This window comes from Poecilia reticulata, chromosome 12, assembly GCF_904066995.2.
Source record: "Poecilia reticulata chromosome 12, P_reticulata-male-v2, whole genome shotgun sequence".
Taxonomy (NCBI): Eukaryota; Metazoa; Chordata; class Actinopteri; order Cyprinodontiformes; family Poeciliidae; genus Poecilia; species Poecilia reticulata.
The window spans coordinates 30,193,477-30,265,565 of NC_088841.1; the positions used below are offsets into that span (position 1 = coordinate 30,193,477).

Here is a 72,089-nt window from a genome sequence, read left to right on the forward strand (position 1 = left end):
CTTTAAAATGAACTAGTTCACATCAAAAGACAACAAAGATGTGTAAAATAAAACAGTTCCTTCAATCTGTCCAAGAACATTGTTGACTGGATATTAAAACATAAATTTTTTCATGAATTGTTTAATAACAGAGTTTCCTCCCTGTCTCCTCAGACTGAGTTGCTGTAACCTCTCAGAGAGTAGCTGTGAAGCTCTGTCCTCAGTTCTCAGCTCCCAGTCCTCCAGTCTCAGAGAACTGGACCTGAGTAACAACAACCTGCAGGATTCAGGAGTGAAGCGTCTCTCTGCTGGACTGAAGAGTCCAAACTGCAACCTGGAAACTCTCAGGTACAATTTGACCAATCTGGTGAAAAAAGATTTCTGTCCCTTTATCTCCTGTCAGAGATGATGTAAATGGTATTCAGTAGTAGATTAAAATGAAGTGGCTAACCATGCCAAGTCTCAACTCATAAATATGGTTGGGTTATGTGGAACGAATCAAGAAATGTTTTTAGAAAGGTTACTGACATTGTAAGTCTACGAACCTGACAGATTGCTGAATCCTAGGAACACAAAGGAGCTTTATTGCAGATCCTTCCTCCCAGCAGTTGTTAGATTTTATAATCCATTCTACATGTAGTAAATCTTGATTTTAATTACCAACTGAACGAAATAAAGTGTTATTACTAATTTTTTATTATTACCTGTAAAGCATCAGTTTCTTGAGATTTTTCCTCTCCTATAAATGTCCAGTTCAGACCTTGGGTTCTACCTCAATGTTCTCATCTTCTCATCATGTGATGAATTGTGTGTCTGCAGCTTATCAGGCTGTTTGGTCTCAAAGGAAGGCTGTGCTTCTTTGGCCTCAGCTCTGACCTTTAACCCCTCCCATCTGAAAGAGTTGGACCTGAGCTACAATCATCCAGGAGCCTCAGGAGTGAAGCTGCTTTTGACTGCACTGAAGGATCCAGACTGGAGACTGGAACTCTCAGGTATGGAGGAACCTGCTGCAGGAGTAGAGGATGTCTGATAGAGGAGGAAGTGGAGAAACGTCTTTAGTCAGTCTGATGGGAAATACTTAGGTTGAAGCTAAGTATTTAGTTTGGAACAATAGCATTAATAAATGAATAACTAACATGGCGAAAATATGACCCGACATTCTAAGTCCCCTTTTATCTCTTATGACAGTTTAACTAAATTATTGCTGTTAATTTTGACTGCATAACTTTCAAAATAGCTTCCCATTAAAACTGTAAGAATCTTTCCCATGGTGCCTAATGAACCTGGGAAACCAATCCATCTACTGGAACCACAATGACCTGGTAGTCAGAGCAGCAGGGGCTTCATTTATATTTGGGGAGTGGCATCTGGAAATATTAAATGAATAAGGTGATTCAGGAGAGAATGGAAATCCCTTGTTTTCCAGAAAGAAGGAAGAACTACAGAGAATGATGAGGAAAAAGTAGAAAATGGAGCTGCAGCTCTCAGATATTTCAGTTATCATGTTTTTTACCAATGAATCCACTGATTAAAGCAGGAATCTCATCTCCATGTTCTCCTCCAGAGGTTCCCAAGGTTTGTGCCTGGAAGCTGCTGCTGGTTCCTCCAATCAGGCTCCGCACCCTTTACAGGAAATCTGTCATATATGGAGCTAAGAGTCACCTTGATGCTGCAAAGCTTTGTTCAGGATGAGATGTCAGGATGTTGGTGTCAGTTGTCAGGCTTTAATTTTTCTCCTCATGAGGAGCTGAAGTCTCTGACAGGAACGTGGAGCTGAACAGGAGAGACTTGAAGTTCTTCTTGTTCTGTTGATTGCAGCAGCGGACAATCCATTTCCAGATTCATCTGGAATGTTTCTTTGACCTGATCAGTTTGAAGGGCAGGCCAGTCCTCATCAGAGCTGAGATCTTCTCTGTCCACTATGCTGGAAATGTACAGTCCAGCAGCTCCTGATCAGTGACTCAGAGTGGGACATTCAATAGAGTGATGATGTAATTTCCTCTCAGGCAGCTTGGAATCTGGAGGAAGATTCAACAAGACTCTTGGACTGTTGGATCTGCTGGTTCTGGTTCCAGATGCTCTTGGACACTTCACAAGCCATTACTGCGCTGCTGTTCAGGAAGCTGCTTCTTCTTGGTCTCATTGTAATGTGTGCAGCACACCTGGTGGTGCTGTGGTGAGGGAAGTGCTGAAAGGTTGGAGGTGTTTGTCAGAGGTGTGTGATGATGGAAGCCTCTCCCTGGTTTGTGGTCTGAGCTCAGAGATCAAATCTTTGGTTTTGTTAACTCTTTGTTGAATGTGATGCAGCTTTCTCCTTTTTAATGTTTGTATTTCTGGTATTACAGTGAGGCACAGCAGGTTTTCGCAGCAGGGCTGTTTAATGTTTCATTCCTTATCTGTGTGTGGGAGTGTGGATGGGCAGTATTCAGGTGTTGATCAGAGTTTGATTGATTGGATTTTATTGCTGATTATTGAATCAGGTTGAGCTTCTAGAATGTTTCCTAGTTCCTGATGTCCTTTCAGGCTTCAGTGAGTTTCTTCAGGTTGTTACTGAGGGATTTCCTTTCTCCTCTCTGTTGGAGATTTTCCTGTGTTTGGGAAATGGAGTTGTGCTGCAGCAGCACCAACTGGTCCTTCCTACATCCACTGCAGTTTTCAATCCACATGTTGGACTGTTCCTGTCTCAGTGGAGGACAATGTGTTCTGAGAGGACATGTAATGTCCATGTTGCTGCTGAAGAAACTGATGGTCTGACCCCTCTCCTTTCAGGGTGGAGCCTGCTGGAGTTCAATTCTTGACACCAGGTCTGAGAAGTGTAAGTGTGCTTTTCATGTATTCATGACAACAAAGCAGCTCCATTCAACATTTCAAACTGTCACATCACTCATTCAGGGATCATCATCAAAGATCAATAAATGATCATAACTGCAGCTGGGATTGTGTTTGTCTCTCCATCAGATTCCTGTCAATCGCCATCGACACAAACACGTGAGCAGAAAACTCAAACAGTTGAAGGCAACAGGAAAGTGACAGGTGTGAAGGAGCTTCAGTCATATCCTGATCATCCAGCAGATTGATGATCCTCAGCTGCTGTGTAGAATGGTCTGACTGGTCCGCTGTACTTGGGAGGTCGAGTGGAGAGGAGAGTTTATAGCAGTGAGTTACAGAGAATCAGGAGGAAAGGAGACAGTGGAGACTGTTGTTTGGATCTAATGATCTTCCTGGAGTCTGAGCTGCTCTGATGATGGTTACTCTGTGAGGCACAATGACAGAGAAACTCTTCTCTCCTCCTCCTCTGTCTCTAACAGAGTATCAGTGTATGTGGACTATCCTGCGGGCATTCTGTCCTTCTACAGAGTCCTCTGACTCACTGATCCACCTCACACCTTCAACCCACATTTACTGAACCTCTGATTCCTGGATTTACAGTCTGGTGGACCAGTTCTGGTTCTTCAGTGTTTCTTTGCTGATTTGAGTCTAAATATTTTCCTCCTGTCAGAGAAACTCTCACTGTTGAACAGATAGTTCATCTCTACTAGTCTCTCTTTCACTCAAACACATTTTCAGTTTCATGGATTAAATCTTCTCCTTAGTGAAACTCCACCAAGTCGTTCAAAAATTGAAGCTTAAATTATTCCATAATCCTCATATTTTTCTGTTTGTTTCATACTGAATATCAGGATGTTGTTTTCTCTTTCTTTTTTTCTACTTTCATTCATCAGTCAGATTTTATTGAAATGTTCAGTTTTTCTCAATCACTGGATATTTTATGTTTCTGTCTGCTCCTATTTATTCTTGTCAGATTAAAATGTTAAATGCTACTTTTGTGTATTTTCTGCAGTTATATCCATGTGTTAATTATTTTGTAGATATCAGGGGAAACGCAAATGAAACCAACACTGAACCTGTATATATACTTCAGAAGAAAGACATCTGAATGATTGCCTGAATTACTGTAAAAATGTTCATTACTTGGATGGAAATCCAAGTAATGAAACATGCACTTACGATTTTAAAGTGTAATACTTTAAAATTGTATTATTTAGCAGAGATTGACTATGTGTAAACCTATAATTTGTATTTCCATGGTACAAACAAAAATGCTTAGAAATTAAACTATGATTTAAGAGACGGGGAGCGATTTTAAAATGTCAGGATGAATATTAAAAATAATTGTGATTAAGATTCAGATGTGGAATGATTGTTTTGATGTGTTAAAACTGTCTTTCACTCTTTAAAAAACAGTAAAAAAATAATTTTACATCAGGGTTTATTATCTTTTTTATGAGTTTGTCTACAGAATTATCTGATATTTTTTGTAGATGTTTCAGAAGATTATACAGAAAAGATGAATTTGTTTTGATTTTGAATCTCTTTTATGCAGAACAAAGTTATACATAATTTCTGCCTAAACTTTTTTCTACTCCACACTTTGTGTTTTTGCCATTGACAGGAATTTAATTATTTCTATACATGTTTTGTTCTGTGGTTTTTCTTTTTTGTAAAAGTTCAAATTACATAAAAATAAAATAATTCAATATATACATCAGACCTTGGCTGTGGTTCTGGTTCTTCTGGACCTCCTGATGAGTCCTCGATGAGCTCTTAGTGGTTCTGGTGGGTCGGCCTCTCCTGGAAGGTTCTCCACTGTTCCATGTTCTCCATGTTTGGATCCTGGTTCTACTGAGGTTCTCTGGAGTCCAGAACCTTACAGATGGTTCTGGAACCGTTTCCAGACTGATAGATGTCAGAGACTTTGCTTCTCTGCTGAGTTTTTTAGTTGAAGTGTTGCTTTCAGAGATCTTTCATCCATCAGAGTTTATATTAAAATAATTTATTGGACATGCAGGTAATAATCAGGTAATAATCAGGTCTGGGTTTACTGGGAGATTTAGCTCAGCTTTCTAAAAATGTGGTTTAATCACAGTTAGTTCATGATTTAACAAAGGAGTGTGAATAATTTCTCACATGGAGCCACGTTGGTTTGGAGTTTTTTTATTTAATAAATGAAATCATCATTTGAAAACTGTTATTGGTGTTTAATCAGTTTTCTCATCAAATATAAAATCAGTTTGATGATCTGAAACATTTCAGGAGGACAAAAGGCAAAACAGCAGAAATCTGTAAAGGAGCAAATTGTTTTCACAGCACTTTATGTTCAGGTCCAAAGAAATCAAGCGGTCCAGTCTGACTTACAGCAGAATGTTCTGTTGAAGGTGTTCTGGGTTTCTGGATGAGTCCAGAACCTTCTGGATCAACCAAACCAGTGCTCAGATCTTCTCATCTGGACCATCTGGGAACTTCTGACTAAAACTACAGACATCAGGTTCAATGAGGATCTGAGATCTGAGAACGTTTCTATGAAGCATTTTAATCATCTCGTCTCAGTCAGGTGGAGAAAAAGAAGCAGAAAAAAACAGAACTAAAAACTGGGACATGATGGAAACCAGAACTTTCTGACCTCAGATCTGGAAAACAAACTTTAACTGAGATGTTACTGAAGCTTGATGTTCAGTTGATCCAAATCTAAAGCTGGTCTGCAGGGACGACTTTAGGGTTTGTTTGTTTCTGCTCCTGGAGCACCAGCCGGGTGAAGTCAGTCTGAGCTCCTTCATCATCTAAAGAGAGCTGGAGAACATTGAAGCTCCACCTGGAAACATGGAGCTTTGGAAAGAAATGAGCAGGAAGTGAAAGAAAAATGGATCTTCATCACTTGTGAAGTGACGACATCAGAGTTGGATTCAGTGGAGTCACATGAAGAACAGAAACACTGAGGCTAGAATAATAAACATAATGCTAAATATTAGCTGCAGCTGTCAGAATAAGCTTCAGGTTGAATCTAAAGAAGCTGAAGATCTCAGAGTGATGAGAGGAAACCTGATGAGCTCTACAGTCCACTAGATCCAGACCAGAACCTGGAGAACATCTACGCTGGAAGCAGAGCCACAAGCTAGAAAAAGGTTTCTATCCAACCTGAACACAGGAAGTCCTTTCTTCTTCTGCTGCAGCTGAGAAGGTCCTGCTGCAGAACTGAAGCCACACAGTTCCTCCTCCACAGCAGAACAGAGGAGGTTCTGGAGGAGACCAGGGTCACATCTGGACTCAGAGTTCTCCTGAGCTTCAGCAGAGCTGATGGCTTTGGTTCTGATCCGCCTCTGTTCTGGTGTCTGATCTTCAGAGATGATCTGAATTGACCCATCAGAACTCAGTGGAGGAGGAGGAAGAGGACGAGGACGAGGACGAGGACGAGGACGAGGAGGAGGAGGAGGGGAGGAGGAGGAGGAGGAGGAGGAGGAGGGGAGGAGGAGGAGGAGGAGGAGCTGTGATTCATCTCTCTGCTGTGGAGACTGTTTGTCACTGATTCACCTTCTTGTCGCCTGTTTGGGTCTTTTTTCCACCAGCATTAAAATTCTGCTGATTCATGTTGGTATTCAGTCGGCACTATTATTATTCCAACATCATGATGGTCCAAACCCATCAGCTCTTCTACTGTTCTGGCTGTGGACGACTTCCTGGTTCTGAGGACATTGAGTCTGTGAAAAGCATTAAGACAGACAGACAAACATGAGAAACTTTTCTGAGAAGATTCAGAGTCGGTGGAAGAACAAGAACCAAACAGACACTAGTAAGGATTTCATATTTATTTGTTCATTACTTTGTAGTAAAACACTCATAATTTTATGTTATTATTATTTTCCTTTGTTAGCTATACTTCAAAAAGTTTTTTTTACTGTTTTACTGCGTTTTAATAAATGTTGGAGTCAAAGTAATAGCATTCAGTTCATTATTATTATATTATACATTTATACATACAAATGTGGTAAATGTCATGACCAATGGTTAGACTACATGTACTAAGTTTCATTCATGGTAATCTGTGATTTAATTTAAAGAAATTCCCAGTATTGATGTGAAAAACACATTTGGCACAGTTTGGAGACATTTTTGGATAAATGACCTCTCCACCTGGGAATGTTAAAAATAAATAAACTTCAGTCACTTGATGATACTGTATTAGTGATTAATATTTCTGCTCCAGAAATAAGGTTTTCCATTTTGAATTCAATACATTTATTTTTTTTTTAATGGTCACCAAATGATTTATATAGTAAATGTCGGTCAGTAAACGAGTCAAAATCCTATAAAAAACTAAAAATAGAATTACATCCAGTAACAGTACATTACAAAAATACACAAATTAAACGAATTTAATTCCCATAAAATTAATGCAGTGATCAACTTCGTAGAAACATTTAAAATGTTTCCCTCATGAAATCAGAATGTTCAGTAGATTGCATTTATTTTCTGAACTTTTTAAATTTTTATTTTAAAACTTAAAAACAGAATTTTTCAATCTCCCAAATGTAAGTACAATAATGGGTCATTCATAAATTTCATTAATAGTCATTAAGTACAATAGTCATTATTGTACTTAATGACTATTAAGCAGTGGTGGAAAGTACTCAAAAAATGTACTTAAGTAAAACTACATATACACAGACAAACATTTACACAACAAAAACACAAACTACCACATTAACATATTACTAAAGTAAAAGTTAAAAAAGTACTGGTTTTTAAAAATACTTAAGTATTAAAAGTAAAAGTACTTGCTGAATGCATTGCCTAATCACTAATATCATTAAGTGTACTGATCATATGCCACATAAAGCATGTTTTTATTGCGTTTACTCTGTAACATAGAAATTAAACTGGCAGAGGAGGACATGGAACCAAGGAGCCTCGTAGCAGAGTTGTAGTCTGGACCACTGAACCCAAGACCAAATCAAAACCAGCACCCCATGCTACATGAAAATAACATTTAGTGCACCTATCAAAACTGCTTCTCAAATTGATCTGAAAGATTCACTTTCCCACCTAGATATTAAACACTTAGAGCTGAAATAAATTTAACCAGTATCAATTCAAACTCTTCTTCATTCTGTTTTGCTTTCATCTCTGTGCCACAATACACAGGTCTCCTGCCATCCCTAAAAAAATAACGCCCTGTGCGGTTGCCCATATTGCCAATGTCAGAAATAATAATTGTCTGCACCATTAAACATAGCAATTAACAACGCTCAACTATGAACACTGTCCAAGGCCCAATAAGCAAGAAGTAGGAGCAGGAGGAAGTAGAACCAAGCAGGAGGAGCACCGTGACTGTTCTCATCCTCCCTCCTGCTGCAAAGTCTGCCACCATGACAGGAGACGAAAACAAAGAGCAATGAGCATGCTCTGTGTTCCTACGTTCTTGTTTTATTTATTCACCAATTAAATATAAAAGATATTTTAATGAAATATAATAGCTACTGTAGTGTACGCAGAGCATTACAAGAACAAAGAACGGCTCTCAGTGAGGCTTCAGCACTATATGACTTAGTCAAGATCCGTCCAGAAGAATCGGATCGTCCATGAATGTCATATTACAATATTGCACTTTGGTCACAGCGTTGTCCCATATCTGCGACATGTCAGTCATCGCAGATGCAACATGTGTCTCAGTCAATACAGCTAACTTTGCTAGCATCACGTCCACGGAGCTTACCTTTCTTTAAGCTTTCCTTCCAAGTGACGTTAAAAATTGGACAAAGTCCCACGTCTGTGAAAGCGAAGCACTGCTGATTTTACATGTCCATATCTTATGATTATGCAGCGCTTCCGTACTATTATATTACTGACGCTCTGAGAAACCACTGCGCATGTCTGGAGCTCCGCGTGCGAGTAAAGGGGGAGCCGATGGGTGACAACAGACACTAAGTCACGTTGATTTGGATTTTACGGCGCCACCTTAAGACCCTGAACTTCACATTTTAACGGGAAAAAAAACCACAACGCGACTGGATGTAACGAGTAACGGGACACTTTTGTAGAATGTAGTGAAGTAGAAGTACAGATACTTACTGTAAAATGTAGTGGAGTAAAAGTAGAAAGTATCCATTATTAAATACTTAAGTAAAGTACAGATACACGAATTGTACTTAAGTACAGTAACGACGTACTGTACTTCGTACTCCCACTTTAAGTACAATAATTCAGTTTAATTATTTTAAGCAGAACCAGTATGATAAATAATTCATAAGTTCCCCAAATGTTGCTTCTTTCCAAACAGAAAAGATTTCAATGAACTTCTAAACCTTCTTGTTCCTCCTGGTCGAGACGATCCAATCAGGTTTTCTGCCGGGTTCTGATCACCATGAGGGCCGATCACAGATACCGATCACATGGATTGGCTGTTAATGTTTCTCTTTAGGTAGAAATGCTACATGTGATCTGACAAATGGATCCATAAAATCACCTAATTTAGACAGAAACATGTTCAATACTTGCAGCTCATGGCTCGTTGTTTTGTTCTGGTTCTGATGGGTTGATTCTGACCAGAGGAGTAATTCAGCAGAACACAGGGAGGAGGCAGAGGAACTACATGTTGGTTAACAGATGATCTCATAGTGAAGTTACATTAAACTTTATTTTTAAGTTAAATGCTGCAGCTTTTAAAAGAGGCTTAATGTTCTAAGAACTCTGGCTGGTGGGAGGTGAACAGCGCTACGTCTGTGAAATATTAAAATTATTTAGTTATTGTGATGATTAATCAGGATAAAAAACATTTTGAAAATTTTCATTTAACCATTTATACCTTTTTCATAGTTTCATACATTAAAAGATACACTTAAGCAGATATTGAAATCATTATTAGAATGTGGGGGAGAGGCAGCGCACCCTACTGTCCAGGGTCTTGGTGGCGGTGTCAGCCTGGGGAGGAAGCATATTGCAAGAAGGTGGGAGGAGGACCCGTTAACCCCCCAGTCCCTCTGTAGCGGCAAACTGCTAAATTTCCTGTATTCTCAAATCCAAAACTGGACAGATATGCTGTTTTATTTATAAAATAAGTAATTATATAAATAAACATTCCTAAATTACTGTAATTCATTAATGTCTACCAGAGGATTCCTCTGGTCATTATGTTTTATTAGAGCCTCATTGATGACTGTATGTTGAAGCACTGAGGAGTTGCACTCATTTGAAGTTGTATATTCGGTGTTGTCCATTTGTCCTTTCACTGAGTTCTGGGATTTCCAGTTAAATCCTTTATTTTCCGGTTTGGGTTGAATCAGGTGTGGCCCACGTTGGGCTGTGGCGGGTCATATCCATGTTGGTTTATTCTCAGCTAAAATAGGTTTACTGTTGTTATCAAATGTAAAATATGTCAGAGATGCAGCGATCAGAGCTTTTCTGTCCAACACTGATCTCCAGTTTTCATTCTGCTCTGATCTTCCAGTTCCTGGATTTTTTTCTCCAAAGAGAAAAATGTTCTGCAGGTTCTGAGTTTCAGGTAGAAGTTCTGAATGAAACAGAATATTAAGATTTTATCACTTTATGCTTCAAAGCATTGACCTCTGACCTTCATGGGATGGGAATGTTTTACTTTAATTAGGACTTTCTGAAAGGCAGAGTTGATGAAAAATATTTTTAATGCAAATATTTAAATTTGAACAGGAAAAGAACAGAATGAGCAGCAAATGAACCAAATGCAGAAGAAAAATGTTTTTATTTCTCTAAAACACATGAAGAAAAACTGCAGCAAATAAACAAAAGGAAGATTTAATATTCAAATCTGACGAGTTTAGAAAAATAGGAGCCGACAGAAACAGAAAATGTTCAGTGATTGAGAAAAACTGATCAACATTTCAATGAAATCTGATGAATGAAAGGAAAAAATAAGAAACATCTTGATATTCAGTGTGAAGCTTTGACTGGAAACAAAGGAAAACATGAGATCCTGAATAATCCTGGAATATCCTGGAATAATCCAGCTTCCATCTTTAAAGGACTGGAAGAAGAAAAGTTTCCAAGGACTCAATCAGAAAGTTTGTAGAGATGAACTATCTGTTCAACAGTGAGAGATTTCTCTGACAGGAGGAAAATTTAGACTCTTTAGACTCAAATCAGCAAAGAAAACTGAGGAACCATAACTGGCAGAATCCAAATCCAGGAATCAGAGGTTCAGTGAATGTGGTGTTGAAGGTGTGGAGGTGATCAGTGAGTCAGAGGAGACTCTGTAGAAGGACAGAATGCCAGCAGGACAGTCCACATACACTGATACTCTGTTAGAGAGGAGGAGGAGGAGAGACGAGTTTCTATGTTATTGTGCCAGACAGAGTAACCATGAACATCGAGCAGATCAGACTCCAGGAATGATCATTATGTCCAAACACAGAGTCCTGCCTCCTTTCCTCTGATTCTTCTGTAACTCACTGATATATAAACTTTCCTCTCCACTCGATCTCCCAGTAACAGCGACCAGTCAGACCAGTTCTACACAGCAGCTGATGCCAGATCAAATCTGTCTGGATGATCAGGATATGACTGAAGCTCCTCCTCATGTCACCTTCCTGTTGTCTTCAGACAGTTTGAGTTTTCTGCTCACTGTGTTTGTGTCGATGGTGAGTTGACAGGAATCTGATGGAGAGAACAAACACAATCCAGCTGCAGTTATTGATCATTTATTGATCTTTGATGATGATCCTGAATGAGTGATGTGACAGTTTGAAGATGGTTGAATGTGAGCTGCTTTGTTGTCATGAATCAGATGAAAAACACACTTACACTTCCTCAGACCTGGTGTCAAGAATCGGCCTCCAGCAGGCTCCACCCTGAAAGGAGGAGGGGGGTCAGACCATCAGTCTCTTTCAGCAGCAAACATGGACATTACATGTCTCTCAGACACACATTGTCCTCCACTGAGACAGGAACAGTCCAACATCTGGCCTGCAAACTGCAGTGGATGTAGGAAGGACAGTTGGTGCTGCTGCAGCACAACTCATTTCTCCAAACACAGGAAAAGCTCCAACAGAGAGGAGAAAGGAAATCCCTCAGTAACAACCTGAAGAAACTCACTGAAGCCTAAAAGGACATCAGGAAACTAAGGAAACATTTCTGGAAGCTCAACCTGATTTAATAATCAGCATTAAATCCAATCAATCTAAACTCTGATCAACACCTGGATACCTGCTCCATCCACTCACACACATGAAGGAATGAAACACTAAACAACCTGCTGCTGAAAACCTGCTGTGTCCTCACTGTAATATCCAGAAATACAAACATTAAAAAGGAGAAGCTGCATCACATTCAACAAAGAGTTCAACAAGAACCAAAGATTTGATCTCTGAGCTCAGACTCACAAACCAGGGAGAGGCTTCCATCATCACACACCTCTGACAAACACCTCCAACCTTTCAGCACTTCCTCTACCAACCACACATTTACAATCAGACCAAGAAGAAGAAGCAGCTTCCTGAATCCAGTAGCTGCAGTAATGGCTTGTGAAAGAGTCCAAGGAGCATCTGGAACCAGAACCAGCAGATCCAACAGTCCAGAGAGTCTTCGTTTGCATCTTTCCTTTCAGATTTCTAAGCTGCTCTGAGGGAAATTACATCCATAAAGACCTTACATCCCTGCCACAGTGCAATGGTTGAAGCTCATGCCAGTAACAATTTTTCGAGACCAACGACTAAACTTCGTACATGTGGTTCTGACTCATGGTGCGAAAAAAATAGATAGTGGAGAATTGTTTTTTTCAAGCAAATTTTAACTCAAATTCAGAAATTTTGAGAAATAATTAATTTATTTAAGCAAATAGAAATAGTCCTAGGAAATATTTATTTCCCACAATGCATTGCGAGACCTGAGTTCAAACATTTTAAAGTAATTTGTCATTTAAATGTATTGTTCTCTTAAATGAACAACCAAATCCTTAACTGATTTAATATTTGAAATGAAAGAGCAGATGATGAGGAATGTGTCTAAAACATGAAGAGAAAATATTTCCCTCTCCAATAAAACCCATCATTACCAGTGAGAGACACAGGCAGACCATAGTAGCCTGCAGTTCAGAACTGCAGACATGATGTTTCCTGTTGCTATGGTAATTAATGACCTGCACCTAGGCTGTGTCTCTGTGAGACAGAATCGTGGAGAAGATTTAATTTCCAGGAGGTCAGGCCCTAATTCTCGGAACTTCAAACACATGTCCAGTGTAAAATGGAGCCAGAATTAATATGCAAATGAGGTCCAGTAACGCCATTGGTCAAAGTTTCCCAATACACACCAGTAGAGCAGGAACTGTATAAAAAGCTGATGTCAGAAGTAAGAGACAAGACATTTGGATTTCTGAGATGATGAAAATGTGATGTGTGAATCCGCAGATGTGCATTAAATGTCTTTTTGTTTATCTAAGAGCAGAGAGAATAGAGTTTGTGTATCATTTCTTATTTATGTATTCCATGAGGTAAGCACTTTAAATTCCTCCATAGTTAGTAAACACTGTAGGAGCAGCAAGAGCAGGACATATATATATATATATATATATATATATATATATATATATATATATATATATATATATATATATATATATATATATATATATATCCATCCATCCATCCATCCATCCATTTTCTTCCGCTTATCCGGGGTCGGGTCGTGGGGGCAGCAGCTTCAGAAGGGAGGCCCAGACTTCCCTCTCCCCAGCCAATTCTTCCAGCTCCTCTGGGGAATCCCAAGGCGTTCCCAGGCCAGCCGAGAGACGTAATCCCTCCAGCGTGTCCTGGGTCTTCCCCGAGGCCTCCTCCCGGTGGGAGGCCTCGGGCCATCTGGTCAGGAGGTCAGGAGGCATCCTGACCAGATGCCCGAGCCACCTCAACTGGCTCCTCTCGACGTGGACGAGCAGCGGCTCTACTCTGAGTCCCTCCCGGATGACTGAGCTTCTCACCCTTGTACCCGTGATCTCGTTCTTTCGGTCTTGACCCAAAGCTCATGACCATAGATGAGGGTGGGAACGTAGATCGACCGGTAAATCGAGAGCTTCGCTTTTTGGCTCAGCTCTCTCTTCACCACGACGGACCGGTACAGCGCCCGCTTCACAGTAGACGCTGCCCCAATCCGCCTGTCGAGGTCAGCAGCGCACCATCCCCACTATAAACAGTGTTGGTGCTGCACTGCTTCCCCCTCTTGAGACGCCGGATGGTGAACCAGAATCACCTCGAAGCCGTACGGAAGTCTGTCTCCATGGCCTCTCCAAACTTTTCCCATACCTGAGTTCTTGCCTCAGCAACCACCCGAGCTGCATGCCGCTTCAACTGCCAGTACTCATCTGCTGCTCTGGGGGCCCACATGCCAAAAAGGCCTGGTAGGACTCCTTCTTCAGCCTGACAGCATCCCTCACCGAAGGTGTCCACCAACGGGTTCGAGGGTTGCCGCCACAACAGGCACCAACAACATTGCGGCCACAACTCCGATAGGCCGCCTCGGCAATGGAGGTACGGAACATGGTCCACTCAGACTTGATGTCCCCCACCTCCCCCGGAACGTGTTCGAAGTTTTGTCGGAGATGAGAGTTGAAGCTCCGCCTCACAGGGGACTCCGCCAGACGTTCCCAGCAGACCCTCACTACACGTTTGGGCCTGCCAGGTCTGACCGGCTTCCTCCCCCACCACCGGAGCCAACTCGTCACCAGGTAGTGGTCAGTGGACAGCTCCGCACCTCTCTTCACCCGAGTGTCCAAGACATATGGCCGCAAATCCGATGAGACGATGACAAAAGTCAATCATCGAACTGCGGCCTAGGGCGTCCTGGTGCCAAGTGCACATATGGACGCCCTTATGCCTGAACATGGTGTTCGTGATGGACAATCCATGACGAGCACAGAAGTCCAACAACAGAACACCGCTTGGGTTCAGATCGGGGGGGCCGTTCCTCCCAACCACGCCTCTCCAGGTCTCACTGTCATTGCCCACGTGAGCGTTGAAGTCTCCCAGTAGAACAAGGGAGTCCCCAGGAGGGGCACTCTCCAGTACCCCCTCTATGGACTCCAAGGAGAGTATATATATATATATATATATATATATTAGCTGACTGTATAGCTCAATAGGTAAGTCACGGGACACCCGGATTCGAGGCCAGGCTGGGGAAAAAGTTACAACGGTTACATTGAGCTGTCAGTGTGGGTCCTTAGGCAAGACCCTTGGAGCTATATAGCCTACCTCATACCATGAGAGACACAAATAAGCACGACATGCCGGCTCAGACGTCGCCCGGCCAAACAAGGTCTGCGTCAGGTGCTGGGGAACCAGAGCACCCTGATGAAAAGTGGGAACAAGACGGAAATGGGCGAGAGGTGAAAACATGGATCTGTTGGAATGCTACTACTCAAGTAATCCTAGTCAGAGGGGCTACATGCAAAGACTGTGGGAGGAATGGTTAGCTCGACATCCCCAGTCAACACTAACTGCCAAACAACTAGTAGCTCAGTGTTCCAACATCCGCAAACGGCAACTGCTGTCACAACTGGAGATTGACGAGGTACGACACAAGTGCTACGGGAAGGAGCCAGGATGCCAGGTCAGAAGGGAGTCAACTACAACTCCCCGCCCAGAGACTGGGTATGTAGCCCCAGTAATGAACGAACCATCTGAGCTGAACGAGGCAGCAACTGACCTGAGAGAGAGAATCATCGCCCGAATGAACACCAGACGCATCAGCATCAGTGATCCTTGAGATGCTTGGTTATAAGAGCAACCATGAGACCCAATACCCACCATGGAAAAGACGGTTAGAGGCTAAGATCAAGATAACAAGGAGGGAAGTGAGTCAACTGACAGAGCTCCAAAGGGGTGCAATGAAAAGATCAGTACCCAAGAAGTACAGCCAGATGCCCATACCTGAAGCACTCAAAACTGCCAAACAAAGGCTCCAAGCCTTGGTCAGCCGCCTAAAGAGATACACAAGAGACAATGAAGCCAGGAGGATTAACCGGCTCTTCGCCACCCAACCAGCTAAAGTGTACTCTCAATGGCAGGGTAATAACAACAGAGCAGACCCACCCAGGCTGGAGACTGAACAATACTGGAAAGGCATATGGGAAAGGGAGGCGTCCCACAACAGCAATGCCCAGAGCAATGGCTAACCTCTCTACGAGAGGACCACAGCAACCTCCCTGAACAAGCCCCGGTAACCATCACTGTGGCAGATGTCCAAGACAGAGTCTCGGGTATGAAAAACTGGACAGCACCAGGACCTGACATGATCCATGCCTACTGGCTTAAGAAACTCACTGCCCTCCATGAGCGACTGGCAGCTCAACTGAACCAGCTGCTACAAAATGGGACTCACCCTGAATGGTTAACTGAAGGGCGCACAATCCTGATACAGAAGGAACCCTCGAAGGGTTCAGTCCCATCCAACTATCGGCCAATAACCTGTCTCTCTACAACATAGAAGCTCATGTCAGGCATCATAGCGGCTAAGATGGATAAATACATGAGCAAGGCACAGAAGGGCATAGGCATAAATAGCAGAGGAGCCGCTTGGATTGATTACAAGAAAGCCTATGACTCAATGCCACACACTTGGATCATTGAATGCTTAGAGATGTACAACATCAATAGGACTCTAAGAGCCTTCATTGCAAACTCGATGGGGCTGTGGAAAACCACCCTTGAAGCCAACTGCAAACCACTTGCACAAGTGTCCATCAAATGTGGCATATACCAAGGAGATGCTCTGTCCCCACTGCTGTTCTGCATAGGCCTGAACCCTCTCAGCCAAATCATCAACAAGACTGGCTACGGATACCGACTCAAGAATGGGGCCACGATCAGTCACCTCCTCTACATGGATGACATCAAGCTGTACGCTAAGAGTGAGCGAGACATCGACTCACTGATCCACACCACCAGGATCTACAGCACTGACATTGGGATGTCATTCGGACTAGAGAAGTGTGGTCGGATGGTTACAAAGAGAGGGAAGGTCGTCCACACAGAAGGGGTCTCAGTCCCAGGAGGAACAATAGCAGACATTGAGGACAGTTACAAGTACCTGGGAATACCACAAGCAAATGGCAACCTCGATGAGGTCACAAGGAAAGGAGCCACAGCCAAATACCTCCAACGAATAAGGCAAGTCCTGAGAAGCCAGCTCAATGGCAAGAACAAGATCCGTGCAATAAACAGCTATGCCTTACCAGTAATCAGATACCCTGCCGGAATAATTAGCTGGCCAATGGAAGAGATAAAGGCCACGGATGTTAAGACTCGGAAGCTACTAACCATGCATGGAGGTTCCACCCCAAATCCAGCACCCTGAGACTGTACACGAGCCATAAGGAAGGAGGCAGAGGACTAGTGAGTGTGAGAGCCACTGTCCACGATGAAACATCCAAGATACATAAATACATCAAGGACAAAGCCTCAAAGGATAATGTGCTCAGTGAATGTCTCAGGCAATGGGAAGAGAGGATGAGGTGCTGGAGGTACCGTCATGGGAGGACAAGCCCCTACATGGGATGTACCACCGACAAATAACTGAAGTGGCTGATATCAGGAAATCCTACCAATGGCTGGAGAAAGCTGGACTCAAGGACAGCACAGAGGCACTCATCCTGGCTGCACAGGAACAGGCCCTAAACACCAGAGCAATAGAGGCTCAGATCTACCACACCAGACAAGACCCAAGGTGTAGGTTGTGCAAGGAGGCCCCTGAGACAGTCCAGCACATAACAGCAGGGGGCAAGATGCTGGCAGGGAAAGCATACATAGAACGACATAAAGTGGCGGGCATAGTGTACAGGAACATCTGTGCAGAATATGGACTGGAAGCCCCGAGATCAAAGTGGGGAACACCCCCAAAGGTGGTGGAAAACGACCGAGCTAAGATCCTGTGGGACTTCCAGATCCAGACAGACAGGATGGTAATAGCAAACCAACCGGACATTGTGGTGGTGGATAAAGAACAGAGGAAAGCTGTTGTGGATGTAGCAATACCAAGTGACTACAACATCAGGAAAAAGGAGCACGAGAAAATGGAGAAATACCAGGGCCTCAGGGAGGAACTGGAAAAGACCTGGAAGGTGAAGACCACAGTGGTGCCTGTGGTCATCGGGGCTCTCGGGCAGTCACCCCCAAACTGGAGCAGTGGCTAAAGCAGATCCCAGGAACAACATCAGACATCTCAGTCCAGAAATGTGCAGTTCTAGGCACATCCAAGATACTGCGCAGAACCCTAAAGCTCCCAGGCCTCTGGTAGAGGACCCTAGCTCAGAGGATGTAAGAAACCACTCGCAGAGGGTGAGAAGGGAATTTATATATATATATATATATATATATATATATATATATATATATATATATATATATATATATATATATATATATATATGTATATATAAGTTACAAAGAGACACCGGACATTGTGGTGGTGGATAAAGAACAGAGGAAAGCCGTTGTGGTGGATGTAGCAATACCAAGTGACTACAACATCAGGAAAAAGGAGCATGAGAAATTGGAGAAATACCAGGGCCTCAGGGAGGAACTGGAAAAGACCTGGAAGGTGAAGACCACAGTGGTGCCTGTGGTCATCGGGGCCCTCGGGGCAGTCACCCCCAAACTGGAGCAGTGGCTCAAACAGATCCCAGGAACAACATCAGACATCTCAGTCCAGAAATGTGCAGTTCTACGCACAGCCAAGATACTGCGCAGAACCCTCAAGCTCCCAGGCCTCTGGTAGAGGACCCGAGCTCAGAGGATGAAACAGACCACCCGCGGAGGGTGAGAAGGGAATTTTTATTTTTTTATATATATATATATATATATATATATATATATATATATATAATATATATATATATATATATATATATATAGAGAGAGAGAGAGAGAGAGAGAGAGAGAGACAATAAATTACTGAACTATAAATTGGGATGTATTGATCGTAAAATGAGCTGGTTTGTTCAATAAATAAGATGCTGGGAGACATTGGAGTAACACAGACTGCGTCTCCCGTGTGCTCATTTACATGCTGTTATTCAGTTTTAACATCTGCTGCTAACGGGTCTGGAACCCTGGTACCCGTTACACTCGCAGTGGTTCAGGCCGCATTTAGGGTGATGTAAGAAGAATAAATAATAAAGAAACGCCTAATTGGGTGTGGAACAATAGGTTCCTGCCATGCATTGCATGGGCAGGCCCCAACTATAGAAATAACTGTAAGTTGGTAGCACTGTTGCTTTGCAGCAAGAAGGTTCTGGGTTCGATCCATGGCCTGGGGTCTTTCTGCATGGAGTTCTCTCCGGCTTCGTCCCACAGTCCAAAAACATTACTATCATGTTAATTTGTCTCTCTAAATTCTCCCTAGGGGTGTGTGTGCGTGTGTGTGTGTGTGTGTGTGTGTGTGTGTGTGTGTGTGTGTGTGTGTGTGTGTGTGTGTGTGTGTGTGTGTGGTTGTTTGTCCTGTTGCCCTGTGACAGACTGGCGACCTGTCCAAGGTGACCCGCCTCTCTCCTGAAATGTTCCTTTCTAGTATTGCTCAGGTATCCCCATATTTGGGGTCTGCTGATAAATCTTTATTAATTGATTATTTGGTCCAGGTTAGTTAATTTATATTATTCCTTTATTTTCTCTGTTAGTTCATATTCAATACCAGTTGAGATGATCTTTACTAGATATTGTCTTCCTTGCTGTCATGGATCTATATTTGGCCCCCTGCTGCTCTGACTACCATGTCATTGTGGTTCCAGTAGATGGGTTCGTTTCCAAGGCTCATTCAGCACCATGTGCAAGATTCCTACAGTTTCAATGAGCTGCTGTTTGAAATGTTACAAAGCAAAAATTACCAGAAATAATTTGAATTATTTAGAGGGTTCCAAATTTTTGCCATTAATTCATAAATGTAATGGCTGCACACTAAATAGTTAATTATAAAACTAAATCCTTATCTTCAAACTAAATGTTTCTCATCAGACTGACTTAAGACGTTTCTCCTCTTCCTCCTCTATCAGACCTTCTCTGCTCCTGCAGCAGGTTCCTCCATACCTGAGAGCTTCCAGTCTCCAGTCTGGATCCTTCAGTCCAGCCGACAGCAGCTTCACTCCTGAGTCTCCTGGATGATTGTAGCTCAGGTCCAACTCTTTCAAATGGGAGGGGTTAAAGGTCAGAGTTGAGGCCAGAGAAGCACAGCCTTCCTCTGAGACCAAACAGCCTGATAAGCTGCAGACACACAATTCATCACATGCAGGGGTAAAAGTAGTTTAAAATTCTTGGAGGTACTATGACAAATGAGTGTGTGTGTGTGTGTGTGTGTGTGTGTGTGTGTGTGTGTGTGTGTGTGTGTGTGTGTGTGTGTGTGTGTGTGTATACACACACACACACACAACGCACACACACACACACACATACACATAGGCGCTTAAATTCCATAACAAAAGTATGCTTTTTTTTACTGTTTCTTACTGTTTATTCAATGTCACATGCTGTTTTATTTTTCTTTATGTAAAGCACCTTGAAATGCCTTGCTGCTGAAATGTGCTATACAAATAAAATTAGATAGATAGATAGATAGATAGATAGATAGATAGATAGATAGATAGATAGATAGATAGATAGATAGATAGATAGATAGATAGATAGATAGATAGATAGATAGATAGATAGATAGATAGATAGATAGATAGATAGTGTGGAGACGCTTATCAAGGTCAAGTACACTCACATGCATTTACACACATTACATTCATACTTTCACACAAAGGCCTTGTACTTGTAACAGATTCAGAGACTGAACTATTTTCTCACTCCCATTTCCAAGGCGTGTCCTTAGATCAGAAGCAACGAACCTTTCCGTTTTTTGATCACATGCTATATAGATTTGGTTAGATTCACATCTTTTCTGTAATGGTAAGTATCTCTTCTTTTCTAGCGCTAAAAAAGAATGAAAAGAGTAAAGTCTGATTGCTTTGTGTTGGCTGATTTTCTGCTCCGTGTGTCAATGCAGTTTTGGTTCATCGATTAGTATATTGATGGAATCACTGACTAACTGACAGACAATACAATACAATTGCTGCTTTTGAGTTTCTGTGCTGATGAAAATCTGGATAGCTCTTTCAAAATGGAGCTGCATTTCCCTCAGCCCATTGGCTGCAATGTTGACACCTTGAGATGCCATGAGACCTAAATTCTGAACATCATGGCATGGAGTGCATCTCAGTTTTCCATGTCTGGCATATAACCATTCATTTTAGCTTTGATCCTGTGTCCAGACAGAGGGATAATCAGTAGCCCAGCATCATGACCTGTTTGTTCTGAAGATCCAGCAGCTTCCACTTCTCTTCCCACCATGGCGCCTCCTCATCCTGAGTCTCAAACTGATAGGAGGAACCACAGAGCTCTGTTAGGTTAAAGCTCATCTTCTGAAGTTGGGATATTTTTTCTCCAACAGGCTCCAGAGGTATCACCTCAAACCAGGTGTTGGACTGGATTTTATTTCACTGTCATTTGTGAATATTAGAGCCTCATTTTCAACAGTGGAGCTACAAGGGTTGAAAAAATATTATTTGGATAAAATCTCAACATCAAAATTAATACTAAATGAGAGGCAAAAAATTAGATTGGTAGAGGAAAAGCCTCTCAGACTCTGAGCTCAAAGCGAGATGTCAGAGAGCACCAAAATTAAAAAAAATTATTTAAATTAGCATAACTATCACGGTAGAAGCCATTTGTTTGTTAAATACTTAATGAAACATATTTACCGTGTCTGATGTTTATTGTGAATGATGTGTACTCACTGACAAATGAGGTAATTAGTTCAAGTTTGTTGTTTATTGAACGTTCAGAAACTACAGTGGCGCAACACCTTTGAGAAACAATAATTACTGAGATTATTATTTTGTTGGGTCATTAATTTGAAAACTTTTTGTTGAATTTTTTTATAAAGTTACAAGTTTTGATAAGGAGTCAGAGGACGTGCCTGTCTCAGCATCCTGACGGTGTTCAGTTTGTCACTTGCTGCCGAGATCAATTCAAAACCTTCTGCGATCGACATATCGCATCCCTGCTCTAACAAAGCATGAACAGTTCAAAAATAATATAAAATGGGAAAAAACTATTAGCTGATTAAGTTGTGTTTTAGATTGTTCTTTAAAAACTAAGCAGTCACAGCTGCACATTGAAACCAATAGATTTTTACAGCAGACAGCCACTTCTCTCTCTTCCAGGTACTGCGTACCCCACTAAATTGTTCAGTGGTACGCAGGACCCGACCGTACCCTCCTACTTTCACCCCTTATCACATGATGGAAAGATGAGAATGTTAACGTAGAGCCCAAGGTCTGAACTGGTCATTTACAGGAGGGGGAAAAAGTAAATAAACTGTGCTTAATCCTTTAATATGAAATAGAACAAAAATGTTATTTTTTCTGTACTAAAAATTAACATTAGTAGAAAGGATTAGAAAGTCTAACAACTGCTGGGAGGAAGGATTTGCAACAATGATCTTTTCTGCACCAGGATGCAGCAATTTGTAGAGTCTCCAGAGTTACACTATCATTGGAACCCTGACCACACCACTTTTCTAAATTACTTTCTTCTTGTTCTTTTAGCCTGGAGTAAATGAAAACCAGCCAATACGTGTAGAAATTTAAAATGGTTAGATATGTCGTAGTCAGACACCTGGTATTACATAGCAATCTACTACTAAAATAATAATTGCATCATCTCTCTTAGGAGATGATGCAAGCATTTCACCAGCAATGAGAACATTGTACCTGAGAGTTTCCAGGTTGCAGTTTGGACTCTTCAGTCCAGCAGAGAGAAGCTTCACTCCTGAATCCTGCAGGTTGTTGTTACTCAGGTCCAGTTCTCTGAGACTGGAGGACTGGGAGCTGAGAACTGAGGACAGAGCTTCACAGCTTCTCTCTGAGAGGTTACAGTCACTCAGTCTGAGGAGACAGAGAAAGGGAGGAAAATGTGTTATTAAGCGGTCAATCAAAATTTATGTTTTACTTTCAAATCAACAATGTTTTTGGAAAGATCTGCATTTCATCTTTTTCTGTAAAATAAGACAAACTGTCTTATTTTACAACAAAACTGAACCAGTTGTGTTGTGAAATGGTTCAGACTATTCAGCTTTGTTAGGAAAATAAATTTAAAATATGCTAGTTCTTAAACTTAACCATATGTACAATACTATATAAAATTGTCAGTGTTTTAAAATAAGAACATTGAGTTCCAAACTATATGTCACTGTAGGTTTAAAGCCGGAATCTGTTTTTTATGAATTGCTCAGGCAGGTAAAACAACAAGGTCTGGGTGAAAAATAAATCTCTTTCTGATAACAAGGTCTTTGTTCAAATGTTTAGAATTGAGGAACTGAGAGAGATGTCAACTGGTATGAAAAAAAATCCTGTTTGGGAATGACCTTTGCTCTCTCTGGACCTTTGCTCTCTTTCTCTTTATCTTTGGTTTTGAATAGGTCCCAATGAAGGTAACAAAATCAACTAGACCATCCCATATAAGTAATTTGAAACTGCTTAGAGGTTTAGAAGGAGAGGACACACCTTCAAAGCATATATTAAAATTAGGAATACACCTCTTAATAAAAGTTCCCACTTCATAGCCGCAAGTCGAATTGCTTTGTTTGTGGCTGCACGAGCGATTCCGAAAAATGCATCTTTGCTTTTCTCCTATTTTTGCATTTTGTTCATTTTTCTACTTTTCTCAAGTAATTAATGTCTATTTTATGGTTTAGACTACTTGATGATTTGGGTGTGATGCAAATGTGTTTTTCTATGCATTTAAATGTCTAAATAAAACTCTAGATATGTCTGAAGTTGAATGGGACTTGTTTTCTGTGTGTTTTCCACTGTGTACATGCAGAACCCTGGATTTAGGAGACTGGAGGAAAACGATGAGCAAAAAAGTTTAACATTTTATTCCTCTAAGTCAATAGCTGCCATCCTTGAGGGCCTAATGTAGAAGTAAAGTGTCTTTCAAAAAACAAATTCCACAATCACCTAAATTTTGCAGAAGTTTTGCTACTTGAAAATGGAACTTAATGGCCAATCGCCGAAGGAGGTCTGCCACCTTTCTGCTTGTTGTCTGCCAGTAGGCGGACAACATCAATAAATAAATTTAAATCAATCAATCAATCAATACTTAACACATCATTAGCAGTTTTTACTCAATCAAAAATAACAGCATTAACAATGTGTGTCCTTACAGAGCTTTGTTGGAGGCTTTAACCACTGGCAGCAGCCTCAGAAGAACCTCCTCTGAAGCAGAATATTTCTTCAGGTCAAACGCATCCAGATCTTTTCCTGATGACACCAAGATGAAACTCAGAGCTGACCACTGAGCAGGAGACAGTTTATCTGGGGAGAGACTTCCTGAACTCAGAGACTGTTGGATCTCCTCCACTAGAGAAAGATCATTCAGTTCATTCAGACAGTGGAACAGATTGATGCTTTTCTCTGCAGACACATTCTCACTGATCTTCTCCTTGATGTACTGAACTGTTTCCTGATTGGTCTGTGAGCTACTTCCTGTATCTGTGAGCAGACCTTGTAGGAGTCCCTGATTGGTCTGTAGTGAAAGTCCCAGGAGGAAACGGAGGAACAAGTCCAGCTGTCCATTTGGACTCTGTAAGGCCTTGTCAACAGCTCTCTGATGGAGAGACTTCGGTTTAGGTTTATTAAATAATGAAAATTTCTTAGATGTTTGTGCTTTTTTCATCAGGTTGACACCAGAGTTGATGAAGGTCAGATGAACATGAAGAGCAGCCAGAAACTCCTGAACACTCAGATGGACGAAGCAGAACACCTTGTCCTGGTACAGCCCTCTCTCCTCTCTAAAGATCTGTGTGAACACTCCTGAGTACACTGAGGCTGCTCTGATATCGATGCCACACTCTGTCAGGTCTGATTCATAGAAGATCAGGTTTCCTTTCTGCAGCTGATCAAAAGCCAGTTTTCCCAGCGATTTGATCATTTTCCTGCTCTCTGGACTCCAGGGTGGATCTGTTTCAGCTCCTCCATCATACTTGACCTTCTTCACTTTGGCCTGAACCACCAGGAAGTGGATGTACATCTCAGTCAGGGTTCTGGGTAGCTCTCCTTCCTCTCTGGTCTCCAACACATCCTTCAGAACTGTAGCAGTGATCCAGCAGAAGACTGGGATGTGGCACATGATGTGGAGGCTTCGTGATGTCTTCATGTGGGAGATGATCCTGCTGGCCTGCTCCTCATCTCTGAATCTCTTCCTGAAGTACTCCTCCTTCTGGGGGTTATTGAACCCTCTGACCTCTGTCAGCATGCCAACACACTGAGGAGGGATCTGATTGACTGCTGCAGGTCGTGAGGTTATCCAGAGGAAAGCAGAGGGAAGCAGTTTCCCCCTGATGAGGTTTGTTAGCAGAACATCCATTGAGCTGGACTCTGTAGCATCAGTCAGGATCTCCTTGTTGTGGAAGTCCAGAGGAAGTCGACTCTCATCCAAGCCATCAAAGATGAACAGAACCTGGAAGTGTTCAAACCTGCAGATTTCTTTGGTTTCAGTAAAGAAGTGATGAACAAGTTCCACCAAGCTGAACTTTTCTCTCTCAGCACATTCAGCTCTCTGAAGGTGAATGGAAATATGAAGTGGATGTTCTGGTGGGCTTTGTCTTCAGCCCAGTCCAGAGTGAACTTCTGTGTTAAAACTGTTCTCCCAATGCCAGCCACTCCCTTTGTCATCACTGTTCTGATTGGTTGATCTCTTCCAGGTGGGACTTTAAAGATGTCTTCTTGTCTGATTGTTGTTTCTGGTCTGTGTGGTTTCCTGGATGCTGTTTCAATCTGTCTAACCTCATGTTCATCATTGACCTCTCCAGTCTCTCCCTCTGTGATGTAGAGCTCTGTGTAGATCTGGTTCAGAAGGGTTGGACTTCCTGCTTTAGCAATCCCCTCAAACACAGACTGGAACTTCTTCTTCAGACCAGACTTAAGTTTATGTTGACAAACTGAAGCAAGATGTTCTAAAATAACACAAAAAGTAAAATCAGCAACTGAACAAAATAATTTTCTGAAGATGATGTGAATAAATGTGATTCTATCTCTTCAGTAAATGTCTGATTTCTCCATCAGGTTAAATATTTGTAGAACTCCTCTTACTGCTCTGCAGACGGTCAGCCAGCTCCTCCTGCTTCATCCTCCTCAGGAAGTTCAGTGTGATCTTCATCACTGCCTCTCTGCTGCTCCTCCTCTGCTCTTCATCCTCACCTTCCAACACCTCATCATCCTCTCTCTGACTCTCTGAGCATTCTGGGTAATCTGGACTCAGAACCTTCTGGATCTTCTTCAGCTCGTTCTTCACAAAAGTGACAATGTTGTCCTCCAGCAACTGGAACAGAATAATAGATGAATGAAACATCAGACTGAAATCATGGACCCAAACATCAGATGGATGTTGGACAGACTGACAGTCCTCTGGTCTACAAAGTGGAGCATGGAGATGAGTGTGAACAGAACCATGGAAAACTAGTTGTTGTTAATTTACAGACCATAAATATGGAGTCCAACTGTGTTTGATGCTGCTGGACAGATGGACCACTGGGAATCTCTGAGCTCTGCTGGTCCACTCTGTGGGGAACCAGGAACAATCAGGAAGTCAGGAAATATTCATCCAGCAGGATTCACACAGGAAATCACCAGCAGTTTCACATTAAAATTCCTTAAAGCTGAAAAACTGAAAATTACATGAACACAATACACAGTGAAATCAAAAGTGTTAGATTTGTAGTATATTTGTTGAGTGTTAAAAATATAGTGTTAATTCAACATTTGTTTAGTCTAATTCAACAACATGAGTGTTAGTTTTCCAAAATAATTGGTGTTATTCCAGAGTTAAATAGAAGCAATTCTGTCTGGTGTGGATTTCTAATTAAACACCAGACAGCTGCTCCACAATATAACGTATTTGTGACACCACGTGTTTGCCTGAGGAGGCAGCAGCATGGCGTCTTGTCTGAATCTTATAACAAGGTAAGTTCCATGTTAAAATTATCCTGTTTTTGATCATTTTTTATGGATGCATTAATTTTCAGTTTGCGCAAAAGTATAGATTCATATACATAGTTAGCTTAATGTACATTTATTGTTTGGATATCATGACTGTTAATGACTGTTTATTATTTTGTTAGCAGCTAAAGCTAGCCAGGCAGGTAGCATGAAGTGTCGGGTGGTTAACTCAACATTAAAACTGTCAGAACATCAGTAGTTTGTACTGAGGCATATCTAAAATCAGCCAAAATGTGTTTTCTTTATTGTACATCATGTTGGTGATTGAAACCTTTATGATGACTTCAACACATTTCTTCAGACAGGTTGGCACAACTTTAATGCTGTCCAAATAGTGATGGGCAATGAAGCCTCTTGAAGCAATGAAGCTTTCCAGCCCTTGCTTTGCAAAAAGGTTTACTACTCGATGCTTCATTCATTGCTCACTAGTGACATCTGCTGGTGAAACTGTAACAGCCTTGTCACTCAGTTGGATCATACTTCTAAAATTACTAAATGCAATATTGTCACAAAGTTTATCATCAAACTCATATTTAGTAACAGGAGAATCAAGGACCTCTCCTTGGGCTGCCACCTTATCGTGGTGGAGGTTTGAGTGTCCCAATGATCCTAGGAGCTATGCTGTCTGGGGCTTTATGCCCCTGGTAGGGTCACCCAAGGCAGACAGGTCCTAGGTGAGGAACCAGACAAAGTGCAGCCCGAAGACCCCTATGATGAATACGAACTTTGGACTGCGTTTTCCCTCGCCCGGACGCGGGTCACCGGGGCCCCACTCTGGAGCCAGGCCTGGAGGTGGGGCACGATGGCGAGCGCCTGGTGGCCGGGCTTTTACCCACGGAGCCCGGCCGGGCTCAGCCCGAAGAGGAGACGTGGGTCCCCCTTCCGATGGGCTCACCACCTGTCCGAGGGGCCAAAGGGGTCGGGTGCATTGTGCTATGGGCGGCAGCCAAGGGAGGGGACCCTGGCGGTCTGATCCTCGGCTGCAGAAGCTGGCTCTTGGGACGTGGAACGTCACCTCTCTGGTGGGGAAGGAGCCGGAGCTAGTGTGCGAGGCTGAGAGGTTCCGGCTAGAAATAGTCGGCCTCACCTCGACGCATGGCTCTGGTTCTGGAACCAGTCTCCTTGAGAGGGGCTGGACGTACTTCCACTCTGGAGTTGCCCACGGTGAGAGGCGCCGGGCTGGAGTGGGCATACTTGTTGCCCCCCATTTGGGCGCCTGTACGTTGGGGTTCACCCCGGTGAACGAGAGGGTAGCCTCCCTCCGCCTACGGGTGGGGGGACGGGTTCTGACTGTTGTTTGTGCTTACGGGCCGAACGGCAGTTCAGATTACCCACCCTTCTTGGAGTCCTTAGAGGGGGTACTGGAGAGTGCCCCTCCTGGGGACTCCCTTGTTCTACTGGGAGACTTCAACGCTCACGTGGGCAATGACAGTGAGACCTGGAGAGGCGTGGTTGGGAGGAACGGCCCCCCCGATCTGAACCCAAGCGGTGTTCTGTTGTTGGACTTCTGTGCTCGTCACGGATTGTCCATCACGAACACCATGTTCAGGCATAAGGGCGTCCATATGTGCACTTGGCACCAGGACGCCCTAGGCCGCAGTTCGATGATTGACTTTGTCATCGTCTCATCGGATTTGCGGCCGTATGTCTTGGACACTCGGGTGAAGAGAGGTGCGGAGCTGTCCACTGACCACTACCTGGTGACGAGTTGGCTCCGGTGGTGGGGAGGAAGCCGGTCAGACCTGGCAGGCCCAAACGTGTAGTGAGGGTCTGCTGGGAACGTCTGGCGGAGTCCCCTGTGAGACGGAGCTTCAACTCTCATCTCCGGCAGAACTTCGAACACGTTCCGGGGGAGGTGGGGGACATTGAGTCTGAGTGGACCATGTTCCGTACCTCCATTGCCGAGGCGGCCTATCGGAGCTGCGGCCGCAAGGTGTTGGTGCCTGTCGCGGCGGCAACCCTCGAACCCGTTGGTGGACACCTTCGGTGAGGGATGCTGTCAAGCTGAAGAAGGAGTCCTACCGGGCCTTTTTGGCCTGTGGGACTCCAGAAGCAGCTGATAGGTACCGGCGGGCGAAACGGCATGCGGCTCGGGTTGTCGCTGAGGCAAAAACTCGGGCGTGGGAGGAGTTTGGAGAGGCCATGGAGACAGACTTCCGTACGGCTTCGAGGCGATTCTGGTCCACCATCCGGCGTCTCAGGAGGGGAAGCAGTGCAGCACCAACACTGTTTATAGTGGGGATGGTGCGCTGCTGACCTCAACTCGGGACGTTGTGGGCCGGTGGGCGGAATACTTCGAAGACCTCCTCAATCCCACCAACATGCCTTCTGTTGAGGAAGCTGAGCATGGGGACTCTGGGCTGGGCTCTCCAATCTCTGGGGACGAGGTCGCCGAGGTGGTCAAAAAGCTCCTCGGTGGCAGGGCCCCGGGGGTGGATGAGATCCGCCCGGAGTTCCTTAAGGCTCTGGATGTTGCGGGGTTGTGTTGGCTAACGCGACTCTGCAATATCGCATGGACATCGGGGGCAGTTCCCCTGGACTGGCAGACTGGGGTGGTGGTCCCCCTGTTTAAAAAGGGGGACCGGAGGGTGTGCTCCAATTACAGGGGGATCACACTCTTAAGCCTCCCTGGTAAGGTCTATTCAGGGGTCCTGGAGAGGAGGGTCCGTCGGATAGTCGAACCTCGGATTCAGGAAGAGCAGTGTGGTTTTCGTCCTGGTCGTGGAACACTGGACCAGCTCTACACCCTCAGCGGGGTCCTGGAGGGTGCATGGGAGTTCGCCCAACCAGTCTACATGTGTTTTGTGGACTTGGAGAAGGCGTTCGACCGTGTCCCTCGGGGGCCCTGTGGGGGTACTCCGGGAGTATGGGGTACCGGGCCCTTTGATACGGGCTGTCAGGTCCCTGTATGACCGGTGTCAGAGTCTGGTCCGCATTGCCGGCAGTAAGTCGGGCTCGTTTCCGGTGAGAGTTGGACTCCGCCAAGGCTGCCCTTTGTCACCGATTCTGTTCATTACTTTTATGGACAGAATTTCTAGGCGCAGCCGAGGTGTTGAGGGGATCCGTTTTGGTGGCCTTAGGATCGCATCTCTGCTTTTTGCGGATGATGTGGTCCTGTTGGCTTCATCGGAACGTGATCTGCAGCTCTCACTGGAGCGGTTCGCAGCCGAGTGTGAAGCGGCCGGGATGAGGCTCAGTGCCTCCAAATCCGAGGCCATGGTCTTGAGCCGGAAAAGGGTAGAGTGCCTTCTCCGGGTCAGGAGGTCGTCCTGCCTCAAGTGGAGGAGTTTAAGTATCTGGGGATCTTGTTCACGAATGAGGGAAGAAGGGACGGGAGATCGACAGGCGGATTGGGGCAGCGTCTACTGTGAAGCGGGCGCTGTACCGGTCCGTCGTGGTGAAGAGAGAGCTGAGCCAAAAAGCGAAGCTCTCGATTTACCGGTCGATCTACGTTCCCACCCTCATCTATGGTCATGAGCTTTGGGTCATGACCGAAAGAACGAGATCACGGGTACAAGCGGCCGAAATGGGTTTCCTCCGCAGGGTGGCTGGGCTCTCCCTTAGAGATAGGGTGAGAAGCTCGGTCATCCGGGAGGGACTCAGAGTAGAGCCGCTGCTCCTCCACGTCGAGAGGAGCCAGTTGAGGTGGCCTCCTGGACGCCTCCCTGGTGAGGTGTTCCGGGCACGTCCCACCGGGAGGAGGCCTCGGGGAAGACCCAGGACACGCTGGAGGGATTACGTCTCTCGGCTGGCCTGGGAACGCCTTGGGATTCCCCCGGAGGAGCTGGAAGAAGTGGCTGGGGAGAGGGAAGTCTGGGCCTCCCTTCTGAAGCTGCTGCCCCCGCGACCCGACCCGGATAAGCGGAAAAAATGGATGGATGGATGGAGATCCAGGTGCGTTAAACCAGGAGAGAACTAAACATCAGAATGCCGGCCCTCAAGGACCAACTTTGGACATTTACTGCTGTCAGCTGATTAATTTCTATAATGCCTAATACCTGAGTTATGTTCATGTAATTATTTCTGATATTTTTATGCTTATTTTGTAGGTGGTGATATATGCTCTCCAGGCTAAAGGGTGGTAGAGTATTTTGAATGAATATGGTGACACATACAGGTGGGTCTCATCAGGTTTTGCTCTCACTTCTCTTAAAATATTTATTTATTATCCTAATGCGTTGCTATTTTTCCTGTTTTTCCTCCAGACTGGGAAAACCAGGCATTCTTTTGTTTGTTCACCTGCTTCTTCCTACATCCAAAGGCCACAAGAAAAATGTCAAACAGCTCATGTCAAGCTGTGGACCATGTTGTCAAATATGTGTAGTTATGGGGCAACTGTGGCTCTGTGGGAAGAGTAGTTGTCCTGTGATCAGAAGGTTGTAGGTTCAATTCCAGCTTCCTCTTGCTTCATGTCGATGTGCCTTTGGCAAGGCACTTAACCCCGATTTGCATGTTATGTATGAATGTTTGAGTGTGAATGGGTGAATGTGACTCTAGTGTAAAGCGCTTTGAGTGATCAAAATGATCGGAAAAGCTCTATACAAGTTCAGTCCATTTACCATTTATTCTAATGATGCTACTTCTTTGTAGAAGCACTCTCAGTGGCTTAGGTTAGTTTGCTATTTGAATGTAGCTGTGCTATATATCAATTTTTATTTGTCTTATCATTTTGTCAAAATGGGAGCAAATGATAAGTCTTCCTCATTGATGTGGAACCTCAATGAGGTTCTCCTTCCTCCTTCATGTTGGTGAAAACAAGAGCAGCACCAAAGACACTTCACCATCAGTGATCACAAGACCATCCCTGGCAACTTTCGATGAACTTTTAAAGCACACCTCACTTTCAGTGCAAAATACCATGTTTCCTCTACAACTTCTGTACATTAATCTAAACTAAAGTTTTCAACATTGCTGGGACTTTTGCACGACGCTTGTGGTGATGAATATCCTTGTTTTTATTTTGCCTGGCAGTGAACACGCCTCATTATGATGATCATTTAAATGCATACTGCATCAATAAGAGGATTCATTTTATGTTCAAATTAAGGACTTGGTTTATTACAGCTATGGCAAGCAGTTTTATGAGATGTGAAAAAGAAAACGTAGCAGACTGCCAAACTGTATGACCTTTGTATATTGCTGTAAGTGCTGTTAACGTTCTTGTTTTGAAATAAAAGTAGATTATATATGGCAACTTTGTGTTGGTGTTTTTATAGACTCAAATTACATCAGAATCACCAGTCGACATTTTAAAAAGTCGGTGCTGAACTTGGACTTCAAACTGTCACACTGTCAGCAGATCTCATGCTGGTGGAGACGGTGTCCCAGAGCTGGGGACAGTACATGGAGGAGCTCCATGTACTGTCCATGGGTGTGTGTCCATGTGGGATCCTCTCCTCGATGTTATGGAGGACTTAAAATGGATCCAGTAGATCCTGGAAGCCAGTGAGCTCACATATCTGTCCACAATCAATCAATCAATCAAATTTTATTTGTATAGCACATTTCAGCAGCAAGGCATTGGAAAGTGCTTCACATAATTAAAATAAAAACAGCATGTGACATTGAATGAAGAGTGAGAAAGAGATTTTTAAAAAAAGGATAAAAACATTAAAACCTGCATCCCCTTTATGACTTCAGTTAAACACTGTTTAACTGGGACTCTAACCCTCTGGGAATTTAGTCAAAAACACCGTTTGACAAGGCGTGAGGATTTGCCCTTATGGGGTCTCCTCAAAGAGAGTTTTAGCAGAGCGACATCTAACAAGGATTCTCAAACCTCTAAAACAGCGTTAGTTGAAACGCCGTCAACTGGGAAACCCCGTAGGACTTTAGTTAAACGTTTAACTGGGACGTTTTCCAGGGGGGCTATACATAATTAAAAACGCAGACAGTGAGAAAAGAAATAAAAGAAATTCAAAACATTAAAAACATCGAAGACATCAAAACCCTAATTTATCCATAAGCAACTCTAAACAGGTGGGTTTTAAGTTGAGATTTAAAGCAGTGGTCCCCAAACTTTTTCCTGTGAGGGCCACATAACTTTTCCCTTCTCTGGTGGGGGGCCGGAGTCAGTTTGTAACAGAAAAAGTGTGACGTTTATCACCTGTGCTGTTGACGGGAGGGGGGGATGTTTCTCGGTTGATTTTACCCAGAAAGTACATGGGCAAAAACCGTGAGTGAAACTGTCCATGGGACTGACTAGTATATATTCCATTGAGGGAAAGTAACTTTAACATATGAATTACTACTACTACAGGCATTGCTTCGAAGAATTCGAACTGGAATGCGGCGCACAGACACGTATGTTCATCTGCTCTACCGCTAGCAAACAACCGTACTGATTAAAAAACATAAAAGTCAAGCAGTTCCTAAAAGTCCAACAGATGGCAGCAATGCACCATGCAAAACAAAACACCCACAGTTGGCAGGACACACTTCCTGCTAAAGAGCCCCTGGTAATTGAAGAAAAACCCACATGTAAACCGGAAAATACAATATATGAAAAAAAATCTGAATGCTCTTTGGTTGTTCAGGGGGCCGGACCAAATGTGGAGGCGGGCCAGATCCGGCCGGGCCGTAGTTTGGGGACCACTGATTTAAAGGCACCCAGTGTTTCAGCTGTTTTACAGTTTTCTGGAAGTTTGTTCCAAATTTGTGGTGGGTAGAAGTTGAATGCTGCTTCTCCTTGTTTGGTTCTGGTTCTGGTGATGCAGAGCAGACCAGAACAGAAGATCTGCGGGGTCTAGACGGTTGGTACAACAATAACAGATCTTTAATGTATTGTGGTGCTAAACCGTTCAGTGATTTATAAAACAACAGTATTGTAAAGTCTATTCTTTGAGCTACAGGGAGCCAGTGTAGGGACTTTAAAACTGGTGTTATGTGCTCTATCCTCCTGATTTTAGTGAGAACACGAGCGGCAGCTTCTGGATCAGCTGCAGTTTTGATTAATTTGAAAGTCAGACCTGTGAAGACCCTGTTACAGTAATCAATGCGACTAAAGATAACACGTGGATGAGTTTCTCTAGATTGTGCTGAGACATAAGTCCTCTAATCCTGGAGATGTTCTTCAGGTGATAGAAGGCCGACTTTGTGACTGTCTTAATGTGGCTCTAAAGTTCAGGTCAGAGTCCATCACTACTCCCAGGTTTCGGGCCTGATCGCTGGTTTTTAGTTGTAATAACTGAAGCTGTGCATTGATTCTAGTTCGCTCCTCTTTAGGTCCAAAGATAATGACTTCAGTTTTGTTTCTGTTCAGCTAGAGAAAGTTTTGCCACATCCACACATTAATCTGTTCTAAGCATTGGATGGGTTCAGAGTCTGGTGACATCGTGATGTAGAGCTGTGTATCGTCTGCATAACTGTGGTAGCTAATCCTATTTCCTGTTATAACCTGAGCCAGTGGGAGCATATAAATATTGAAAAGAAGGGATCCTAGGATTGAACCTTGGGGTACCCCACGTGTGACCTTTGACCTCTATGATGAGAAGTTTCCAATTGAAACAAAGACATCCCTGTTCTTTATGTAAGATTCAAACCAGTGGAGCACTGGACCAGAGAGTGTGACCCAACTCTCCAGTCGATTCAGTAAAATGTCGTGGTCAACAGTGTGAAAAGCTGCACTGAGATCCAACAGAACCAGCACTGGTTCTCCCACAGTCTGTATTTATATGTATGTCATTGAACACTTTACAAGGGCTGTCTCCATGCTGTGGGGAGCATGAAAACCAGATTGGAAGGAGTCAAAGCGATTCATTATTGTTAGGAAGTTATTTAATTGTTTAAAAACAGCTTTTTCAATAATTTTGCTGATGAATGGAGGTTGGAGATCAGCCTGTAATTCTGCAGTATTGATTTGTCCACACAGAGACAATCAGAAGGTAAAGGTCCATGAAGTGATATCTGGATGTGAGCAGTGTACCAGATGATCCAAGTAGCTGTAAATATTTAATGTTCCTGCTGATCACCAACCACATCATGAAGCTTTCCTTCCTGCTGAACTGATCTCACAATGCACACAAGAACCAAGTCCTGATGGACCAGACTGGGTTACCAGGTATTTCCCACTGGGTGGTGGAATGTATTTCCCAATGGGTAGTGGAAACTATTAGTCTGACATGGAGCCAGGAAGCTGCAAGAACATCATCATCATCATCATCACCCAGAGATGAAGATATAAAGATGTTTTCATGAGAACAGAGCAGCTGATTTCTGTAGATAATGGATCAAACCTCTGTAAATATAACTGGAAACATCTGAGTTCTTACTGGTTCAGTTTCCACAGTTACAACAATTAGAAACAGCTCACCTCTCTGATGATGGAGATCCGGGAGATTTATAGTCAATGAGCTCATCTTTTGACCAGTCACTTTTAAAGGACATACAGCTAGGATGAGCTTCTGCTTCTTCTGTCACTCAGGTGGGTAGCGGTAGGCAAAGCATATATGATACTTAGACAACAGCCCGTCCAAGGTTTAACAATTTTGAAATTAGAGAAATCCTCAGACTAACTCCACTTCAAGGTGAACCAGACCTAGCTGAATTCTATGCAAAAGTTTTGCAATTATTCAGAACAGAATTATTCCCCTAGTACAAAGAAACAACCTTGTCCAGTTAGAACTTGTCACTAAAACACAGAACCATCATGTTTCATTTTCAGTATGAAAATGGTGAGAATATATTACAGGAATTTGAAAACTTCCTAGAATCCATAGCTCAGTCTAATTCAGAAGTAGCTGCCAGTACAGATCTAGAGTTTGTTGTGCAAATTATTCAAAATCCCTGTGGTGGAGGAAGACATACGATTGAAAACACCTTAATGTGTGAGTTAATTAAAAAGAAACAGAAGCATTTATACATTATAAACAATCCGACAGATCAACTATGTTTTGCTCTCTCACTTGTGTATTTGTGTTATCCAAACTGTACAGAGCTACATCAAGGAGTTTAACAGCTAATTTGCAGTTACAAACAGGGGTCACAGTTCAAACTCCTGTCAATTTTCTGACATTTCCAAGTTTGAACAACTTTTAAACAGAAAAATTGTGTTTTTCTTATCGTTCAGAGGGTGAGACAAGGTTGTCAAAATTTCACACCAGTTTTACAGACAGAACAAGCTCTTTTTCTCTTAAAGGAAAATAAGCATTATTACGGCATAAAATCGATTAAAGGATTTCTGGGAGCAAAATGTTTTGTACATTTTGCTTTACTTTTTGCGGCGATAAAAATTTGCATTCTCGCCCAGGTTTTTGTACTATCTGCAACGACCCATTGTTCCCTCCATCCAGGTTTGATTCCGTTTCTGTTCGGACAGTAATCAAACGTGCCGTAATAAGAGGTGTTTTATAGGTCATAAAACTCCTAAATATAGACCTGGGGCAAAATTGTTTGTCAGCGGATGTGACTACATCAAGAAATGTTTAAATTGTAAACAAACTTTCCAGATTCCGTTCAAAAGAACAGAAAAACCACACATTTGTCCCCTTCCAAAAACTTTCCATTGGTAAGCAAATTCTACCCAGATTCAGAGGTTTGGTCAAGGTCACAAGTGTTACATACAACCTTGCCAAGTAGATGAAAAGCTGACTGCAAAAATAGTTTATTTTGATGTAGAAACTTTCACTGAAGGGGACGTTCACATTCCCTTTCTCATCTACGCCATCTTGTGGAATGGTCAAGAATGGCACTCATTTGGCCTAAATTGTATCACTGAGTTCATTATGCATTTTCGTTCATCAAAGTTTTGGGGCTTCACTTATTGGCACATTTGATTTCTATCTGGTGATAAATGCTATGATGAAACTTGGAATTTCACCCAAAATTATTATGCAAGCATGCAAGATTCTCTGCTTCACAGTTGCGTTTTATTGACAGTTTGCCTTTTCTCCTAATGAAGCTTTCTAACTTGTCGGTGGCTCTCAGTTTTAAGGATAAAGTAAAAGGTATTTTCCTCACAAATTTTCATCAGCTGCACATTTCTCTTATCTTGGATCTTTCCCTGTTCCAGAATGTTCCTAATGAAGCTTTCTAACTTGTCGGTGGCTCTCAGTTTTAAGGATAAAAGTAAAAGGTATTTTCCTCACAAATTTTCATCAGCTGCACATTTCTCTTATCTTGGATCTTTCCCTGTTCCAGAATTCCTTTGTTGTGAATAAAATGAGCCGATCTGACAGGGAAAGATTTTATTCCTGGTATAAAAAGTGAGTCAGGGTACGTTCTGTTTCAAAAAAGAGGCAATTCACTACTGTAGGAACGATGTTGTCATTCTTGAGGAACAGTGCAGAAGATTCCGACAGGAATTATTTCAGGAAAGCAAAGTAGACCCTTTTTCAAAAATAACAATCGCTTCCGCTTGTTTTAAAACTTTCCTGGGTAATTTTCTGCAGTCAAATTCACTGGCAATCCCCTCTCTGAACGACTACAGTCATCAGACAAAATTATATTCAAACAGTTCCATTGAGTGGCTTGAATATATCTCACAGAGCACAAACACATTTATTCAACATGCACGAAATCTAGGGGAGAAACAGGTTGGCCAGTACTTTGTGGATGGTTACGCGGAAGCGAACGGTGAAAAACTGGCAAGGGAGTTTCTCGGATGCACCTGGCACAGATGTTCGCATTGTTTTTCTCAGCCAGCTGTCTGCCCGATAAGGGCAGACTGCATAGATTTCCTAATTTCTGCATAGAAATTAGGAAATCTATACTGAGACTAGGCAAAAATTGCATGTCTTAAAAGCCCTTCATGGTGTCACTGTTCATGTGATGTGGGAGCATGAGTGGGTTGAGCTTAAACGCTGTGATCCGCACGTCAGAGACTTCATGCGTGCTTACGTAGCACCAGAAAGCCTCCGCCCATGTGATGCATTGTTTGGTTATTTCAGCTTCATCAAAGCAGTGGTCTCCCCACCAAGAGGGCTGTTTTTTTCCAATACTGCCCTTCAAAACAAAACATGGTAAACTTTATTTTCCCTTTGCTGTACCTGTGCTGAGAAAAATATCCAGACAGAAACATGCAGACACACCAGAGAGGAGAGGGCTCTGTCAGGTGTCTGGGTAACTGAGTAATTTAATAAGGCTTTGGAAAATGGGTATGAGGTGGACAAGATCATTGCGGTATGGCACTTTAAAGAGAAAAGCAATAACTTTTTGTTGAATACATTAATACATTTCTGAAACAGAAACAGGAAGCTAGCGGTTATCCTTCTGGTTTAGACCCGGAAGAAGGGAGAGAGAACTACATCTCCCAATTCCTTGCACATGAAGGGGTTCAATTTGACTCGTGTAAAATCGTAAAAAAATCCTGCAAAAAGACACCTAGCTTTGATTTCTTTGAACTCATTCTGGGGCAAGTTCTCCCAACGCAATGACCAGACACAAACATCAATAGTACGTGACCCAAGTGAGTTTTTTAACTTGGTATTTTCAGGTAACTATATGGTGAAATACTTTCACTTTCTCTACAGAGATTCACTTCTTGTACAGTGGATTTACAGTAAAAAAGTCATATGTCCTCCAAATAAGACAACACGCGTTCATAGCAGCTTTTACAACTGCATATGCACGTTTTGAAACTTTATAATTATCTCGATCAACTCGGTGAAAAAGTCTTGTACTTTGACACGGACAGTGTGATCTACGTAGCGCCAGGTGGCTCTGTGTTTACATCAGGCAATTACCTTGGAGATTTGACTGAGGTTGGAGTAGAGGACCTACATGCTACTTGAATAGCTTCCTGCAGTTTTCTCTTTTCAGGCTTTCCTCCTCTAATGCGAACTATTTTTTTTCAGAGCAAGTGGTTCTTCCTCTCCAAAGGCAACAAGTAGAATTAGAGGACCTCCAAAAATAATAAAAGCAGAAAAACAGAAATCCTACCCCTTTATCTCTATTGGCTCATTCTAACATAAACTAAACAAAGTGGGCTGGGCATCTGCAGGGGGAGCAGGAAGATAAGGACTAATGGGTGGGGTCAAACCATCTGCAACTAAGGGCCCTCGGTTTCAAAAAATGTGATGTTACACTTAAATGTCTTGCATCAGAAAATAGTGGAAAGGATGAGGTCACTGGGGTCAAAAGGTTTGCTGTATCATTCTGATATCAGTTTATGTGACCCACACACACACACACACACACACACACACACACACCCACGCACACACACACACACACATTCACGTACGCACGCACAATGATACAGATATAAAACCCACCCCTACTTTCCAATTGGCTGAGATGAAATACAAAACAGGCGGGTTTTTTAAAATCAAATCCAAGAAGCAGGGGTGGGGTCAAACCATCTCTAACTAAGGTCACTGGGGTTTCAAAAAAGTGATGTTACACTTAAATGTCTTGAATCAGAAAATAGTGGAAAGGATGAGTTCACTGGGGTCAAAAGGTTTGCTGTATCATTCTGATATCAGTTTAATTTAAATCTGAAAACTCACAATAAGGGAAAAAATTAAAGAATCAAAACATATTCCTCATGATATGATTTGTACTGTATGACGTATTTACAACATATGTTTGCAAGATAATGCATATAAACTTTATTAAAACATATTTTTGATACGATAAGGCTTTGTATGATGTAAAACAACAGGTGGCCAGGTATGATAGCATCAATTTTTGATTTGGGCGTGGCATTTTAATCCATCAAACTCAATTAATAAAATTTTGTCACAAAGTGTTCTCCTTATTTTTTCATGTTCACTGTTATATTGGTAGAAAATTGACCAAGGAATAGTTGTGTACCCTAAACATGTACCTATGGACATATAGCAGTTTAAGGATTTCAGATTATGATAGTACGGTTGTGTTGCTATTGTGATTGCTGGCTGCCAAAAGCTGGACAAATCAAAAATATATAATTTATAATGAGTCAACTGCAAGCTTTTATTTGAATTACTTTCTGTATTTCTTGTCGACCACACTGAGTTCTATTAAAGAAAGTTTGGATGTTACATTTTCAACCTTCATCCTGTGCCGGATGCCCATGGTGGCATTACCTATTAAAGAACTCACATTACCTATGAAGGGAACATAACATGTCTGACTGTAAAATAAAGATCTGTGACACACTGCAGAACCAGGCAGATCATGAACTTGATGTCCTAAATGATTCCCATCAGAACCGGTCCAATCCTCCAACATGTTCCTGATCATTTATCCTACTGAATAATGTCCAGCCTTGTTGAAAGAGCAGAAAGATCTGATTCTGAGACAAACATGTTGGTTTAAATGACTGAGATAAGTTTGGTGATCTTAATGTTGACCATCCAAGGAGGATCTGATGGTCAGTTCAGAACCAGAATGAGATTCTGGTTCTGAATCTCATTCAGAACCAGAGACCATCTGGTTCTGAATGAGATTCACATGAGAAACTATTTAGTTTAACTGTAGAAATGGTTGATAATCCACCATAATGGATGACATTTGAATCTCAGTTTCATCCAGAGATGAAAGTGGAATAATCAAATTAATTCATCGAGACTTTTTTCAGCATTGTTCTGTCTGAAAACGAAACTCATTTCTAGATTGATCCAAATATCAACCTAGAAATGAAAATTGCTGTTTGTGTGTTAATATTAATAGTGGATAAAATAAATTAGTCTTTTTCATTTAGAAAAATTAGGTTGATGCATAAAAGAATAAAACAGACCATGGAACCATAGAAATGTTTGTGGTTCAAAGGTCATGTCAACATAATAGTTAATATAAATTAATGTCCTTATTGATGATTATCTTTGTTCTTCATATCTTATCTTTTAGTGGTTATAGCAGAAATGTGAACTGATTCTGGTTAAAAATTAAAAAATAAAAATAGTTTAGTGCTATTCATTAGCAATAACTGTTTTTATGGTGTCAATAACTAGCCTAACTAGCCAGTCCGGGACAGTATCACTGCATGAATGATAAAAGGATTCAGTTAAAGTTCAGATTTAGAGACTTTTGTTAATTTCACTGATCTGGAGAAGCTTTGGATAGAGACTGTGGATCTAATCTGACCTGCTTTATTCACTGAAGATCTTTCATAAAATCTTTGCGGTACCAAATATCCAATTGAACTTTATTGTCCATCATCAATACATTGATACATAAATGTAATTGATGTGATACATATGAACTGAAAATAGCCTGAAATTCAATGTAGTGTTTCCATGACAACAGAACCCAACAGAACTTGGTATCACATGGCCACAATGACAAAAACAGATCAGTTACAGCAGTTAGAAACAGCTCACCTCTCTGATGGTGGAAATTCAGGTGACTTATAGAGAATTATTGCATCCTTTGACTTGTCACTCTTAAAGGACACACAGCTGGGATCTGGTTCTGGTTCTGGCTTGAGTCTCTGATGGATCCTGACAGAAACATGATAATTAAAACTGAATCTTTTCGGTCTGGATGAAGCAGCACAGCAGCAGCTTCATCGCCACGTCTGTTTGACCTGATATAGTGAACGCTGTGTGAAAAGGGCTGTGGACAGTTAGAGATGGTGACCTCACCTCTGACCTTTGCTCTGGCTCTCATCTTCCCCACACAGAGTGGTTTTAGAGGGAGGGACTCCCTCCTCTCTGTCCTCACACTGATCCATGCTGCTGAATTCACATCAGCTCACACACACTTTCTAGCTTCACCTGCAGAGGAAACACACATCATTCATCTGCACATCAACTCTGATCATCCTTTACATCATTAGTGCTGGAAAAAGATCAGCTGCTCCTCCTCTGATTGGCTCTTCTTCTCTGCTTCATATCAGTGTCAGGTGAATGCAGTCAGACAGCAGAGAGGCAGAGGAAGCTGCCATCAGCTGCTGCACTTCTACTATCAGTCCACTAGATGGAGACATGGAGCAACATTTACATTCACTGGTTCAACCTGAACAGGAAGTGTTTTAGTTCATTATTAATCTCTACAAGTGGATTAAATGCTCCATCAAATGTTAACTTTTTAATAATCTGACTGAATCAAAGACATTTTAAGAATAATATTTCATTTTGAAATGCAACAACAAGAAACTGTTCTGTTGGATGTTAATGGTTGAGACTGGAGTTTGATTCCTAAAATCATGAAGCACTTTGATCAGAGAAGAAAATAAAGGAACATATTCTGTTCATCATGTTTTTTTCTTCCACTCTATCAATAACTTAATAATCAGATTAGCTTTCCAACAGCAGGGAGATGAAACTTTGAGTTGAATTGGAAGTGAACATTTTCTCCTAACATCAGAGAACAGAAACAAGCAGGAAAGTTCCTGTAGACAAACTTCAAGTAGAAAACAAAGCAAACTTACAGATTGTTCGAATGATCCAAAGAGATGAAGAATATCTGAACAACAGAATAAGACCCAACAGAACCACAGCAGAACCAGACTAATGCCACACCTGTACTGAGACACAACAGAACTGGACTTTACCTTATTGAACAACAAGAGTTCAAAGTCAAGATGTTGTAAATGCTTTATAACTGATTATCTGACAGCTCACCTGGTTTGTAGTTTCTTCTTTCGGAGCAGCAGAACCAGGAGGTCTGCGGTGAAATCAGAGGCAGGTTGATGAAATCTCATGAGGAAGGAGAGAAGTTGATAGGTATTTTTCTCGAACCTTCATAAAAGAACCACAGACAACGTATATGAATTTTATGTCCAAGCTTTTGCAAAAGGAGAAGACTCGGCAAACTGCTTCACCGAGCTGTTCACAGAGTGTTCTAAAGACCTTTTGTTACAGCTTCTTTTATTATCAAGCGACAAAGAGGGAGGATAGACAAGAAAAGACAGCAGAGACAAATTATTACTGCACACAGGCATTTTCTAGTATTCCGGTTGATAAGAAGGCACCGTAGGCACCATAATTTAAGGTCTGGGAAACACACAGTTAACTTTCACATGAAGACACAGGCAGATGGGGCCTCCAGGTCAGTTTATACACACAGAATGAAGAGAACACTTTAAACTGAAAATCATAATAATCTATAGACTGAATGTTGATTAACTATTGATTAACATTAGACTGAATATAAACTAAAGTAATAACAAAATGATAATACCAAAGAATCTCTAACATTCCCCCCTTTTTATCATTTTATCATGTGTGTAAACTTTATTCAAAAACCAAGTATAGAAAATAAAAGAAAAGATCCAATAAATGCAAGAATTTTTTTTCAAATACACAATGAATATATGAATATAATGAAATAGATGAAAAATAAAAGAAACAGCAAAAAATGAAATGCAGTTTTCTCATCACTAACACCACCACTTGTTTTCACATTTTCGGTGTAGGAATCATTCAGCAAATGAATTAATCTTTTTATTGATTTCAGAACTTCATCATCAGAAAACAAGTAGTCTTCATTTGTGTGTCAGGTTATTTTCGCCAGCTGATAGCTGACCACAGCAGTGTTAATTGTCTTTAGCATCATGCTTCGACGGCATGGAATAATGCAACTTGTGAACAGGCAAAAAACCAAACCAAACCAACTTTATTTATAAAGCACTTTAAAACAACCACAGCTGATATAAAGTGCTGTACTTTAAAATACAACATAATAAAAAAATAAAAAATAAAAAAAAACTTACAGTTTAAAACAAAAACACACAATTTAAAACTAGATCCCGCTGGTGTTAAAAGCCAAGTAAAATAGATGAGTTTTAAGACGAACTTTAAAAGTGGACAGTGAAGGGCCTCTCTGACCTGCAAAGGTAAGTCGTTACATAACTTGGGCCAATGACAGAGAAAGCCCTGTCCCCTCTGAGCTTCCTCCTGGTTCTTGGTACCTCCAAGAGCAACTGATCTGCTGACCTGAGAGACCGATAGGGTACGTAGGGTGAAGAAGCTCAGAGAGGTAAGCCAGGGCAAGATTATGTAGTGATTTAAAATCAAACATAATCATTTTAAAATGAATACTAAAATATACAGGCAGCCAGTGAAGTGAGGCCAGGACAGGGGTCACATGTTCCCTCTTTCGAGTTCCTGTCAGAAGTCGTGCAGCAGCATTCTGAACCAGCTGCAGACGTGAGAGCAGCGACTGACTGACTACCAGATAGAGTGCATTACAGTAATCCAATCGCAGTAATCCAATCGAGTTGAAATAAAAGCGTGGATCACCGTTTCAAAATGCTGCCTGGAAAGAAAAGATTTCACTGACGCCAATCGCCTTAAATGATAAAAGCTGGACTTAACCACGGCTCTGATTTGGCTGTCCAATTTAAAATCACTCTCCACCTTAAAACCAAGATAAAATTTTAAAAGTTCAAGGCCAACCAAGCTTTAATATCACCTAGACATGCCAGGAGATGTTTGATGAAATGGACATCCTTCTGCTTCATGGGCAAATAAATCTGACAATAATCAGCATAACAATGAAATGAAATCCCATGTTTCCTAAGAATAGAACCCAGAGGCAGTAAATAAAGAGAGAAAAGCAGAGGGCCCAGAATTGAGCCCTGCGGGACACCATAAGGCAGCAGACGATTCAGAGTCACCAATTTTACTGAAATAGTTATCTCCTCCAGGTAGGACCGGAACCATTTAAGAACAGTGCCATCAATACCTACACCAAGGTGTAATCGCAATATTAAAATGTTGTGATCTACTGTGTCAAAGGCAGCAGTTAAGTCAAGTAAAATCAGAACAACATGGTTATCAGAATCACATGCAAGAAGGATGTCATTAAAAACTCTTATTAAAGCATATTCTGTGCTATGAAGAGTTTTAAAACCTGACTGAAAAACCTCCAGAATGCCTTTGTCATCTAAAAACTGTGTCAGCTGACAGTACACAATTTTTTCTAAAACCTTAGAAAGAAAAGGCCGATAATTAGCCAGAACAGTAGGATCAAGGCCAGTTTTTTTAAGCAGTGGTTGCACTACTGCATGTTGTTGAGGAAAAATGAGTATTTTTAGTGTTTAACACAGTTTAAACCTTTAGAACGAATTTCTTAAGTTTGAACAGGTTTGTGTTAGTGATTTAAAACCTGAAGAACTATTGCTGGGTTAAGTATTTAAAGTACAAAGGAGAATAGAGGATCTGCAAGAGAATTTCTGCTCAGACCCCTGGAGTCTTATCATTAAAGACAGCAGGTCATAAATTAACACATGCAGGAAGGTGGAGGACAGCATCACTTGAATTACTGTGAGAAAGGAAACTTTGGTCGGTTCACGTAACCAGGATGAGAAGTCTTCCAAAACTAACATCTGACATGGTGAAAAAAACTGAATATAACATAAAATGTTTTAAATCACTAACATTTAATTTGTAAGACATTTTCTTAGTTATTAATAACATGTTTTGACTGAAAATTCTATTATCTTGTTTTAGAATTAATTTAGTCAATGATGAATGTATTTGAAATTGTATTATTTCTGACTATATTAGAATCACATGAAAATGTTTTGTTTAGTATTAGAAAATACTTAGGTTTATGGTGAATGAATGTCTTAATTCTTATTTGTTTCTAATTCCTAATTAGAAACAGGAATTGTACTTCATTATTTTCTGTTGATATTATCTATTGCTTTTGGTTTGATATTTCCTTGATATTTCTTTGTTTCTTGTCTCAGGTAACAATGTTTGTATCTGTGTTTCTTCAGTTTCCTGTACTATCTTATATTTCTCTACTGATTGGATTAAATTCTGTAATTCTGTGACGTCAACACGCAATGTTGTGTTTTTGTCCCCACACGTGGCCACGCGAGAGAACCCGGGATCAAAAGGAAGAATCAGAGCCAGAGTTTTGCTAAATTTAATTGTAATATAAAAATTCTTCCTTAACATTGTTTAAAACTAGAGGCCACCACACCTGAGGACAGACTGCTATTTATAATTACAAGAACAGGCTGCCCTATGCTAGATAAAATATCTTTAAAAAATGGTGGAGGGACGTGGGGAACCTGATGGCTTAATGTGGCCAACCACGTCCTCTAAAAGTGAGACAGTCACAAGCTCAAACTGATTGAAAGCAGCAGAGCAAGAGACCGAAACAGAGGGGTCAGAGTCAGGAGCTGTGATAAGAGCCCTGGTACTACCAACCTTTTCAATAAAGAAACACAGAAAATTATCACACATGTCAGGAGAAGCTTCCAAACAGGCATTCTGTGAAATATTAAGCACAGAGTCAATGGTGTGAAATAAAACACGTGGGTTATGGCTGTTTGAAGAAATGATATTTGCCAAATATTCCCTTTTAGCCTCTTTAACCGTGCTCTGGTAGAGACGCCAACAATCTTTTAAAATCTGAAAAGTAACCTGCAGTTTATCCTTTTCCACCTTCGTTCAACACGGCGACATTCCTTCCTTGCAGCACGAGTTCTGTCATTAAATCAAGGCTCAGGTTTAATCCTTGGCTGCCTGGTTTTAATGGAGCAACCGAGTACAGGATGGTTTGACAGGAAGAACAGAACCAGAGCTCTTCTGTATCAGAGTGGAGGAAGTCAGATGATCCACAGAGCTGAAGAAAAGCAGTAGAGAACTGAGTGGCAGTGGAAGGGTTAATAATCCGACAGCGCCGAACAGCAGCGAGTTGTAACTGCAGTAGGTGTCAAAGTAACACTGAATACAACAAGCAGGTGATCCGAGAACACAGAGCCACAGGTTCCAGGTTAGTCACAGGCAGACCGCAGGAAATAACCAGGTCCAGTGTGTGTCCGTGCTCATGTGTAGGACCGGATATGGCCTGTACCTGGTTAAAAGAGTCCAGAAGGCTTAAAACGTCCTTTACCAGAGGCTTACCAGGACAACACACATGTATATTGAAGTCTCCAACGATAAGAACATGTTCATAGTTAGTTATAATCCCAGATAAGTCAGAGAAGTCGCTTATAAAATCCTTATTATATTTGGGGGGCCGGTAAACGACAGCACAGAAAACTGGGTTTAGGTGTCTTATCTCAAATGACGTGAACTCAAAGCTGTCAGTAGAAACACTGCTTACATTTGTGGCCTTGTTTGTAAACAGTCGCTGTGCCTCCCCCTCTCCCGAAGCCCGTGGTGAATTAAAATAAGAACAGTCCGCCGGCAAATGCTCAGATAGAGCACTGGACTCACCAACACTCAGCCACGTCTCAGTCACACACATAAAATCCAGGTTTTGGTGACTAAAAAAGTCCCGAAGAATAAAAGTTTTATTCGCAAGCAACCTGGCGTTTACCAGACCAATCCTGGCAGGAACTGGATCATGGGCTTCGACAGTTCGGAAAACCCGGCACAGCGGTCTCAGGTTTTGGAGACACCGTCGGTGAATGTTGATCCGGGAAGGGCGGTGGTGTAGAGTGGCTTGAACGCCGACCACTGACACCAAGCAGACATCGACGGTGTCGAGAAAAGTCGAGCTCATCCCACTTCCCCATGCTGGAGATTTTAGTTTAATAGTAACAATAAACAAAGTTACCTTTAAAATTAATTACACAGGTGACATCAAGACCCAACAGTATAGTCAGACGGTAATAAAATTAATCTGGTTGCGTTTGCTGTTACCCCGCCTCTTGCCCGGTACGCTAGCTGGAGATAGGCACCAGCAACCCTCCCCACTGAGGGACAAGGGTGCAAAAAGATGGATGGATGGATGGATGGATGTTTGTTGTTATTGTGTCCTGCAAACTTAGCTTTAATTCTACTTTTTTCTATTTAATCATAAAAAATCATAGTCAGGCAGAAAGAGAGTCATGAAACAGGAAGAGCTGGTTTCCTTAATAAAGAGGAAGTTTCCAGTTTGCCATCCATCCATCCATCCATTTTCTTCCGCTTATCCGGGGTCGGGTCGCGGGGGCAGCAGCTTCAGAAGGGAGGCCCAGACTTCCCTCTCCCCAGCCACTTCTTCCAGCTCCTCCGGGGGAATCCCAAGGCGTTCCCAGGCCAGCCGAGAGACGTAATCCCTCCAGCGTGTCCTGGGTCTTCCCCGAGGCCTCCTCCCGGTGGGACGTGCCCGGAACACCTCACCAGGGAGGCGTCCAGGAGGCATCCTTACCAGATGCCCGAGCCACCTCAACTGGCTCCTCTCGACGTGGAGGAGCAGCGGCTCTACTCTGAGTCCCTCCCGGATGACCGAGCTTCTCACCCTATCTCTAAGGGAGAGCCCAGCCACCCTGCGGAGGAAACCCATTTCGGCCGCTTGTACCCGTGATCTCGTTATTTCGGTCATGACCCAAAGCTCATGACCATAGATGAGGGTGGGAACGTAGATCGACCGGTAAATCGAGAGCTTCGCTTTTTGGCTCAGCTCTCTCTTCACCACGACGGACCGGTACAGCGCCCGCTTCACAGTAGACGCTGCCCCAATCCGCCTGTCGATCTCCCGTTCCCTTCTTCCCTCATTCGTGAACAAGATACTCAGATACTTAAACTCCTCCACTTGAGGCAGGACGACCCCCTGACCCGGAGAAGGCACTCTACCCTTTTCCGGCTCAAGACCATGGCCTCGGATTTGGAGGCACTGAGCCTCATCCCGGCCGCTTCACACTCGGCTGCGAACCGCTCCAGTGAGAGCTGCAGATCACGTTCCGATGAAGCCAACAGGACCACATCATCCGCAAAAAGCAGAGATGCGATCCTAAGGCCACCAAAACGGATCCCCTCAACACCTCGGCTGCGCCTAGAAATTCTGTCCATAAAAGTAATGAACAGAATCGGTGACAAAGGGCAGCCTTGGCGGAGTCCAACTCTCACCGGAAACGAGCCCGACTTACTGCCGGCAATGCGGACCAGACTCTGACACCGGTCATACAGGGACCTGACAGCCCATATCAAAGGGCCCGGTACCCCATACTCCCAGAGTACCCCCACAGGGCCCCCGAGGGACACGGTCGAACGCCTTCTCCAAGTCCACAAAACACATGTAGACTGGTTGGGCGAACTCCCATGCACCCTCCAGGACCCCGCTGAGGGTGTAGAGCTGGTCCAGTGTTCCACGACCAGGACGAAAACCACACTGCTGTGTTTCCAGTTTGCATCAGTATAAAAATAGTTCAGACCGTTCCTTATTTTAAAGCATTAAAGGTTTTTAAAGAATAAAATCTAAACATTTGAGTAATTGGATAAAACCCGGAGTAAAATACTTAAATTAATAATAATAACTTATAATTAGGCCAATAATTAATATTGTTTAACCAGCGGTTGATGTTGGTTTGATTAATAAGAATATTTAAACTTACTCTTACACTTGTGGAAGTACTTAAAGGTGAAACAAGTAACTGTAACATGATATCAGATAATTAGAATAATTCTTGGTTTCTTGTCAGAAGTGTCTGTAATAACTCACATTATGATTATAATAAGAGTAACTAATAAGTTATGGTTATTATAACATTATAAATGAATGTTAAATCAAACTAAAAGGTTATAAATGTGATTTTGACAATGAGCTTGAAAAGGTGTAAAATGTTGTAACTGTAATTAAAGGTCACTGATGTTGTGTTGGAGGTAGATGGGAGGTGAAAGGTCAGGGGAAAAGAGGAACTGATAGGAGAGCAGAGATGACAAAGGCCTTATTGCTAAACTTCAACTTTCCTAAGAAAAGGTTGGACAGGCAACAGACATAGGAGGGCTATTGAGCAACTCGGGGATCATTATAACAGACATTAGGTCATAATGTCTCCAAGGTGATGGATATGAGATCATCTGTCCAAGCAGTCAGCCAATGAGAGGCACAGCAACAAAGCTAGCCAATGCAAACGCACCAAAAGGTGGATAAACCCTTTATAAGGTGGGTGCAAAAGAGGAATCATTGGTTGGATCCTTCAGGCAGCTTCGAGCCAAGATCAAGATGGACAAAGAACTCTGCAGCTGAAGAAGAGCCGGGGCCACAGAGCCGGAGACTGTTCTGCACATGGGGACCAACCCGTTAGCCCCGCAACATGTGGCTTCAAATTGCACTTCTCACATCAACTGGGTTTAGACCCCCAAAGGCAAAGACCAAGGCAAAGATAAAGACAAAGATAAAGACAAAGGCAAAGAACAAAGGCAAAAAGGAAGAACAGGTGTGATCCTTCCGTGGGACCAGGAAGATCGTGGGACGAGGATAAGGGAGCTACCCGCAAGACAAGAAGCTGAGGACCGCTACACGCATGAGGAAGTCACCCTGAGGCCTGAGATCTGCCGCTCTAAGTCAGTACTCTTCCTGTACTGGGAACCTCCTGCTGCTTCAACACCTTCTTCATCATCAGGCCAGTTCTGGGGTTCAAAATGCCAAACTCTGTCCATCTCTCTCAAAGTTTCCCTTTTTTAGTTCTCAGTGTCAGCATTAGGGAAATATAGGCTAGATTATTGATTTTACTTATTTGATTATTTCTGCTACTGAATTAAGCTGTACTGACCCTTGCAAAATTGCCTTAATAAATAATTAGCATTAAGAAAATCTAAAAGATGTTGTGGACATTCAATTAATGAGTCAACTTAAAGTTCTTTGATGGTTATAAAACAGCTATGAAGTTTGATTCTGGGAGGAAAAAGTGGAAAATGTTTTATAGGTTGCTTTTAGCCAACCTATAAAACCCTTGGGACTCGCCCAAGTCACTAAAACCAACCTGGTTCAGTAACAAGTGCAAGTTGTAATAAAGAGAAAGAGCGACCGTTAACAGATGTGCTCTGTGAAGCTAGTTGATTGCAGGCTGCTCAATCTGGCCAATTCACAGGGTGAAGAATGTGGGACATCTGGATGGAGGTCGTTAGAAACCAGGCTAGTCTTTCTCGACGCCAGCTTAAACAGAGTTTACTCAGTTCTGAACAGGGTAAAATCCCATCAGATTTAGAAAACTCAATTCACCCATTAGATGGAGAGCTGGCTGCACATCTCCCTCCTCTCAGAAGGGGAAGCAGAGAGAGAGAGAAGGGGGGTGAGGTGTTGCGCAACAACAAAGTGGCGCCCAACGTGGGGCGTTGCGTAACAACAAAGTGGCACCCAACGTCACAGAAGTCTAAGCGGGTGAAACAGGAGGATAGTTCTGGATAACTCACTTAGAGTGGCAGCTCTACAGAGGTAGAGCTGCCACTCTACCCCTGGCCAGGGGTAGCGTGGCGGTGACTGAAAGGCCGTCAGTCACCACCCTCGCAGTAACTGCACGGCGTGTGGGTGAGGGGAGTTTCACTGAGGACAGTTGACCACTTCCATCAGTGAAGCTAGTAGCCAAAACCGCTTGAACTCATCCCTGCTCTGAAGTACTAAGAGAGGCTTTGGGAACAAGCAACTCGAGGACAAAGACAAACAGGAAGTTGAGGACGACGCGCGGTCGTACGTCCAGCAGATGGAACTAATCCCACATGGAAGTGGACAGCTACTATTGTGCCCAGGCCCTTGGAGAGGATCCGTCCATTTGGGAAGAAAGTGGAGTTGAAACCGCTAAGGGCAAGCCGGTGGCATACACAGATTTGTGGAAGAAGTTTGCATCTGAAGCTCAAGGTCGAGCATCAGAGAGCGCACACGCATGAGGGAGCTCACTGGTGTGGGAACGATGAGGTGGACAGCTATGTCCAGCAAAGGAAGGTTGTCTTTGTCGGAATCGAGAAGTGGGACAGTACTCCCAGGGGAAGGGAGGTCCCAGAAGAGCACGTGTATGGGGTTGTGCGAGGCGTGTATGAGGCCCTAGAACATGCAGGCGTACGACCGACACGTGAGGAACTGGTGGAACAAAACCTTTGGACGTCCCTCCAGACTGTCCGATGCAGCTGCGGGACTGTGAGTATGTGGTCAATACGCAGGGCAGTGGATGGAACGGTTGTTCATCAAGAGCACATTACCCGGGGTTCAGTCTGCATGGTTGTAGGAGACGATGCAGCTGTTTTCCAGCTGTTCTCCACAGCTGGAGGGAGGGAGGGGGATGTTTGGAGGAGAGAACCTGAACATTCAGCCTCCAGGTTTTACAGCTGGATTCTGACCTCAGCAGCTGGAACAACGACACAGATGAAACCAGAGACTCCTGGAAAATGGATGTTTGGATCTGATCAGGTCTGCAGATTCACTGACTGGGATTTATTCAGAAAATGTCTCAGAGCTGAGAAGAGCTGAGCTTCTTCAGACTGAATGCTGGGAAATCTTCACTCCTCCAAGTCAGTGATGTTCATTCACTCTAAACATGAATGAAATGTATTCATTGTGCTCATTTCACTTAAGTACACTTATGAACTGTGTGGGACAAATTATATTTGTCTCAGTAGCAAGTTTTCTCAATGTGAAAATAAAATAGAATTAACTTTAGATCGCAAAGAATCCTTTCAGGATCTTTAGTAAACAAAAATAAAATTAAAAGAAGCTGGCCAGCAAATAAAATAATTAGAGCTCTATATGTGTGTTCGTGTGTCTGATCCATACGAGAAAAAAAAAATTATATATATATATATATATATATATATATATATATATATATATATAGGTGAAAGAGATTGTCCTGACTGAGATGGCGACCCAGAATGACGATGGCAGCGGCGTCCAAAACGGAAAACTTCAGCAGCCTCTCTCTCTTCCTCTGCAGGCACAGGAGCACCTTCCCAATGTCTCTCTCACCAATATCGGCCACAATATACACTAGCAGAAAAACATTGCATATCAGGCAAAAAGAAGTCAGGCAATATGCAGAAGTCAGGCAGAGACCAGCACGTCTCTGCTCTGCAGGAGCTCTGAAACTCCAAAGCCTGGGAGTCTCCCTAGTAACTGCAGTCAGAACGCTGCCGTAAAGTAATACCGTACATGGCTCTTAAAGGGGCACTACCCATAAAGTAAAAACAATACAGAAAAGCAAATGGCACACAATAGACAAAGCAAATAACACAGAATAAACAGACAAAATACTGCTGGGTTACACCAGCAGGTGAAGGATTCAATGGACTCATGTTCCATTATGAAGATGGTGGGAAACACAACTGGTGAAATCCAGGACAGAGGAAAAACTCCAGGTTTTCCATCAGTTTCTTTTTAAAGAGCTCTAGTCAGTTGTCCAGTCAATGGAAACACATGAAATGGTAGAACCTGGGACTCAAAGGTCAGGATTTGCTGCCTTCGAAAAACTAAAGCAGGAACTGAAGAAATTTCAGTGGGTTCAGGCAGAAGAGCGACGCCACCTGGGGGAGAAGATTGGAGCTTTGGGTCTAAAGGTGAGCAGCATGATAGTCATCAGTGACAGAAAAGCAAATCCACCTGAAGCCCTCAGAATACCTGAAGTCACAATAAGAAAGACTTTAAATTATAAGACCAGATTGGAGAAACAGGACAGACAGACAAGCTTTCTGTCACCATTGTCAGTAACCAGATGTACTTAGACATAAAGAAGAGATATTCTGTGGATGAATAACTGAAACCATTATCTAAGCTGTCAGCCTCGACCTTCGTCTCGGAGATCTGCTGGAAGTGAAGCAAGATCTCACACTTCCAACTCTTAAAATTATATTAAGACAAAACTACAAAGTTGCCTCAGTATCAGACCTGCTGCACAGGATCATGAACATCTCTGAAGACCCAAGAAAGTCTGCTCAAGCCCTCCTGTTCAAAGTAAAAGAGCTGAGAGAAAAACTGCTCTGCATGTCTGGAGAAGAAGACGATGCAGAGCAGTTAAGCCCAATCTATCCAATTTAAGTTCTTGTGGTCACTGGAAACAAGTTTGTTAAAAGAGCTGAAAAATGTATCAAGAGGAAACAAGAACAAAGTAGAGGGCTAAATTCAGAGACTGAAAAGTTAATAAAGGCCTCAGAGCAGGAATGATGAAGACAAAGACAGAATCTGAAACATCAACATCAAAGCTCAGATCAGTGAGGACTAAAGGAGGCCAAGCAAGCAGAGAAACTGGGATGGATGATATCTGTCAGCACGGCTTCACATCTGGACAAGAAGCCATCTTTCTCATTTACAGGGAAACAGGAAGGTGTTGCTGAGGAGGAACCAGCAGTAACCCAGTTAACTCCCAGGTCCCACTTTGACTTTTTATCTCTACAGGCCAACCCATGTGAGCCACCAGGTGAGCCCAAAAACACAATGAATTTCCTACAGTCTGACAGTTATTTTCCCTCACTGTACCAAATCAAGCTCATCAATCTCATTGGAAGAAGATATGTTGTCCAGTGTCATCTTGATAATGTAGCAGTGGAAGCTTTATGGGACACAAGACCTTAGGTAATTTTAATAAATGACTCGAGAAAGAAATGCCTCCCTCTCAAAACACTGAGACCAATCTCAGAAATCCTGTCTGAACCACTGGTAGCCATGACAGCAAATGTAGAGAAATGTCATATATGGGACACTCAGCCCACAAAGATCTTTATTGTTCCCAGTTTAGTCTCAAATGATCAAAATGTTGCTGATTAACCTATTAGTGGGTTTAATGTGATAAAAGAAATAATGGGCTGATGGAGAAACTTTCAGAAAATCAGTCAGACATTTTTAGTGTCAAAACAGTTGAGTTCATGGTCAAGATTTTACAAACCCACAGAGACAAAATGTTGGAATAGTTTGCACAGGGAAGAAGATTTCCCTGGTTGTTGCTGACATAAACATAAACTCTGGATTGTCCTGCTGCTGCAATCAGACAGAACAAGAAGAAGCTTCAAGTTCTTCTCCTGTTCAGCTCCACGTTCCTGTCAGAGACTTCAGCTCCTCATGAGGAGAACAACTAAAGCCTGGAACAGACTGACACCAACATCCTGACATCTCATCCTGAACAAAGCTTTGCAGCATCAAGGTGACTCTTAGCTCCATATATGGACAGATTTCCTCTAAAGGGGGCGGAGCCTGGATTGGAGGAACCAGCAGCAGCTTCCAGGAACAAACCTTGGGAACCTCTGGAGGAGAACATGGAGATGAGATTCCTGCTTTAATCAGTGGATTCATTGGTAGAAAACATGACGACTGAAATATCTGAGAGCTGCAGCTCCATTTTCTACAGATCTGCTGGAACATCAGATAGAAATGAAGAATTTCATCATTTCACATCAAATCTGTTCATCTTCCACAGAAACAACTGAATTATTGACCTGAACTGGTTCTAAAGGTCTGGATGGTAAAAACATCCATAGTTTTTCTGTCTCATTAGTTTCCAGAAAGAGTTGAAATGTTTCATTGATCAGCAGCAGCTCAGTAAAGATCTCTCCTCTTTCCAACCTGATTCAGTCCATGAAGCAGAACATCTCTGCTGCTGCAGCAACAGGAGGAAACTTCTCCAGCTCTCAACTTCTACACTCTGACTGCTGGGAAACTGATCAGGGAGGAACAGCCTTTTCTCCAGGCTGCTGACTCTAGCGCCACCTACTGGCTGAGGAGGAAAGAAGAAACCAAGGAAATAAATGCTAAAACAGGAACCAGTTCATCCAGTTTAATGTCAAAGTTCTGACTCAGGGACATTGTGTTTCAGTCTGTGGGGGGAAATTTTCTGCCATAATTTTCAGTTTGAAAGCAGGAAGTCATGTCTTTCCTCTCAAAACTTGTAATGCTAGTACTCCTTTTCTCTGAAATATTCAGTGTTCTTTCTCAAATCATTACGCTCAGAACTTGTCTCTGGTCGGATCAAATCTCCGTTTGCAAACCTCTCTGTCTGTCTGCAAATCATTTTCTGCTCCTGCTTGGAACAGAAAATTTGCAATGTGTGAGGTTTAGCTTTCAGTCTAGTTACACTTTAAAGAATCACGTCATTCTTTCAAAAGAATGGATGTTGATTTTTATCAGTTTTATGGGTTTTCTAATATCTGTCTAAATAAATTGTTCCTATATTGTTATAATAGACAGAAATCTCTCTATCTAGATACATAACTACACAGTCACACCCATTAGGAGGAACTAAACACACCCAGTATAACACTTTGATTCTATTGGCTGACAGGTTGCTAGGAGACGGTACTTTTCAGCAGCAGTAATGTGGCGATATTAAGGGATACACTTTAGTTTGTTCCTTTGATCCATTTTTAATAGATTCTTGTTTTTATTTTTGTTTTGATGTTTTTTTATGCCATAATTGCATGAAATCATAAACTTATTTAGTGTCAGAGGCATAAAAATAATTAAAGTACTGATCTGCATCTGACCAGCAGCTCCTAGATGATGAACTTAGTTTTTCACTCACTGCTTCAGCATTTTGGTTCTGATTCATTTCATAAAATTATGATTCAATGTAATATTTACTGCTGTTGTATTGAGATCATTTCAAAAGCAGCTGAGGAACAAATTATCTTTTATTCATGTCCTGATAATTGAAATCTTAGAACTGATTCCAGATCTGAAATATTTTTACCATCACTGATATACTTTGATTATTTAAAAATGCTGCTTTTTGGATTTAATAATCAGACGTCACGTAGTTTCATCAACCAGGGAAGATAAAATCCCCAACATTGAAGAGTCCAGTTGGTTCCAAATTAAAACAGGTTCTGGTTCCATTAGAGCTGAACAGAACCTGGATCAGTAAAATAACGTCATTGTGTTCAAACTGAAAGTCATGATGAGGATTCAAGTCTTCAGAAGTCAGCAGGTAAAACTTTCCTCTGACTGTCAGTCAGTCTGACAAGTTAAACCAGTTTGGGTTCATTTCTCCTCATTATACTTTCAGTTTAAACTCACCTATTCAGGTGTGGTACCAGTCTGGTTCTACTGCAGTTTTGTTGGGTCTTTATTTGTTGTTCAGATATACTTCATCAAGTCTTTGGATAATTTAAACAAACTGTAAGTTTTCTGTTTTCTACTTGAACATTGTCTTCAGGAATATTACTGTTTGTTTCTTATTTTTCTCTCAGATGTTTGTAAAACAGAGAACTACTGACTTGAACTCAAAGTTTCATATTTCTGCTGTTTGAAGATTAATCTAAGGAATTATTAGATTACTGATAAACTGGAATCTAACATATTGATGAAGAGTTGATGTTTCTTTGTTTTCTTCTCTGAACAAACTGCTTCATGTTTTTATGTCCTAGAACCAAATTCCAGTCTTCACCATTAAAGTTTAACACAACAATTAAAATTAAAACATTATTCTTAAAATGTGTTTAATTCAGTCAGATTATTAATAATCTTAGATGGAACTGGTAGTTCAATAATTGAGTTGAAATCCTTCCTGTTGTTCAGGTTGAATCAGTGAATGTAAGTGTTGCTCCATGTCTCCATCTAGTGGACTGATAGTAGAAGTGCAGCAGCTGATGGCATTCTGACTGCATTCACCTGACAGAGAAGAAGAGCCAATCAGAGGAGGAGCAGCTGATCTTTTTCCAGCTCTAATGATGTAAAGGATGATCAGAGTTGACATAATCAGTGTAAACTTTCTACCTTCATGAAGGTAGAAAGTGTTTGTGTTTATTTAGATCCAGTCCTGCTGTGTTTGTCACACTAAGCCGATCTGAACATCACTGAATGTGAGGAGTGAAGGTTTCCCAGCATTCAGTCTGAAGAAGCTCAGCTCTTCTCAGCTCTGAGACATTTTCTGAATAAATCCCAGTCAGTGAATCTGCAGACCTGATCAGATCCAAACATCCATTTTCCATTAGTCTCTGGTTTCATCGTTGTTCCAGCTGCTGAGGTCAAAATCCAGCTGTAAAACCTGGAGGTTGAATGTTCAGGTTCTCTCCTCCAAAATTCCAACAAGCTGCCATGTCTTGTTCTTGTGTGTTTGATTTTATTTTTGTTTGCCATAATTACATAAACCTGTACAATAATTGCTGTTTAGTGCTAGAGAGGAAAAATTGTTAAAGTAGAGATTTCTATCAGATCAGTAGATGCTGACCTTTGATCTACTGTATAAGCAGAAAGGATGGACTTAGTTTTTCACTCACTGTTTTTTGGTTCAGGTCACTTAATAATGACTCAATTTAATCTGTGCTGCTGTTGTATTGACCTCATTTTAAGAACTGCTGGGGAACAAATGATCCTTTATTCATCTCCTGATAAATGAACAGCAGAACTGGTTCTGGTTCTGATCACTTTTTACCATTAGTGGAGTATTTGGATCATGTAAAAGCTTCATCGGTGTTTAATATTCAGGGCTCATGCAGGATATAGTTTCACCACCAGGGGGAGACAAATACCCACCAATTAAGAGTCCAGTTGGTTCCAAGTTTTAAAAAAAGGTTCTGATTTCATTAGAGCTGAACAGAACCAGGATCAGTAGAATAACAGCAGCAGAGAGTTTGCGTTTAAACTGGGAGTCATGAGATGAATTTATGTCTTTAGACGTCAACAGATAAACCAGTAAAACCAGTTTGAGCTCATTACTCAGAATACTATCTGATTAAGCTCACCTGTTAAGGTTGTGGCACCAGTCTGGTTCTGTTGGGTCTCGGTTTGTTGATCAGATATTTTTCTACCACTCTTTCAACAGTTTTAACAAACTGTATTTTTTATCTACTTGAACTTTGTCTTCAGGAACTTTCCTGTTTGTTTCTAATCTCTGATGTTTGGAGAAAATGTTCACTTCTGATTTCAACACAAAGTTTAATCTCTCTGCTGTTTCAAGGCCAATCTACAGGATGATGATCTAGAATAAAACATTAACATCCAATGTTTTATTTCTTCTTTGAACAAACTGATTCATGATTGTATTTCTTTCTACCAAACTCTGGTGTCCACCATTAAACTCACAACAATTTTGTCCACAACAATTTTGTCCATTTAATTTCAAAATTAACTGTTATACTAAAATGTGTTCAATTCAGTCAAATTACTAAATAACTTATTTTAATGGCACATTTAATCGACTTGCAGAGATTAATAATGAACTAAACTCCTTCCTGTTGTTCAGGTTGAATCAGTGAATGTAAATGTTGCTCCATGTCTCCATCTAGTGGACTGATAGCAGAAGTGCAGCAGCTGATGGCAGCTGACTGCATTCACCTGACACTGATATGAAGCAGAGAAGAAGAGCCAATCAGAGGAGGAGCAGCTGATCTTTTTCCAGCACTAATGATGTAAAGGATGATCAGAGTTGATGTGCAGATGAATGATGTGTGTTTCCTCTGCAGGTGAAGCTAGAAAGTGTGTGTGAGCTGATGTGAATTCAGCAGCATGGATCAGTGTGAGGACAGAGAGGAGGGAGTCCCTCCCTCTAAAACCACTCTGTGTGGGGAAGAGGAGAGCCAGAGCAAAGGTCAGAGGTGAGGTCACCATCTCTAACTGTCCACAGCCCTTTTCACACAGCGTTCACTATATCAGGCCAAAACAGACGTGGTGATGAAGCTGCTGTTGCTCCTCTTTGCTGCTTCATCCAGACTGAACAGATTCAGTTTTAATCATCATGTTTCTGTCAGGATCCATCAGAGACTCAGACCAGAACCAGAACCAGAACCCAGCTGTGTGTCCTTTAAGAGCGACTGGTCAATGTTAACTTTAAATCTCCTGGATCTCCACCATCAGAGAGGTGAGCTGTTTCTAACTGCTGTAACTGTTTATATCCGTTATTGTGGTCATGTGACGATACCAAGTTCTGTTGGGTTCTGTTGTCATGGGAACGTTAGACTAAATATCAGGTTATTTTATTTTCATTACATCTATACTATGGTAACATGTCTTGTTAAAGACGTCGACACATCTTCCCCCAGGTTTGTGATGTGAGAGATCAGCAAGTTAAAATCAGCTAAACTTCAATAAAATGCAAAGATTTCTTCAAACAAATGCACACAGATTCAGTCAGATCTGGTTTCCATTCTTAAAACCTGCAGTTATATAGAATAAAGCCAGACCTTAAGCTGCACTAAAACCTCTTCTGGAATATCACCGCAGCAGCTGCTGGCATAACTAATGATTTGAGTTACTTTCAATAGTTTCAGTTTATCAGTCCTGCTTCATAATAAGGAATTATTGTTTCAGAAATTTTACTGCTGCAGGTCAAGCCTTATATGGTCAACCTGAGCAGGACGTCAATGTTCATGCACACAAAATATTCTACAAGTAACCATGATATTATTATAGAAGATCATACTCAATTAATATAAGCTTCAATACCTGCTGATTAAAGACTAAAATATAATCCCAGTCTTCATGTTGACATCAATCTCAATAAATAAAGTCCAATGGGATCATTAGTAAAGTAGAAATTAATGATAGAACTTCAATGAATGAAACAGAAGAAATCCACAGTCTCTACCCAGAGCTTCTCCATGTCGATCTAGTTAATAGTCTCAAAATCTGATTTTTCTTTCAAATCAATTAAACCATCATTCAGGCAATGACGCTGCCCCTTACTGGTCAGTTATTGATACCATAACTAACAGCTGTCAATCTCCAGTCCTTGAGACCTGCTGCCCTGCAATTTTTAGGTGTGCCTCTGCTGCAGCACCTGAATAGAATAATTAGGTCATTAGCTAGGCTCTGGACAACATGTAGGAGGTAATTAAACCATTTCATTCCAGTGTTTTGTACTTGTGGCCCATCTAAAAACTGTAGGACAGCTGTCCTCGAGGACTGGAGTTTGACACCTTTGCAAACAATTATTGCTGATAAATAACAGGAAACAATATTTACCTAGAATCGCCTTACTGTTCTGCTACAACCTCTAAAATATAAAATGTAAAGAATAAAGAAAACCCTCAATCAGGACACAAATTATGATGTTGACATGACCTTTGAACCACAAACATTTCATTGCATTTTATTCTGTTTTGCATCAACTAAACTTTTAAAAATATAACAGACTAATTTATTTTGTCCAATTTTAACACAAAAACACAATGGCAGGAGTGAATTTCATTTCTATGTTAATATTTGGATCATTCTCTAAATCTGACTAAAGACAAATGAATTCTGAATAAAACTTCATGAACTGTCAAGATTCCAGTTTCACCTCTGAGGTTTAAACATTATCCAACATGGCGGATCATCAACCATTTCTACATTTAAACTAATCAAATTATCATGTGGATCTCATTCAGAACCAGATGGTAACGGACCATCTGGTTCTGTTCAAAACCAGATGGTCCGTTAGATCCTCCTTGGATGGTCAGAGTGGAAACGACTCCTGGTTCTTCTCCATGTCAGAGCTCAACACTAAGATCACCAAACTTCTCTCAGTCATTTCAAACCAACATGTTTGTCTCAGAAACAGATATTTCTGCTCTTTAAACAAGGTTGGACATTATTCAGGAGGATCAATGATCAGGAACATGTTGGAGGATTGGACCGGTTCTGATGGGAATCATTTAGAACATCAAGTTCACTCAGTAATAATCCTGTAAATTCACAATAAAAATAATGGCAGCTACAGATTCCAGCATTTTACTAAGTTTTCTGTGTTTTATTTTGACAGTATATTACTTTTACTTTAAGGTAACTACAGAATAGATCAGTGGTTCTTAACTTTTTTTGAGGTACCGAACCCCCCAGTTTCATATGCGCATTCACCGAACCCTTCTTATCCGTGTTCCGTGCCCGAAACACCTCACCAGGGAGGCGTCCAGGAGGCGTCCTAACCAGATGCCCGAGCCTCAACTGGCTCCTCTCGTGTTCAACTCTGTAATAAAATTTTTAAGTATTTTACTGTTATAGTGGTGAAACTAAATAAAGAGTAAAGTACTGGTGTCTGTAGCTGCAAGTATTTTACTGTAGGTTTAGTTTCACCACTTCATGAATTTGATCAGTAAGCTCTGGGAAATATTAATATTGCACAGTCTTAGTTTTACAGTAGCAAATTGGTGCAGTTTTAAAATGCATAATGATTAAGTCCCATCACATAATAGGGATGAGATAACATTCTGTAGGAACGATTTTATATTTAAAGGCACTTATGTACAAACCGTATACATTTATACAAAATAATAATACGAGCTTTTTTCCAGGCGTCATGGAATTGATTACAAAAACATTGGCCTTCAATGTCAAGAAATATTCCTAATTGCAAAAACATTGTTACAAAAATTTAAGAATTACAGTTTTTAGTGTCTTAAACTGAGTTTAATTGATACAGTTTTTACAATCTTAAGTTTTCAAAAATAATTATATGGAAAATGATCACATATCCAGGCCTCTTGGTTTTGTTAAAGTAAAAAAAATGAATAAATAAAAATAAACATGGCTGCTGTAACACCTGAAAACCAGTAATAGTTCCATTATAAAACCCAGTTTAGGACAACATGACATGGGATTCTGCATTTATTATTTAACAGTCAAAGTGGTTCTTACTTTTTAAGATGCAGCAGAGGAACCATGGAGCCTGGAAAAGCTTAAGAAAATGTCAATTAGACCTTAAATGATTTGGAAACAGAATGATTTCAAAGAAACAAAGGACAACTATTAACCTGAAATGACACTAAAGGTGCATCAGGTTTTTGATCAGGTAGAAACATGAGCATCACTGTCTGCAGTTTCTTCTGGATTATCTTGCCCACTTTTCTGGACGCCACCTTTCCATGGATGGTCTTTGTGCCTTTCTGGGTTAACCTCAATGAAGAGCCTAAACAACACAATACAAAATAAGAAACACTTTTGGAAAACTGGCAATTTGAAGGAAGAAGGTCATTGTAATATAAAAAGTTCTTTATAATGTGGATTATTCTGTTATTAAATATATTAAGATAACATGTCACCATATTGGTCAACTGTTACCTATAACTTACTTTATAGCTCCTAAAAATTTTGTCATTGCATTTTACTCATTGTAAAGTGTTTTCAAAAATAAAATCATGGAGAAGTTTTACTGTTGAATCCATTCCAAAGTCTTTCCTGCTTCATCTTGACTTTTTAGGTTGAATGTGTAGAAAGTAGCAAACAGCTGCAGGTCTGGTCTCACATGTTGGCTGGACGCCTCAAAGATGACTTGGGTTTCTATATGGAAATGGTGTATATAATTCTTATAAGGTTTTATCTTTTTTGTTTGAAACTTATATTTATTGCATAACACACTGATGCTAAGTATAAGATCCTTAGTATTTTTTTACAAAATGAAACATAATTTGGGTACTTACTGAAATTGTATGAAATTAATGCAAAAGTGACCACTTTCAAGAGTAAATTATATATGCCTATACAGTAGTGATGTGTCCGGCAACATCGATGCGTCGGCTCCTGTGTCAAGCCCATCGACCAAAACCCATGTCGGACCGCGTATTGATTATACCCTGGCATTAAGAAACCCTCGCTATAACGCAGTTCATCTTTCACGGTCTCGCTGCTTCGCAGATTTTTTGTGGAGTTTTTTTCACAGTGCATTGTGTTCTGCGTCCTGATTGGTTAAACAGTCTCCGTGCTTCTTCTCTACCTGAGTGCCAATAAAGTTACGGTATTTAAGTAATACAGATTGGCCATTCAGGTGATGGAAATTTTAAATGCCTGCTGGAAAAAACTGTGTCTAGAATCAGAGCAAAGCTCGACCAGAGGCTCGTTTGATGAGATCCATCGATCTGCTATATATACAGCTATGAATCTTACAATCAGCTTGGAGGAGACACTTTAGTCAATTAGTTCCACAGAGCACACCTGTTAACGGTCTCTCTTTCTCTTTACTACAACGTGCACTTGTTACTGAACCAGGTTGGTTTTAGTGACTCTGGTGAGTCACAAGGGTGTTGTTTTGGCTAAAAGCAACCTATAAAACATTTTCCACTTTTTCCTCCACAGAATCAAACTTCATAGCTTTTTATGACCATCAAATAACTTTAAGGTGACTCATTAATTGAATGTTCACAAAATCTTTTAGATTTTCTTAATGCTAATTATTTTATTAGTAAGGCAATTTTGCAAGGGTCAGTACAGCTTAATTCAGTAGCAGAAATAATCAAATAAGTAAAATCAATAATTTAGCCTGTCTTTCCTTATTGCTGACACTGAGAACTAAAAAAGGGAAACTTTGAGAGAGACGGACAGAGTTTGGCATTTTGAACCCCAGAACTGGCCTGATGATGAAGAAGGTGTTGCAGCAGCAGGAGGTTCACAGAGCTGGTCGATGAGGACAGATGTCCCTGCAGGTCTGATGAGCTTTCATCTCTGCTCTGATGGTCAGGTCACACAGGACTTGGGTGCTGGCAGGAAGAGTACTGACATAGAGCAGCAGGCCTCTGATCTCAGGATGACTTCCTCTTGTGTGTAGCGGTCCTCTGCTTCTTGTCTTGCGGCTCTGAAGGTCCCTTCACCTCGTCTCATGATCTTTCTGGTCCGTTGAGATGTAAACGAGCTGGTCTCATGGAAGGAATGCACCAGTTCTTCCTCTTTGTCTTTGCCTTGTTCTTTTTCTTTGCGTTCTGAACCCAGCTGATGAGAGAAGTGCAATTTGAAGCCACATGTTGCGGGGCTAACAGGTTGGTCCCCATGTGCAGAACAGTCTCCGGCTCTGTGGCCCCGGCTCTTCTTCAGCTGCAGAGTTCTTTGTCCATCTCGATCTTGGCTCGAAGCTGCCTGAAGGATCCAACCAAAGGTTCCTCTTTTGGACTCACCTTTTGTAGGTTTTATCCACCCTTTTGGTGTGTTTGCATTGGCTAGCTTTGTTGCTGTGCCTGTCTCATTGGCCGACTGCGTGGACAGATGATCTCATATCCATCACCGTCTTTGAGACATTATGTCCTGATGTCTGTTCTAATGACCTCGAGTTGCTCAACAGTCCTCTTACGTCTGTTGCCTGTCCAACCTTTTTCTTGGAACGTTAAAGTTCAACAATAAGGCCTTGGTCAGCTCTGCTCCCGTCAGTTTCTCCTTTCCCCTGACCTTTTATCTACTATCTACCTTCAACACAACATCAGTGATCTGATTCAGCATTCATTTATGTTACGACTGGCTCAGGGTCGTAACAAAAAACATGAAACCATACCATGGTTAAAGTGAAATAAAGTAAATGTTTATTAACAAAAAACAACTATCAAAACAAAAGAAACTCAAAAGTGCAAAAGACGGGGAGCTGGGGCCTGGCAACTACCATTGCCTCTGCAGAATGGACGCTGAGGGCCACAGGCGACAAACCACCAACGACCAGTGACCAACGACCAGCTACGAGCCACCCAGCGCCGCTGAAAGACGGAGACAGCCAGCTTTAAGTATCCTGCACTCCAATCACCCGATCAGGCACACCTGCAAATGGGAGGAGCACAAAGAGGGACAACAAGACCAGCCTACAAGGCCCAGGGCCGTCACAATTTATAATATTATAATAACCATTATTTATTAATTACTCTTATTATAATCATAATGTGTTGATTACATTAACACATTATGATTATACAGACAGTATTCTGAAAAGAAACCAAGAATTATCCATCATTCTAATTATTTGATACCAAAGTTACATGTAACCCGAGTGTAGATGTTGAGTTCCATTTTCTGGTCCTCTACTGCTATTTATCCCCTTTGCCTTCCAAAATCTCGCGATAGTTGATATATACAACTGCAATTCTCACAAGAATTACTAAGCAGCCAATCGTTGTTGAGTGTCTGAGTCACACGTACCACCGTAGGCCCATTAGCTAGGTATATTAGCTGGAGCAAAAAGCATGGAGGATTAGAACGAGTTTGTACGGAGCCCTCCAGGGGGCATGAGGAAATGTTTTTTTTCTTTTGCGTTCCCTCGCAAAAGGTTTTGCGTTCGGTCACAATAATCTATTGATCAGTTCATGCGGCATAATTGATACTGTAAGCCTTTCTTATGGTGGCCGCCGTACTTCTGCTTTAATACAAGCTTATAAGGTTTTTCCGAGGACTATTGAGTTATTATTGCGGGGTACTAAGTCATCTGATTGTGTCTATTGTGTTGGTCTGAATGGTTTAAAGGGCTGCTTTCAGTGCCGTTCTATCTGAGCCTTAACAGACATAAACATGCAGTAAATAAATCGATTTTCAATCCGGTTTTTTTTGCACTAAAGCGTTAATAATAATAAACACGCTCTTACAGAGCCTCACTGAGGCTCTGTAAGAGCCATATGAATGAAATAAGTAATTATTTATATGACAGGAGCAGCGGCTTTGACATCTGGGTGGTGGGCGTATCGATGTGGGCGTGGCGTCATCAAGTATGAATGGGAAGGTTACTGGCTGCTGCTGGCTCTGTGTTTGAGGAAGCGGGTGAGCGGGGTGGTCAGTCCTGCAAAGTTTGGAGCATGATAATAAAAATTAAATAAATCGATAATTGTGTCAGAACAAAGAAGAGGTTATAGTTGATTGATACACGGACAGATGAGATTCCCCCGAGTTAACCCAGTGCGGCCCTCTGCCACCACTAGTTTGCCGTGTTTTATAATAATAAAACGTGTTTATAATTATTAACTCTTTGGTGCAAAAAACTGATTAAAAATCGATTTATTTACTGCATGTTTATGTCTGTTAAGGCTAAGATGGAACGGCACTGAAAGCAGCCCTTTAAACCATTCAGACGAACACAACAGAGACACAATCAAAACTGTCAGATGGCTGATTACTCCGCGATAATAACTCAATAGTCCATGGAAAAACCTTATAAGCTTGTATTAAAGCAGAAGTACGGCGGCCACCATAAAAAGGCTTACAGTATCAATTATGCCGCATGAACTGATCAGTAGGTTATTGCGAGCGAATGCAAAACCTTTGCGAGGGAACGCAAAAGAAAAAAATCCCCATGTCCCCTGGAGGGCTCCGTAAGTTTGGGAGAGCAGAGCTGCAGGTCGGTTAAGCGTAACGTTCTGTTTTTTCTTTAATCTTGTATGATACTGATACAATTGTACTAACTATAGGAGTCTCCTGTCGTGAGCTGAAGGATAAGAGAAACACAAAACCGATTGTATGCCTTACGAACTGCGGAATTGGTGAGTCATTTTATAAAGACTTGGCGTTAGTTGATATCAATCCGGACGCTCTATTGCGACTCTGAACAACAAGTAGGAGAACAATGAGGTGCCTTAAATATTAAAGTATTTGCCTAGCTTGATGGTTTTTACATTGTTTGTTGATTTGTATGGAGCATATTTATTGACTTTTTATGAATAAGATTTATCTTGAATTTTTGTATTTATTTGGAAATACGTAATGATTACCAAAACGATTATTGGGATTATTCATAGTGCAATGAGTGCCAATTGTTTTTTGTGTGCACACTGGAATGTTTTGATTATATATATTCAGTGGTGGGTTACTGTACTTAAGTACAATTGCCATGTATCTGTAATTTACTTAAGTAGATTTAATAATGGATACTTTCTACTTTTAATCCACTACATTTTACAGTAAGTAGCTGTACTTTCTACTTCACTACATTTCTACAAAACTGTCTCGTTACCCGTTACATCCAAGTCGCGTTGCTCTTTTTTTCCGTTAAAATGTGAAGTTCAGGGATTTAAGGTGGCGCCGTAAAATCCAAGCAATAACGTGACTTAGTGTCTGTTGTTACTCATCACCTGCACCTTTATTCGCACACGGAGCTCCAGACATGCGCAGTGGTTTCCTCTGAGCGGGAGAAGATGTGTCTGATCGTCAGTAATATAATAGCTGCATAAATCATAAGATATGGCGACATATAAAATCAGCAGTGCTTCGCTTTCACAGACGGTGGGACTTCGTCCAACTTTTAGCGTCACTTGGAAGGTAAGCTACGTGGACGTGATGCTAGCAAAGCTAGCTGTACTGAAACACATGTTGCATCTGCGATGAAAAAAAGTTGTCACTCATGCGCTGAATTATTGTGTGGAGGTGTTGATTGAGGTGTCGCACATATGGGACAACGCTGTGACCAAAGTGCAATATAGTGATATGACTTTCAGGAACGATCTGATTCTTCTGGACGGATCTTTACTGATTACATTTATTTCAGCTCTAAGTATTTAATATCTAGGTGTTTTATGGGAATGTGGATCTTTCAGATCAATTTAAGAAGCAATTTTGATAAGTAAAAGTTATTTTTTTTGTGTCACATAGTGCAGGGTGCTGGTCTTAACTTGGTCTTGGATAGGTGGTCTTGACTACAACACTGCTTCGAACTCCTTGGTTGCCTGTCCTCTCCCACCCACCTTCTTTATGTTATGTTAGGACAGGAGACAAGATGTTTTCATCCCTGAAATTATGATGCATAGAATCACATATCTAAGTCTAAACTATGTTATATAGTAATGACAATAAAAACATGCTTTATCTGTGGCATGGTTCATTAAAATAGCACATTTCTGATGTATTCAAATTAAATACGATCGGTACACTTAATGATATTAGCAATTAGGTATTATTCAGCAAGTACTTTTACTTTTAATACTTAAGTATTTTTAAAAGCCAGTACTTTTGTACTTTTACTTAAGTACAAATGTTAATGTGGTAGTTTTACTTTTACTTGAGTACATTTTTGTCAAAGTATTCATACTTTTACTTAAGTAAATTTTTTGAGTACTTTCTCCACCACTGTATATATTTGAGAATGGTCCTGCTTTATTATACAGGCCAGGTTCAATGGCGAGCTGAAGAATCAGGTCCAAAAGCCTAAAATGATTTCACCTGTGGTGTCAAAAGATTTCCCCACCAGGCTGGTGGGAGACTTCCTCCAGCCCATGAACAAAACTGTTCAACACTCTGATCTGACTTTTGTCAGCCTAGGAATTGCAGCAAGCGCTCTAACCAACTCACCTGAACAACTCACTGAACCACCCTAGTTCGGGGGGGGCGGGGGGGGGTTAGAGATTGAATGGTGTGGCTTGTTGCTAGAACTGTGGAATTTATTTTTGTTTTTTTGATTTGTTAATTTGTTTTTCTTGTGTATTTTCTTTAACGTGGCCATTTGAATGTTTTTTCTTTTCTTACTATAATGTATCTATGTATATAATTCACTGTGAATACAAGGAACACTGTCTGCAATTTCTAGTCTGTCTACTCCTTCATGAGTTGTATCTAGACTTCTGAGAACTAGCCCATTTACCTTGTTGGTTACGATCTATTTTCAATTATTTTATTAATATAGTATACTGTATACACAGATATTCTACATACAGTTACTTGTTTTACTTGTAAGTCACAAGTGTAAGAGTAAGTATAAGTATTCTTAGAATTAAACCAATACATATCATTGGTTAAACCAAAATTAATTATTGGTTCAACTATATGTTGTTTTTAATTTAAGTATTTTACTCTGGGTTTTATCCAATTACTCAAAATGTTTAGATTTTATTCTTTAACCCTTTAATGCTTTGAAATAAGGAGTAGTCTGAACTATTTTTATACATATTCAGGCTGGAAACTTACTTCCTCTTTTCTCAAGAAATCTGATTTTCCTGTCTAACAACTCTCTTTTGTCCGACTATGATTTCTTATAATTAAATAGAAAAAATAAGTAGAATTAAAGTAAAGTTTGCAGGACACAATAACAACACACACAACCAGATCAATTTTATTACAGTCTGACTCTACTGTTGGGTCTTGATGTCACATGTGTAATTAATTTTAAAGTTAACTTTATTTATTGTTACAAACACAGGTTTGATCCATTATCTAAATCAACTGCTCTGTTCTAATGAAAACACCTTCATATCTTCAAGTCTGGGTGATGATGATGATGTTCTGCTGCTTCCTGGCTCCATGTCAGACTAACAGTGGGACACATTTCCACCACCCACTGGGAAATACCTGGTAAACCAGTCTGGTCCAACAGGATTTGGTTCCTGTGTGCATTGTAAGATCAGTTCAGCAGGAAGGAAAGCTTCATGATGTGGTTGGTGAGATCTGCTGGAACTCAACCAGACTGAGCTGATGTGGACCATCAGAGGTTCTGCTGGTTCTTAGTGGGAACATTAAATCTTTACAACTACTTGGATCATCTGGTTCACTGCTCACATACAGATATCACTTCATGGACCTTTACCTTCTGATTGTCTCTGTGTGGACAGATATAATGTGAGCTCACTGGCTTCCAGGATCTACAGGATCCATTTTAAATCCTCTATAACATCCAGGAGAGGATCCCACATGGACACACCCACATATCTCAGAGCTCCTCCATGTCCACATCACCTCAGATCCAGTCATCAGAACCTGATGGATGTCCCACACTGTCCTGAAGACCTGTGTGGACAGAGCCTTCACTTCCACTGTCCCCAAGCTCTGGGACTCTGTCTCCACCAGCATCAGATCTGCTGACAGTGTGGACAGTTTGAAGTCCAAGTTCAGCACCAACTTTTTAAAATGTCTACTGGTGATTCTGGTGTTACTGGTCTTCATCCTTGTAGTTCATCTTCCTCTTTCTAACTTCTTTGTATTGTGTTCATGTGATGCTCTGTTTTCTGCTTTAAGGACTTTTAATGTGAAACTCTTGATTTCCTCTGTGAATATTGCTGGATGAATATTTCCTGCCTTCCTGATTGTTCCTGGTTCCTCCACAGAGTGGACCAGCAGAGCTCAGAGGTTCCCAGTGGTCCGTCTGCCCAGCAGCATCAAACACAGCTGGACTCCATATTTATGGTCTGTACATGAACAACAACTACTTTTCCATGGTTCTGTTCACAGTCGTCTCCATGCTGCACTTTGTAGACCAGAGGACTGTCAGTCTGTCCAACATCCATCTGGTGTTTGGCTCCATGATTTCAGTCTGATGTTTCCTTCATCTATTATTCTGTTCCAGCTGCTGGAGGAAAACATTGTCACTTTTGTGAAGAACGAGCTGAAGAAGATCCAGAAGGTTCTGAGTCCAGATGACCCAGAATGCTCAGAGAGTCAGAGAGAGGATGATGAGGTGTTGGAAGGTGATGAAGAGCAGAGGAGGAGCAGCAGAGAGGCAGTGATGAAGATCACACTGAACTTCCTGAGGAGGATGAAGCAGGAGGAGCTGGCTGACCGTCTGCAGAGCAGTAAGAGGATTTCTACAAAGATTTGACCTGATGGATAAATGACACATTTACTGATGTCTGAAGAAATGGAATCACATTTATTCAAATCATCTTCAGAAGATAATTTTGTTTTGTTCCTGATTTTACTTTTTGTCTTATTTTAGAACATTTTTCTCCAGTTTGTCAACATCAACTTAAATCTGGTCTGAAGAAGAAGTTCCAGTCTGTGTTTGAGGGGATTGCTAAAGCAGGAAGTCCAACCCTTCTGAACCAGATCTACACAGAGCTCTACATCACAGAGGGAGGGACTGGAGAGGTCAATGATGAACATGAGGTCAGACAGATTGAAACAGCATCCAGAAAACCACACAGACCAGAAACAACAATCAGACAAGAAGACATCTTTAAAGTCCCACCTGGAAGAGATCAACCAATCAGAACAGTGATGACAAAGGGAGTGGCTGGCATTGGGAAAACAGTCTTAACACAGAAGTTCACTCTGGACTGGGCTGAAGACAAAGCCCACCAGAACATCCACTTCATATTTCCATTCACCTTCAGAGAGCTGAATGTGCTGAAAGAGAAAAAGTTCAGCTTGGTGGAACTTGTTCATCACTTCTTTACTGAAACCAAAGAAATCTGCAGCTTTGAACACTTCCAGGTTCTGTTCATCTTTGATGGCCTGGATGAGAGTCGACTTCCTCTGGACTTCCACAACAAGGAGATCCTGACTGATGCTACAGAGTCCAGCTCAGTGGATGTTCTGCTGACAAACCTCATCAGGGGGAAACTGCTTCCCTCTGCTCTCCTCTGGATAACCACACGACCTGCAGCAGCCAATCAGATCCCTCCTCAGTGTGTTGGCATGGTGACAGAGGTCAGAGGGTTCAATGACCCCCAGAAGGAGGAGTACTTCAGGAAGAGATTCAGAGATGAGCAGCAGGCCAGCAGGATCATCTCCCACATGAAGACATCACAAAGCCTCCACATCATGTGCCACATCCCAGTCTTCTGCTGGATCACTGCTACAGTTCTGGAGGATGTGTTGGAGACCAGAGAGGGAGGAGAGCTGCCCAGCACCCTGACTGAGATGTACATCCACTTCCTGGTGGTTCAGACCAAAGTGAAGAAGGTCAAGTATGATGGAGGAGCTGAAACAGATCCACACTGGAGTCCAGAGAGCAGGAAGATGATTGAGTCTCTGGGAAAACTGGCTTTTGATCAGCTGCAGAAAGGAAACCTGATCTTCTATGAATCAGACCTGACAGAGTGTGGCATCAATATCAGAGCAGCCTCAGTGTACTCAGGAGTGTTCACACAGATCTTTAGAGAGGAGAGAGGGCTGTACCAGGACAAGATGTTCTGCTTCGTCCATCTGAGTGTTCAGGAGTTTCTTCATGCTCATCTGACCTTCATCAACTCTGGAGTCAACCTGATGGGAGAAAAACAAACATCTAAATTTTTTTTGTTATTTAATAAACCTAAACTAAAGTCTCTCCATCAGAGAGCTGTTGACCAGGCCTTACAGAGTCCAAATGGACACCTAGACTTGTTCCTCCGTTTCCTCCTGGGACTTTCACTGCAGACCAATCAGAGAC

The 72,089-nt window shown here is 41.7% G+C and overlaps 2 protein-coding genes and 2 long non-coding RNA genes across 4 annotated transcripts in view; 1 reads left to right on the plus strand and 3 right to left on the minus strand.

The window, feature by feature from the left end:
- Positions 1-11,341: 11,341 nt before the first annotated feature.
- LOC145554032 (uncharacterized) lies at positions 11,342-22,751 on the minus strand. The gene is made up of 4 exons (XR_014090070.1): positions 22,577-22,751; positions 19,851-20,024; positions 11,587-11,633; positions 11,342-11,439 (listed from the first exon to the last, which is right to left on the minus strand). It is a non-coding gene; the product is annotated as an uncharacterized LOC145554032 (long non-coding RNA).
- A 1,275-nt stretch (positions 22,752-24,026) lies between these two features.
- Positions 24,027-25,815, minus strand: LOC145554052 (NLR family CARD domain-containing protein 3-like). Its single transcript, XM_081613313.1, has one exon. It carries the CDS (start codon positions 25,230-25,232, stop codon positions 24,027-24,029), a length of 1,206 nt encoding a protein of 401 aa, XP_081469439.1. The 5' UTR covers positions 25,233-25,815.
- Positions 25,816-41,354: 15,539 nt separating this feature from the next.
- Positions 41,355-42,535, minus strand: LOC145554034 (uncharacterized). The gene is made up of 3 exons (XR_014090072.1): positions 42,352-42,535; positions 42,159-42,249; positions 41,355-41,502 (listed from the first exon to the last, which is right to left on the minus strand). It is a non-coding gene; the product is annotated as an uncharacterized LOC145554034 (long non-coding RNA).
- Positions 42,536-69,983: 27,448 nt separating this feature from the next.
- The window catches only part of LOC145554010 (NLR family CARD domain-containing protein 3-like), a 10,075-nt gene continuing 7,969 nt past the window's right edge, over positions 69,984-72,089 (plus strand). Inside the window, exons 1-3 of the mRNA XM_081613229.1 lie at positions 69,984-70,126; positions 70,287-70,512; positions 70,656-72,089. The exon at positions 70,656-72,089 is cut by the window's right edge and continues 349 nt beyond it. Coding sequence (XP_081469355.1) covers positions 70,004-70,126; positions 70,287-70,512; positions 70,656-72,089 — 1,783 coding nt within the window. The 5' untranslated portion in view covers positions 69,984-70,003. The remainder of the gene's footprint in view (positions 70,127-70,286; positions 70,513-70,655) is intronic.

Excerpts from the sequence above, each read along its gene's own strand:
- LOC145554052 (XM_081613313.1), bottom strand. The coding sequence starts at position 25,232 with ATGGATGTTCTGCTAACAAACCTCATCAGGGGGAAACTGCTTCCCTCT.